Genomic DNA, 57,430 nt, shown 5'->3' on the forward strand with positions numbered 1-57,430 from the left:
AATATTTTGTTCTCGCTGCATGAGTATATAAATGTTTGATATGAATTATGAAATGAGAAGTCGTGTATTATGTAATATAATAGATTCAGAAGACTCGTAAATGTGCAAGTATATGAATATTTATATTATATCATATCCATTGAATTATATTCATGGGACCAGCAAAAGCTCACAGCTTACAGCATTTATTTTTATTTATGATAAGATGATAAGTTCATTATGAGCAATTTTTAATTTAGTTCGTATCAGGCTAGGAGTCTAGTAATCGAGTTTTATTTGTTAATAAAAAAAACTTCTCTACGGTATTAGGAAAACTGCTGTGATAGACCGGAGCGCAGCAAAAAATTTAATAGCTTGTCCTGACCCGAATTCTACCAAATATTTTCACTACAAGTATGAAACTTTTCGGATTTAGAAGGGTGCTGTCCAGACTATGAGTATGTTAACGGTGCGCGGTGATATCATTGAAGCTAAAGTCGGCACTAAAAATTAAAGTAAATATACCTCACGCCACACACTAATTGCATACGTTTGTAATTTTATTGTCTCTTATCAGCTTGCTTATTTCTCCTACCCGAACGCCTAACGGAGAGATTACTTTGTTATATTACGTATCTGACAGGTAAAAATTAATAACAATAAATTTCACCTACTGAACGATTTCATAATAGAAAAGTTGCTAGTTTGGTTCTCCACCGTGCAATAGGATCTGTTTCACGTCCCGGTTCACTCTTTAAGATAAAAGCCTCTAATCGATGATTTTGCCCTTATAGCTTAGTTGTACTTGTAGTGAATTCGTACGGAACGTTCACTAAAAATAGTTTGTGAACGCGTTCGCTAAAAGATTTTAACGTTTGGAACATAAGGAACGTTAAAACAGGGCCTCCCACGGATTAAACAGTTTTGTGCGGAGAAAGAAGTGAAGAGAGAACGAAGCCAAAGAGTTCTCCGACAATTGTTCCAGCTAGCCTCACCGCAGCAACGCCAACAGCAAGCAGGGACTTATCCTAATCCATGCAACCTATACAACGCTGACCAAGAATGGACACAGGACATGCCACGGTACCACTATAATATTTAATTTGATTCTCCGTGATAACACTAGCAGTAGCAGAATTTGCTGCTTGTAATTCCTGGGCGTTGCTGAACCTGTCATTCCGCCCTATCTGCTATGCCTATAGACATATTTTTATATGTTCAATGTTAAATCAATGTGTTTAACTTAATAAATGCAAAAGCCTGAGCGAGGTACCGTACCCAGGTAAATTAATCTTTGCAAGTTGAATTTGCGTTTCTGAAACCACTCTCTGCACTGGTAATTGTATTTAAAAGGGAACACAAAATGATGTACGTGACCAAAATTATTCCCCGCGCGACGCGATAACTGATAAGATTCTCTTTCAACATTCAGTTTCAGTTAATTCTGGGTAATTCGCGCGTAAAATCATATTGGCACGTGTGCGTTCCATGTTCTCAGAATTAGGCAACGGTAAGTTTATAATCTTTAACTTTAACTGTTTGGAAACAGGTGTTGTTATTTTATGCTGGGAACAGGGAATCCCAAAAAGTGCTTGATCGGCCAGTTCATCATTGTGTCTCGCTAAATACTTGGCTAGTTTCATTATGCTTCGACTAATCATCACTGTTGGCTTGGGGATGGTATTCAACTGTTGAGGGCTTACTGTAACAACCATTGATACGCTTATAGTTATCAAACAGCAACTAACCGATATCCAATGGGTCTCAGCCATAGATTTAGAACAATATAGGCTCAACGGTGGCTCGGAAAAGTATAATCTTCATGGTATGGTCTTATATATGATTTTGGTCTATTAGAACGAGTTTTAAGTGAAATATATCCTCCAGAGATGATTATGAATAAAAATAATACTTCAGTTCGTGAAACTGACTTTTTAGATATTAGTCTTACTATCACTATCAATATTTATAAGGGAAAATTTTTTTAAAAACTTTACGACAAGAGGAACGATTATAATTTTGATGTCATTAATTATCCCTATTACTCTAGTAGCAGAGAGGAGTTGAGTGTGCACTTCAATGTACACAATTTTTGACCACGCAGGGTCTTTCATTAGGTCATTCCAAACCAAAATCATCTAGGTACCCATTTTGTATCGGTAGTCCCAGTCCTACAGGGCGAAATTTCTAAATTGCCCTCAGGCGCAAATTTGGGATTTTTGTATCTCGGCTTCTAAAAGACTTAGAGACTTGAATATTGGCTTAAAATAACCGCAATACCCTTATTTATATACAAGTTATGAAGCAATATAAGGTCTCAGGTGCCTAGTTTTAAAGATATTCACGAAAAACTGTTTTTTGGCTCATCGCAGCTGGAATTACCGGATTATTTTTACATCTGGAGCTAGAAAGGTCGTAGAAACTTCTCCGATATTGGAAAGTATTCGCAATGAGCACATTTATATAAGACTTATGAATCATTGTATGCTCTAAAATGCTTATTTGTAGAGATATTAGCAAAAATCGGTAATTTTGGCTTCACCAATACAAATTTGGTAATTCGTTTTGTCTTTTTGTTGCAAATTTTCACGTTGCAATTTTCAAGATGCGGTTTGTGGCTATCGATGGGGCTTTATATATGCTATTGTATGGTTTTGATACAATCCTTCAGCACCTAGGACATAGGCAATAGGGGTCTCAAACCCTGAAATGTCAGGAACTGGGCAGTGGCCGAGATAAATATTTGATAATTACTTGGACTCTTGACTCACATTCATCTTTTCAACGGTTAGTTAGACATCTTAAACCAGTATTGAACGTTGAGTGAAACTTCTGATCCATTTGTAGCTCAGGTGATGTGCCCCAGAACAACACACCTGAGTGACAGTGGGCCTTATCGATCATGAAGCCGCAAATCACAGTGACTTTGGGCCTCAGAGACAAGGGCATTCGTACTCTTGGCTTAAATTGGCTCTTCGTTAGTATCATCAATCAGGTTTCTAACCTCTAAATCATCTGCCTGTTCATTGTCCATCCGTCTCTTTGAGATTCATTATTACTTCAAGTTTAGTCATTTCGTTTCTGTTCAACTGTAGGCGTAATGAGGGACTTCAGTCCAGCAATAAAGTCAATATCTCTAGATTTAGCAATATTTGGTTGGTTTCGCTACTTTTAAGGTAATTATGTTCAGCAAGCAAGGTTGTAAGTTTTCAGCCCTACTGCCCCGAAATATTGCCCCCCCCCCCCCCCCCCCCCCGATCACTAGTAATGCTGGAGCACAGGTAATGCACATGGTAATGCTGATTTTTTGCTTAACATAGCTCATTTTAAAGTTCCTTTATCAGCAGTCTTCCCTATCATACTGGCATATAAACAGATTCACCTCCTTTATCTCTAGATATAATCTTGAACCTGGGCTCTACAGGTTATCGAATGTCCACCAACCTCTTTCCCCAATTATTGTCAGCCCCAGGACCTCTATCACCTGCAACTTTGGGTCTTAGAACTTCGGGCCCAAAGATACCTGTCCCTCAGTGACTCTGTGCCCCACATAATTCTAATTTATGACTCAATGTAAATTGTAAATGCTGAGATGGACATAAGATAACCCGTATCTATCGCTAAATTATTTACTATTATTATTGTATTGCTGTGTAAATTTAATTCTAATTCTAATTATAATTCCCCTCCCCCCCCCCCCCCCCCCCCCCCCCAGAACACTGGTAATGCTTGAGCACTCTGCACTAGTAATGCACATGGTAATGCTGATTTTTTGCTTAGCATATCTCATTTTTAAGTTCCTTTTTCAGCAGTCTTCCATATCATACTGGCATATAAACAGATTCACCTCCTTTATCTCTAAATATAATCTTGAACCTGGGCTCTACAGAATTATAATTAGAATTAGAATTAAATTTACACAGCAATACAATAATAATAGTAAATAATTTAGCGATAGATACGGGTTATCTTATGTCCATCTCAGCATTTACAATTTACATTGAGTCATAAATTAGAATTATGTGGGGCACAGAGTCACTGAGGGACAGGTATCTTTGGGCCCGAAGTTCTAAGACCCAAAGTTGCAGGTGATAGAGGTCCTGGGGCTGACAATAATTGGGGAAAGAGGTTGGTGGACATTCGATAACCTGTAGAGCCCAGGTTCAAGATTATATCTAGAGATAAAGGAGGTGAATCTGTTTATATGCCAGTATGATAGGGAAGACTGCTGATAAAGGAACTTTAAAATGAGCTATGTTAAGCAAAAAATCAGCATTACCATGTGCATTACCTGTGCTCCAGCATTACTAGTGATCTGGGGGGGGGGGGGGGGGGGGGGGGGGCAATATTTCGGGGCAGTAGGGCTGAAAACTTACAACCTTGCTTGCTGAACATAATTACCTTAAAAGTGGCGAAACCAACCAAATATTGCTAAATCTAGAGATATTGACTTTATTGCTGGACTGAAGTCCCTCATTACGCCTACAGTTGAACAGAAACGAAATGACTAAACTTGAAGTAATAATGAATCTCAAAGAGACGGATGGACAATGAACAGGCAGATGATTTAGAGGTTAGAAACCTGATTGATGATACTAACGAAGAGCCAATTTAAGCCAAGAGTACGAATGCCCTTGTCTCTGAGGCCCAAAGTCACTGTGATTTGCGGCTCATGATCGATAAGGCCCACTGTCACTCAGGTGTGTTGTTCTGGGGCACATCACCTGAGCTACAAATGGATCAGAAGTTTCACTCAACGTTCAATACTGGTTTAAGATGTCTAACTAACCGTTGAAAAGATGAATGTGAGTCAAGAGTCCAAGTAATTATCAAATATTTATCTCGGCCACTGCCCAGTTCCTGACATTTCAGGGTTTGAGACCCCTATTGCCTATGTCCTAGGTGCTGAAGGATTGTATCAAAACCATACAATAGCATATATAAAGCCCCATCGATAGCCACAAACCGCATCTTGAAAATTGCAACGTGAAAATTTGCAACAAAAAGACAAAACGAATTACCAAATTTGTATTGGTGAAGCCAAAATTACCGATTTTTGCTAATATCTCTACAAATAAGCATTTTAGAGCATACAATGATTCATAAGTCTTGTATAAATGTGCTCATTGCGAATACTTTCCAATATCGGAGAAGTTTCTACGACCTTTCTAGCTCCAGATGTAAAAATAATCCGGTAATTCCAGCTGCGATGAGCCAAAAAACAGTTTTTCGTGAATATCTTTAAAACTAGGCACCTGAGACCTTATATTGCTTCATAACTTGTATATAAATAAGGGTATTGCGGTTATTTTAAGCCAATATTCAAGTCTCTAAGTCTTTTAGAAGCCGAGATACAAAAATCCCAAATTTGCGCCTGAGGGCAATTTAGAAATTTCGCCCTGTAGGACTGGGACTACCGATACAAAATGGGTACCTAGATGATTTTGGTTTGGAATGACCTAATGAAAGACCCTGCGTGGTCAAAAATTGTGTACATTGAAGTGCACACTCAACTCCTCTCTGCTACTCTAGTATATTAGATGGGAATAATCCCAAAGGCCAGTATTATGGTAAATTTATTAGTCAGTTAGTTCGTTTAGCTCGTATTAATAGTTCTTATAACAGTTTTATTTTGGATTGTAAAAATTTAGTTCGTAAACTTGCACGACAAAGTTTTAATATTGCTGCACCTTGCGGAAACGGTTTGAAATCTTTGTCGACAAGTATTTTAACATTTGGGGAAAATTTGGGATTAATTTTACTTCGGAATATGTATTTTAGCATGACGTGTCATTCTTTTTTTTAGTTCAGTTCGTTTTCAATTTTTAATCTTAATTTTAATTTTCAGTACGTTTTACCTAACAAAATCATTTTTTACTTTTAGCTAGCAGAATGGTTTTCAGATTGCATTAATGAACTGTGCTATGAGCTGGTCCCAAGTCCAGACGCCATTTTATTCTTTGTAATTTTCAATAACCCTGTCTAGTCATTGACTACTGATTTATGAAATCACTAATCCTTTCGATTTCTGTGCCACTAACTGCCTTGATTTCATCAGTCCCTATATTGATAGGTTCATGCGCAAATTTACCTAGTTTAGCCGTCATTAATTAGGTACAGACCACTAAAAATAGTTTGTGAACGCGTTCGCTAAAAGATTTTAACGTTCGGAACATAATGGTAAAGGAACGTTAATCAGATTTAAAATATCAACACGTCGACACGCCATCGTTTCCCGCAATTTTACATGTTCTAGATGAGTTAGGAGAGTTTTAGCGCGCATGCATGCACGTTTCACTTTTCAGGCCCTAAAACTCCGCTATTAGTGTTTCTGGATAGAAGTCGACTATTTATGCTCAATTCTCGAGCCGATAATAGTCTTGCTTAGATTTTCAGACAATAGTCTTAAGATTCCTGTTGGTTTCATCGGTGTAATTTATTACAAATATTATCTGTTCACCTTAAAGTTTTAGTTAGCAAATTTTGCTTTTCGCAATTGAAACTATAAAAGCGATATGATTAGTCTTGCCAACAAAAGGTGGCTCGAGCTCCATTCCCCCCTACACTCAGTAGGGTTTTGTGTTCACCCGGCTTATATATCAGGGATATGATCAACACACGAATCAGGATGTCTGGAAGGAGTTTCTAGATGTCATGGACACGTGGTGTGACGGCGCAACAAAGAAGAAGATACTTTAAATTCGCAGTACACGTTCTACCGAGAGAAAAGAGGCTTATTCTCTACTGACGCTGCCTCAAGTTTTAGCCAAGATTCTGACGGTCCAGTCTCTTGGTGGAGCAACTTCGGTTGAGAGGTACCCGAACTACCGAGTTTTCCAATGAAAGCGCTGTCGCAATCGACATCAGCCTCACCCTGTGAGACGAATTGGAGCTTGTAAAAAAAGAAACCGCCTCACAGTTAACAAGCAGCGAGACCTTATTAATATTTATGTTATTATATTTATGTTATTATATTTATGTTAACACAAGTTTGCGTCTTATGAAAAATTCACGAATTAAGGAGCAATAATTTTATTATTATTTGCTTATTGCTATACTAGTGACTTATTTTTATTCATTGTTGTTTATTTACTGTCTAATTCCGACAACATAGTTTTATCTCATTGTATCCATTTAAAGTTAAAAACGGACATTAAAAATTAAAATGAACGCTCGGAGCCCGGAGGCATTCAAACGTTTACGTACGGGCGTTGACTTGAACGTAAATGGGCAGACTATTTAACTTTAAGGTTAAACGGATATTAATATATGTACGCTATGCCCTAGCTGGGGCCTCTTCTCAGACTCTCGAGCGTTCAATTTGAATTGGTGTCGATTCAAAATTAAAGTTAATTAAAGTTCAATAAGATAAACTTATGGGTCACGAAATCCTCTCCGAACCTCCACGTGGTGTGGCCTGGTTGGCACTAACGGGTGGTGTGCTCTCTTGTTGAGTACAAAGGTTGGGCCTTGCCAACTCAAAGTTCTCATAGGAATCAGGAAGTCAACACTAACAGCTACCAAGCACCAGGAAATTTCTCTTTCAGATATCAGGTTACAAGATAGTACACACACAAATGACGATACATTAGACACAGATACCTAGCTCTAAGAGCTACTAAATCACCAGGAAATTCTCTTTCAGCTTTCAGGTCCCATCGAAGTCACCCACCACAGAGCTAGGGATTCCAATTCGCTCATCCTGACTACAAGGACACACTGATAATGAGTAGTCCTGGCACTTCTCCCTCCAGTAACCACTTTTCAGGTCTTTTCAGTTAAGACAGCTAATGCGTAAGGGCTGACACACGCTAGACACAGGCTCGTGATAAGACAGAATTAGGGATTTAAACTCTGACTACGAGGACACACTGATAGCGAGAATTCCTGGCACTTCTTCCTCCAGTAACCACTTTTCAGGGGACCGGGTTAGCTTTGCCACACTCTTCATTGAAGTGTGACTGGACGCTCTACAATCATCTAGTAGCAGCAGAGTTTGACTGACACCCTTACTGGTTCTATTCAGTTTCTACAGCGGAAGATATCAACACTCGAAAACAGTTCATCTCGGACATCCTGCAGAGCTGCTTTTTCACAGCCTGCCCCATTACACGGGGAACCCTTAGATCTACAGTACCCTGGTGGCGAGCATAGCTCACTAAAGCATAGTGGACCTCTTTAGTTCTGAGACGCAAAGCTAACCGGATCAGGAATAAACATCAATGCAATGCTTAGGGGATGCAACTAGAACATACAATGTTTATCGAATGCATTACTCAATCTTTTGATTCATTTTTTTAGCTCGACGTTACATGGTAACATTTCAGGACTGACATTCCTCCTTCAGGTTAATTGAGGAAATCATACCCGCTATTTGCGTTATACATGGCAAGTATCTGGACTTCTGATAACTTAGGATCTCCATCAATCATAAATTCCTCTCAGATTCCCAGGCTGCATTTATAGCGCTTAACAGCACCAGTTTTAACTCCAGGTTCGTTCTGAACATCTCAGACCAACTCACTAGGTATTCACATCGAGTAGGACTTCGTTCCAGGACATTAAGGAGTATACGGTAAAGAACTAGCGGAAGAATTCGCAAGGGACGATCAATCCAACAACATCCCCATAGGACCAGAACCCTTCCTCCCAAATAGGCCACACTCAGTGACAAAGGAACATTCCACTTATGATGTTCCTCCACAAATTAAATACAGGAACTTTTATTTTTCTGGAACTCACATCAGATGGCTAACATGGTCGCTTTCAGAATAGGTCACAGCCCACTAGTTTATTTTCAGAACGTGGCAAACAACGTCAACTTCAAGACGCAAGATTGCGAACACTTTTCAGGAGAAGCAGCAACATCCCAGCACCTCCTCTACAAGTGCATCCAGATCATGACGTTCAGAATGAGGATAATTGGTAAACTCTACCTTAACAACAGTAAACTAGTAAACTACATCATATCTTCAAATTTGTGGAACAGTCGACAAGACTGGATAGGGAAAACCCTTTTGGGTAACCTCCTTGGATTCTTCACCAGGAACTTTCGCTAAATCCCATACTAGGAACTCAACCTAGGCCCATCTCCGCATAGAGACATATCTCCCAGGCTTTGACCTTGCTCGGAAGTCCCTTGTCTACCCGCAGAAGTACTACAACGGAAGTGGGTTTGCTCTGAGACAGGTAGTGACAGCTTCAAGACTCCAGGGGTCTGTTGCATTGATATTTATTATTTTATGATTTCGTATATACTTTGGGAGTCCTGGCGTGCAGCTAGCAGGAGTTGCATTCTGTGGGCACGGTGAGAAGGCCTCCATCTTAACGTAAGAGGCCAGAAACCGTTGACCAGAACAGAGAGAGAGAGAGAAGATAAACTTATCATTGCTGGTTTGATTTTGGAACCTTCTCTAGACCTAGTAATTTTGGATTCTTAAGTTATGTGCGAGAATAGCTTCCCAGTCCCACGTCAAAGTGATTTATAGATTATCCTTTTTTTTAAGGGAATCGTTAGGTATTCGTATACTTATAGTATAGTTTTATTATTACACGTACGTGACCAATATTATTCCCCGCGCGATGTTATTACAAATTAGATTCTCTTTCACTTTGATCAGTTTCTTTCAAAAACAGATTCGCGCGTCAAATATATTTAGTTTGCGCGCTTTTGGTACTCCCAAAAGTACGTCAAAATGCAATTCTGTGAATTGCATTATTATAAATTTATAGTCATAGGTAATAGGCTCCATGTCATTGTCCACAGGACTGGTCACTGTTAACCTTGTTTAACTTAAACTGGTTGGAAAACGCGGATGTGTTATGAAAAATAATGTTTATCGCTTTGCCATTCGGCCGGTAGAATTAGATCAGAAAACCACGCGGATAACGATAAGACGATAAAACAGTTATCGAATTTTATACCTTTACCTAAGGCTAATGGTGATGCAACGCTAATGGAATACCTTGATCAGAAAGAAGTAAGAACTTTTGCTTTTGGCAAATCTAACAACCACGGAAATTTTCAGCGACATCAACGCTAAAATCGGAAACGATTTTCACTTCAAGATCTACTTAGAGAAAGTAATGACATGTCGGTGGGGATCGCGACGTGATACAAGTAGTATAGTATGGTATCTACCTTAAGTTATGGAACTGCTGAAGGTAATTCGTTAGAAGGCTTACATCTCGATCCCGGGGTGCGGATAGAAGAAAAACATTATTTATAGTCTTGGACACTTATAACTAGCTGATAGCACAGACTACGTTTTTGTTAGGAAGAATTAGGGTCCGCAAAAGATGACAGTCAGGATAAGTTCTATGTCTGTCATGTACAATATATTATTATAGGAGAAACACTACCTATTGTATAGAGAATATGCTATAGAAAGATATCATGTACATAAAGGTAAGTATACTTATTGGTAGAATTGTGGAACACAACAAGAAAATTGAGAATAATCTTGTGCGAGGGTAGGGACCCAGGTGGCGTTTCTAACCCAAATAAACTTTAAGGAGACTTCTCATCTTTTAAGGAGACTTCTCAGACTCCGCACCTCCTTAATCGGTTTCTGAACTGGAATTCTATGGGCTTCCAGACGGCCAGACCGAGTATTACCATCCCATCCTTCTAGAGTTCATCACAAGTAGCACCCACCTTGAAGATCTTTGACACCCAGACACACCCCATTGGCGAACAAACTTTGGATATAATCTTACATGCTCCCGAAGGAATCCCTGGTTTATGGTCTTTCTCCTCGTCACCAGCACTTTCGCTAGAGTCACCAGCCCTTTCACTGGAGTCATCAGCCCAATCATTGAAGTGTACAGAAGTACAGTTGTGTGTTAGATCAATTTCTTGGTCTAACATTTAATACTAATTCGTGCGTAAAATCAAATTCGCACGTGTGCACTCAATGCATTTCTGGTCACGTACCGGTAACTTTAGTCTTTAACTTAAACTGTTTGGAAAATAGATGTGTACATGAAATATATTAATGTTTATCAGCCGGTAAAGTATTTCGAGGGAAAAATCTCACATACACCAGACGAAAAATTTGAATGATTGGAGTTACTTTTACTTATCATGTCTAAATATTAATAAGGTTTACTGGCTCAGTTTTTGAATGTATGGGAATGAAAATAATTTCACTCGAATTTCGACAGATCTTATACTAACTTGACTGTACTTGTAGCAAACCGCATGACGTTTATTGATCATCAACTTTCAATAGTTCAAAGGTATTTTCATCCATAATTAATGATGACACATATATCTGCTCGATACTTCATTCCGTGTACTATACAGTGTACATGCAATTACGTAGAGATGCTGTACTGATAGACATTGCGGATGCTGACCATTATACGATAATGAGACTAACATATTTGTTCATTAAATACCTAAATTATAAGCATTTAAAATATTTTCTGCTGACACGTGCATGCACGCGCGCTAAAACTCTTCTAACTCATCTAGAACAAGTAAAATTGCGGGAAACGATGGCGTGTCGACGTGTTTATATTTCAAATCTGATTAACGTTCCTTTACCTAATATCTTATATATACCTTATGTTCCGAATGTTAAATCTTTTAGCGAACGCGTTCACAAACTATTTTTAGTGAACGTTCCGTACGTTCACTACAACTAAGCCGGGTGTCTATCAGTAAATACTCATACTTTGACAATGACATCATATTTGCGGACCCTAATTCTTCCTAACAAAAACGTAGTCTGTGCTTCTATCCGCACCCCGGGATCGAGATGTAAGCCTTCTAACGAATTACCTTCAGCAGTTCGGTTCACGTACTGTAGTGCGACACGTACTCTAGTGCGACATGTACCCTAGTGCGAAACCTCCAAGATCGACACTGTCGCAGTAGAGTACGCTACCTGGATCGTAGTGCGACACGTACCCTAGTGCGACAGAGAAATTTCAAGGCCGACACTGTCGCACTACAGTGCGCTACCTGGACTGTAATGCGACACGAACTAAAGTGCGACAAAACACTTTACGCAATAAAAATTTGACTTTCCATTTTTAAGTTTTAATGACAAGAGTGTAGTCGTGTATGAGTAAATATGGGGTTAAATATAAAATCAAAGATTACAATCCACGAAGATTAGGTCCACGAAGATTAGGTCCACGAAGGCAATAGCACCGATCATCTTAAAGTACTTCCGTACTGCTGAGTTCTCTGCGTTGTATTCCGGGACTAGGTCATGTTGCTGCATCTTCCTCCAAAGTGCTTGCTTGTGGTGGAAGAAGCATCCTCTCTTGGTAGTAGTGGGCCAGGTTGTCTCCACAGCGTTTATCAGGGCTCTCTCGTAGTCACTCATGACAGATTGAGGGTCGACTCCAAAAGCAAGGAGCTCGTCCAAGAGGGCTTCATAATGTCCAACAGCATCAGCAATTAGGTGTTTCGTAGGGAGGTCAGTATCGGAAGCTTTCCGTTTCATATGCTGCTTTGCTGTGTGGACAGAGTTTGCTGCAGGAGTAGGAGGGTGGGAATAAGTCTTCGTACTGGTCACAGTAGTGTCGTTCATCAGACTGAGACGTCCGGAGCAGATCTTCCCAGTGGATCGCCAGTAGGTCCTGTCGTCGCGCTTCTAATTATCCAGGCAGTAGCGGTATCCGTCGTGGATAACGTTTCTTGAACCAGTAGTGCGTCCAGGAATGGAGGTGATTGAAGAATACATGTTGATGTTGTTCGATGCTTTGGTAGAATCATCGTGACTTTATATATGGCCCAAGAATATGAACTTGTTATCCAAATCTGAGATATACCTTCATACGATACGTGTGATAGGAATGAGGATCATATGCTGCTTAAGAGTTACCCGGTGGATCACACACTGCATACGTGGCTTGAACTGACCCGAAGGAATTGTGATCAGTGGATCACTTCGAAACACGTGATGTGAACCGACGAATCGTATTCGCAAGATCAATTCGAAATAAGTGACGTGAACCGACCCGACGAATTACTTAATGGTCCATAAGAAGGATAGGATGCTGGATGTGACCTGAGCTTGGAAATAAGTCAGGATATTTTGTCGCAGTAGAGTACGCTACCTGGATGGTAGTGCGACACATACCCTAGTGCGACAGAGGGTGTTTTTGTCGGACTTCACACTAGAGTACGTGTCGCATTACAGTACGTGTCACACTACAGTAAGATTACCCTTTCTCTAAGTAGATTTTGAAGTAAAAATCGTTTCCGATTTTACTTTTAGCGTTGATGTCGCTGAAAATTTTCGTGGTTTTTAGATTTACCAAAAGCAAAAGTTCTTACTTCTTTCTGATCAAAGTACTCCATTAGCGTTGCATTACCATTAGCCTTAGGTAAAGGTATAAAATTCGATAACTGTTTTATCGTCTTATCGGTATCCGCGTGGTTTTCTGATCTAATTCTACCGGCCGAATGGCAAAGCGATAAACATTATTTTTCATAACACATCCGCGTTTTCCAACCAGTTTAAGTTAAACAAGGTTAACGGTGACCAGTCCTGTGGACAATGACATGGAGCCTATTACCTATGACTATAAATTTATAATAATGCAATTCACAGAATTGCATTTTGACGTACTTTTGGGAGTACCAAAAGCGCGCAAACTAAATATATTTGACGCGCGAATCTGTTTTTGAAAGAAACTGATCAAACATCAAAGTGAAAGAGAATCTAATTTGTAATAACATCGCGCGGGGAATAATATTGGTCACGTACGTGTAATAATAAAACTATACTATAAGTATACGAATACCTAACGATTCCCTTAAAAATAAGGATAATCTATAAATCACTTTGACGTTGGACTGGGAAGCTATTCTCGCACATAACTTACGAATCCAAAATTACTAGGTCTAGAGAAGGTTCCAAAATCAAACCAGCAATGATAAGTTTATCTTATTGAACTTTAATTAACTTTAATTTTGAATCGACACCAATTCAAATTGAACGCTCGAGAGTCTGAGAAGAGGCCCCAGCTAGGGCATAGCGTACATATATTAATATCCGTTTAACCTTAAAGTTAAATAGTCTGCCCATTTACGTTCAAGTCAACGCCTGTACGTAAACGTTTGAATGCCTCCGGGCTCCGAGCGTTCATTTTAATGTCCGTTTTTAACTTTAAACGGATACAGTGAGATAAAACTATGTTGTCGGAATTAGACAGTAAATAAACAATAATGAATAAAAATAAGTCACTAATATAGCAATAAGCAAATAATAATAAAATTATTGCTCCTTAATTCGTGAATTTTTCATAAGACGCAAACTTGTGTTAACATAAATATAATAACATAAATATAATAACATAAATGATAATAAGGTCTCGCTGCTTGTTAACTGTGAGGCGGTTCCTTTTTTTGTTTATCACCCAGTCGTACAACTACAAGCTCCAATTCGTCTCACAGGGTGAGGCTGATGTCGATTGCGACAGCGCTTTCATTGGAAAACTCTGTAGTTCGGGTACCTCTCAACCGAAGTTGCTCCACCAAGGGCAAGAGACTGGACCGTCAGAATCTTGGCTAAAACTTGAGGCAGCGTCAGTAGAGAATAAGCCTCTTTTCTCTCGGTAGAACGTGTACTGCGAAATTAAAGTATCTTCTTCTTTGTTGCGCCGTCACACCACGTGTCCATGACATCTAGAAACTCCTTCCAGACATCCTGATTCGTGTGTTGATCATATCCCTGATATATAAGCCGGGTGAACACAAAACCCTACTGAATGTAGGGGGGAATGGAGCTCGAGCCACCTTTTGTTGGCAAGACTAATCATATCGCTTTTATAGTTTCAATTGCGAAAAGCAAAATTTGCTAACTTTAAGGTGAACAGATAATATTTGTAATAAATTACACCGATGAAACCAACAGGAATCTTAAGACTATTGTCTGAAAATCTAAGCAAGACTATTATCGGCTCGAGAATTGAGCATAAATAGTCGACTTCTATCCAGAAACCTAGGAGAATCAGGGGACATCCTGTTGTCAATTTATGGGAGGTCGACTTTACTGCTTTGATCACAGACGTCCGATACAGCAGCGGAAGCGCAAGATCTGCTGATGAGCAATTCCGTCGGTCTGTACCTAATCAATGACGGCTAAACTAGGTAAATTTGCGCATGAACCTTTCAATATTATAGATTATACTTTTCCGAGCCACCGTTGAGCCTGTATTGTTCTATGGCTGAGACCCATTGGATATCGGTTAGTTGCTGTCTGAAAACTATAAGCGTATTAATGGCTGTTACAGTAGGCCCTCAACAGTTGAATACCATCCCCAAGCCAACAGTGATGATTAGTCGAAGCATAATGAAACTCCCGAAACCGTAATGGCATCTGTCGACGTTCTTCAAAGGAAGCATCTGAGACAGATAATCAACACCTACTGGCCTACGGTTATCAGTAACGAGAATTTATATAAGAGATGCAATGTCAGACCCCTTACTGAAAGGATCAAGAAAGCAAGATGGAAGATGCTTGGACACGTTCTCAGAAGCGGTGACGACACTCCCGCCTTCTTATCTTTCAGATTTGCATGTTTAGGATGTTTTGACTACAAAGGAAGGAGGGGCAGACCTCGTTCAAATTTATTTGATTTATTATTAAAAGACATTATGACAAAACAAATTATTTTGATTGTAAATAAAAGATTTAGTTTAAGTAATTTCAACGATTTAGTGTATAAATATAATAACATAAATGATAATAAGGTCTCGCTGCTTGTTAACTGTGAGGCGGTTCCTTTTTTTGTTTATCACCCAGTCGTACAACTACAAGCTCCAATTCGTCTCACAGGGTGAGGCTGATGTCGATTGCGACAGCGCTTTCATTGGAAAACTCTGTAGTTCGGGTACCTCTCAACCGAAGTTGCTCCACCAAGAGACTGGACCGTCAGAATCTTGGCTAAAACTTGAGGCAGCGTCAGTAGAGAATAAGCCTCTTTTCTCTCGGTAGAACGTGTACTGCGAAATTAAAGTATCTTCTTCTTTGTTGCGCCGTCACACCACGTGTCCATGACATCTAGAAACTCCTTCCAGACATCCTGATTCGTGTGTTGATCATATCCCTGATATATAAGCCGGGTGAACACAAAACCCTACTGAATGTAGGGGGGAATGGAGCTCGAGCCACCTTTTGTTGGCAAGACTAATCATATCGCTTTTATAGTTTCAATTGCGAAAAGCAAAATTTGCTAACTTTAAGGTGAACAGATAATATTTGTAATAAATTACACCGATGAAACCAACAGGAATCTTAAGACTATTGTCTGAAAATCTAAGCAAGACTATTATCGGCTCGAGAATTGAGCATAAATAGTCGACTTCTATCCAGAAACCTAGGAGAATCAGGGGACATCCTGTTGTCAATTTATGGGAGGTCGACTTTACTGCTTTGATCACAGACGTCCGATACAGCAGCGGAAGCGCAAGATCTGCTGATGAGCAATTCCGTCGGTCTGTACCTAATCAATGACGGCTAAACTAGGTAAATTTGCGCATGAACCTTTCAATATTATAGATTATACTTTTCCGAGCCACCGTTGAGCCTGTATTGTTCTATGGCTGAGACCCATTGGATATCGGTTAGTTGCTGTCTGAAAACTATAAGCGTATTAATGGCTGTTACAGTAGGCCCTCAACAGTTGAATACCATCCCCAAGCCAACAGTGATGATTAGTCGAAGCATAATGAAACTCCCGAAACCGTAATGGCATCTGTCGACGTTCTTCAAAGGAAGCATCTGAGACAGATAATCAACACCTACTGGCCTACGGTTATCAGTAACGAGAATTTATATAAGAGATGCAATGTCAGACCCCTTACTGAAAGGATCAAGAAAGCAAGATGGAAGATGCTTGGACACGTTCTCAGAAGCGGTGACGACACTCCCGCCTTCTTATCTTTCAGATTTGCATGTTTAGGATGTTTTGACTACAAAGGAAGGAGGGGCAGACCTCGTTCAAATTTATTTGATTTATTATTAAAAGACATTATGACAAAACAAATTATTTTGATTGTAAATAAAAGATTTAGTTTAAGTAATTTCAACGATTTAGTGTATAAATATAATAACATAAATGATAATAAGGTCTCGCTGCTTGTTAACTGTGAGGCGGTTCCTTTTTTTGTTTATCACCCAGTCGTACAACTACAAGCTCCAATTCGTCTCACAGGGTGAGGCTGATGTCGATTGCGACAGCGCTTTCATTGGAAAACTCTGTAGTTCGGGTACCTCTCAACCGAAGTTGCTCCACCAAGAGACTGGACCGTCAGAATCTTGGCTAAAACTTGAGGCAGCGTCAGTAGAGAATAAGCCTCTTTTCTCTCGGTAGAACGTGTACTGCGAAATTAAAGTATCTTCTTCTTTGTTGCGCCGTCACACCACGTGTCCATGACATCTAGAAACTCCTTCCAGACATCCTGATTCGTGTGTTGATCATATCCCTGATATATAAGCCGGGTGAACACAAAACCCTACTGAATGTAGGGGGGAATGGAGCTCGAGCCACCTTTTGTTGGCAAGACTAATCATATCGCTTTTATAGTTTCAATTGCGAAAAGCAAAATTTGCTAACTTTAAGGTGAACAGATAATATTTGTAATAAATTACACCGATGAAACCAACAGGAATCTTAAGACTATTGTCTGAAAATCTAAGCAAGACTATTATCGGCTCGAGAATTGAGCATAAATAGTCGACTTCTATCCAGAAACCTAGGAGAATCAGGGGACATCCTGTTGTCAATTTATGGGAGGTCGACTTTACTGCTTTGATCACAGACGTCCGATACAGCAGCGGAAGCGCAAGATCTGCTGATGAGCAATTCCGTCGGTCTGTACCTAATCAATGACGGCTAAACTAGGTAAATTTGCGCATGAACCTTTCAATATTATAGATTATACTTTTCCGAGCCACCGTTGAGCCTGTATTGTTCTATGGCTGAGACCCATTGGATATCGGTTAGTTGCTGTCTGAAAACTATAAGCGTATTAATGGCTGTTACAGTAGGCCCTCAACAGTTGAATACCATCCCCAAGCCAACAGTGATGATTAGTCGAAGCATAATGAAACTCCCGAAACCGTAATGGCATCTGTCGACGTTCTTCAAAGGAAGCATCTGAGACAGATAATCAACACCTACTGGCCTACGGTTATCAGTAACGAGAATTTATATAAGAGATGCAATGTCAGACCCCTTACTGAAAGGATCAAGAAAGCAAGATGGAAGATGCTTGGACACGTTCTCAGAAGCGGTGACGACACTCCCGCCTTCTTATCTTTCAGATTTGCATGTTTAGGATGTTTTGACTACAAAGGAAGGAGGGGCAGACCTCGTTCAAATTTATTTGATTTATTATTAAAAGACATTATGACAAAACAAATTATTGTGATTGTAAATAAAAGATTTAGTTTAAGTAATTTCAACGATTTAGTGTACAAAGCTCATGATAGACGTATTTGGAGAAGTTATGGGTGAGTCGAGACTACTCGGCCACTCGATTTTATGATTTAATTTCTATTATCTTGTGTTTGCTGTATATAGTTGATTAATAATAATGAAACTATAAGCCAAGTATTTAGCGAGACACAATGATGAACTGGCCGATCAAGCACTTTTTGGGATTCCCAGCATAAAATAACAACACCTGTTTCCAAACAGTTAAAGTTAAAGATTATAAACTTACCGTTGCCTAATTCTGAGAACATGGAACGCACACGTGCCAATATGATTTTACGCGCGAATTACCCAGAATTAACTGAAACTGAATGTTGAAAGAGAATCTTATCAGTTATCGCGTCGCGCGGGGAATAATTTTGGTCACGTACATCATTTTGTGTTCCCTTTTAAATACAATTACCAGTGCAGAGAGTGGTTTCAGAAACGCAAATTCAACTTGCAAAGATTAATTTACCTGGGTACGGTACCTCGCTCAGGCTTTTGCATTTATTAAGTTAAACACATTGATTTAACATTGAACATATTATGGCGATTAAAAATATGTCTATAGGCAATAGGCATAGCAGATAGGGCGGAATGACAGGTTCAGCAACGCCCAGGAATTACAAGCAGCAAATTCTGCTACTGCTAGTGCTATCACGGAGAATCAAATTAAATATTATAGTGGTACCGTGGCATGTCCTGTGTCCATTCTTGGTCAGCGTTGTATAGGTTGCATGGATTAGGATAAGTCCCTGCTTGCTGTTGGCGTTGCTGCGGTGAGGCTGGCTGGAACAATTGTCGGAGAACTCTTTGGCTTCGTACTCTCTTCACTTCTTTCTCCGCACAAAACTGTTTAATCCGAGGGAGGCCCTGTTATTCAAGGAAAGTTCTGAACCCTCAATCAAGCGTTTAGTTCTAAAACTTTGGTTATGGAAATTGTAGTTTTGTAGCTTTTCTCATAACTATCGTCCTATCGAACTGATGATCAATAAACATCACGCAGTTTGCTACAATCAAGTTAGTAAAAGGGGTCGTTTACATATCAGCAGAGGGGTCTACCAAATTGCAAATGATTACGATTGACCATATAATATTGTAATTTTGGCACAATAGCACAATAGCACAATAAGCGATACCCAGATTTAAAATTTAAACAATTTGTAATCGTATTGCCATGCAGTGTTTGTGTAACTGTAGTTAGTAATTTCGCTTTTCTTGTCAAAAAGTTAATATTTATTTCCTTCGATAGTAAATTATTTTGTCCCAAATTCATATATGTTCTAATAATATAAAATTGTTTTGAGACCAATACAATGTCAATAAGTTATGTGACATGTAAGGCGCCAAAGACAAATTGCTAAAAGGCGCGGCGCAACTGCCACTAACTGCCACAAACTGCCACTAACTGCTACAAACTGCTACTAACTGCTACAAACTGCCACTAACTGCCACTAACTGCCACTAACTGCTGCAAACGGCGCGCGCAGTGCGTGGGCGCTATTGTAGCAGTTAGTGGCAGTTAGTGGCAGTTAGTGGCAGTTTGTAGCAGTTAGTGGCAGTTTGTAGCAGTTAGTGGCAGTTTGTGGCAGTTAGTGGCAGTTAGTGGCAGTTTGTAGCAGTTAGTAGCAGTTAGTGACAGTTTCTTTGCACTTTGCTCCTCCTGTGTATAGTCTATGTAATAAGCGCCATGAGTTGGCACAGAATTTTTTGTCTCTGATTTTGATAAATTTGGTACCAAAAGTTGCCTCTAAGTGTGAATAATGCAAATTCACCGTGTAGCAAAATAACGTCGAGCTATATGTGGCCCTCCTGTGCATTACAAGAATGTACAAAGGACGAAAAATGGGTAATTTATTGCTTAAAATGCCTATAACTCCTAAAATTTTGAATATTTTGAAATAATTATTACAGTATCGTAATGAGCTTAGTCAGACGCAACTTTTGGTTTCATTTTCGTCTCATAAACGCACTAGATTCATAGCCTCATTCATGTATGTCACGATTCTTTGTTGTACGAAGGTGATTTTATTCGTTGTTAAAGTTTTAAGCAAAATTTGGGCAGAAGATAACATGGTATGATGAATAACCCCGGATAACATGTTATGATAACATGGTATGATGAATAACAAAACCCTGGATGGCTAAATATAAGTTTTAAAAGTTCATTACATTGAAATGGGCTGACCACTGAACCAAGGCATAATGCAATAGTGAGACCTACTATGTACCGGCTACCAGACATATAATGAATGTAAGGTGTAGCTGCTGATTCCACTCTTAAAGTTCGCCACTTAAGACCTATCAAGTCCTGTTAGATTTTAACACAGGCTAGGTTCATGCAATCGATGTGGTAGAACACATGTTTCCATTATATCAGAGAAGAATTTCAAACAATATACACATAATATAACAATTACCCTATATAAAAATTCAATATAAATGCAATAGAAAACTACATAAAATTTATAAACACCCTTTAAGTAAGCCAGTTTAAAGAACTGGCTCCAAATTTATATCTAATTCTTCTATTTTTACTCAATGAAACTAATAAATCAATGAAACTAATAAATCAATGTTTTAGCTCATTTTACAAAGTCAAATATTTAAAACAATTAAAATTGTATAGTGCTCAATTTGTAAATGACTAGTTGATCTTTGCTATTGGAAGTTTGTCAAGGACTGGCAGCTAGCGGGGCAAGGAATGCACGGGCTTAGGGGCTTTTGTGCACACCAGAACACTAGCTCGGTAGATTTTTGGAAACTAGAAGGACTGAAAACTAAAATTGTTTTTGGTGGAGGCTGAGGCATGTTTTTGAGAGGGACGGTATAATAGCTTGTGGTAACAACTGGCCTTTACTTTAATAGGATGAAGTTTTAGTTTTAGGACAGGAAGAAGGCATTAAGAAGATTTGCTCTTTGTTTACAAGGCAGAATATAAGCAATGTTGGTTTTTTTTCTAGACACTTATTTTACTTCGGTGTATTCCAACAGCCACAATGTTACACAAGTGCAACCAGCCAATTACAGGAAGCCGAAGGATCTTTTTGGCCAGTGACGGTTAAGGTAGTGTGTACCATACTTTCTTCGTCCGAGACTTTGCTGCAATGTGCAGCTCCTCATTTAACCCTCACACCCGATTTCTCGAGTATTCGGCTGAGTAGACCGGGGGGCTGCATAGACCACTCATGATCCTTAGCTGAACGTCGACGACGCTCACCCCACGACCAGGCAGTCAGTGGGTTTCGAACTCGCAACCTAACGATTGTAAGACAGGCGTTCTAACCAACTGCGCTACCTGGCCGTTATAATAGCAATGTTGGTTATAATACTGCACTACTACTTTTTAACCCTCTCTCTCCTCTAAGAGCTATGACTGTTGTTCTCAAAAGGTCAAATCTTACTCTCTTCCTAATAAATATCATGATTTATTCGTTTATCCAAACTTATAAATCAGGAGGACGGCTGATAATTAGTCACATTATTAGCTCTTTTAGATTTGACAATAAAGTTTTGTTTGCAGCATTTCCATTGCTTACTCATTTTCTGCTTCTGGTCTGTATTATTTTAGTTTTATCAATATTATATTTAATTAGATCATTCAATGATTAGTTCATCTGATACCGTTTTATCTTACATTCTATACTTTAATACAATGTAATGTGCTACTTAAAGATAAGTACTTACATATTGTTGTTGACTCTAACATTTACCGATGTAAATTTAGTCCAAAGAATCCTTCTAAAAGTTTATATCATGACAAAAGTATAATTCGGGCGATTGATATGGTCATTCAAAGAGGAGTTTGAACTAAGTTGAGTTAAATGTGTGTTAAAGATAAAGTTGTTTTCTTATGAGAATGGTGTAATCAGGGCACGTGTTAATGAAAAATGTACGTGTCCTTCCACAATCCCTTCTGTTGGGTCACACGTTATTGGGAACTGAGATCGCTATCGTGTAACTAGAAGCAGTATATGCAAAGTAACTTTGGTGATAGGTGATAGGCAATATGAAATTACACATCTTACTTTAACTTTATCCCGTCACCCATGGACTTATTAATTAACGGCTGGTGGTGGTGTCATCGTTTGTCGTACTCAAAACGTTTCGCGGTTGCGAATGCCGGCCCATCGAGGAAAATCTTTTTACTTTGTATTTTAACCATTATAAAGTATGATTAGTCGGATATAGTACTGAGTTCAAATAGTCTCTGAAACGAAAAAGCAAACATTTGATTTTTGTTTCGGCGACTGAATCGTTGATGGGCCGGCAAATATTTGTTGTCGAGTAGTGTTGAATACTCATATTAACATGATTATTGATTTAATTTAGGAATTGTATATAACTATCTTTGACCAAGTTTAATTGTTAATGAGAATGCACCCCAGCACTGGGCGCGCGCTGCGGCTTTGATGTTAGCGGCTACAAGCTTGAAGCTAGGCAGCCGCAGAAAAAACGCTGTACGCGTTCACAGTTCAGCGTACGGCTTTTCGTTTTTAATTTTACAAATGACAAAGCAACTTTTAATGATTATTAATGGAATTATAGGATATTTATAATTCAATATGTATTGATTCTTCTGTGGAAAATAAAAATTGTATTTTACTTTTTCGTGGCACACCTGTGCATTTTAAGTTGTTGTGCCACTATATTCTTAAAGTTTAAATTATTATGATATATTTATTATTTATTTATAATTTAGATTTATATAATTAATTATATAAATATAATCTTAATTATTGAATATTCATTCGAGTGAATCAATTGAATCTTTATGAATTATATATGAATTTATATAGGGTCATTGTAATATTATGTGTATATTTTTTGAATTTATCTTTATGAATTATGTCATCATTGATCAATTTAACAACTTTTCTTATTTGAAGGATATGGGACCATAAATATGTCACTAGAGAAATGTCCTACAGGAATAATGAGCCACAGGTAATTCAGAACGGTCTATATTACATTTTTATTGATTATTGGATTTCCTGCTTTTAAACAGTTTTGATGCAAAAGGTATTTTGTGCATATAAATTGGTCAGATAATTGATCAACATTGTCCTAGATTTCCAATAATGATGATACTTTTTCTCAGGATAATCACATAGTTCAAACCAATAATGGCAGACCATCAAATCATTCAAGATCTGATAACAAAAATGTAAGTTTATTTGTACTACTTTAATGTAGCACAAATTTATTGCTTCAGGCTCAAACCTGTTTTTATTCTTGGTTGAATATGGCGTTGAGTTTTTTAAACATTGATATGCATACATTTTCAGAGGCATCAGTCTCATATAGGGAGACACAGGGAACAAAATGGAAGGCCTCATTATGACAGGGAACGATCTAGTGATGTCTATCGACCAAGATACCCAAGTAACTCATCTGACATGAGAGATGGCAGAGATAATCGATATAATCCTAGAGGAAATGGACAACACTATCCTGAACCAGTGAACAACAGACCCGACAATCAGCATCCTGTTCAAGAAAACAAACACGATCAGAGCACCCTTAAAGTCGAGGTGGCAGAAATAAATCTGCAGAGCCTGAAGACTACACTAATACCCCTGAATATCAGCTATGGGAGAAGCTTAGTAAAAAGATTAAGGATTGGAACAGTGAGCGAAAGGAAATCTTTCATATGACTTTTCCTGACAAGGTATGCTTATCAAAAATCGTTGATATCGCTTTTTCAAAATTATAACAATCATTTTTATCAAGTAAGTAATTGGACATTAATTATGTTTAAATTGTACACTAAATTATCATATCATTAAAAAAAGTCTTATAATTTCCATTTTCAGTATATGGAATATTTTGGGGTTATCCAAGTATTTCTTCAAGAACCAGACAACAAATATAGCAGTAAATGTGTGAGGATTTCCAGTCTAACTGATGTTTACGAACTAAAAAGTATCCTGAAGGAAAAGTTTTCGCTTCATCGTGATTTAAACCCACATCGATTGAATGTCTATGAAGTTCACTTGGGTTCACGTAAGTATAGGTTCTAAAATTATTTGACGAGGTGAGTTAGATTAAAGTGAGCTATTAAAATTTTTGTAACTACATTAAACATTAAGTTTTAACTCAGTTTTAAAATTTCAGCGGAACTAGAATTAGAACCAGATATGTTCCCCATACAAATTCAATTGGAGTGGGGTAGCAACAGGAGTGATGGTCGATTTGTTCTAAAACTTCACAGCGACGTTCCTATCTCACAAGACGTGTTTGGGGATGTGGCCACCTTTAAAAAGGCCAACAGTAATGGTAGGATATTTTATATAATGTGATACTAGTCATCTTTTTGACGAAATAGAAATGGCCTGTCAAGAATGAAGCTAAAGATTATGTCCAGCTTTTCTCACAATAAAAACTCAATCTAGGGTACTCGCTTCTAATCCTATACATCGATTTTCAGTGCTACAGCTACAAAGGCACCGGAAAGCAATATTAGATCAGAAACTGAAGGTTTCTTCAAGGACTCGGCCGAGCCCACTGGAGGACCACTCCGTGTGCACGCAGACACCATCAACAGTAACCAACCCTACAAGACACTGCTGGTCTCCAACACGGATAATGCCTGGTTTGTGCTGAAGGAGATGTTGGAGAAGTATGATATCAGGGGTTGTGGTCCGGAGGAGTTTGCTCTCTTCCAGATCACTGTTAGAGGCGACACTGGCAAGGTACCTAGCTCGGGGGGGGGGGGGGGGGGGGGGCTAGCTTATATTTACTAGTTTCATATCTCTAACCTTTAACTTGTGATAAATTGTGCTGTGATTCAATCACAAAATGTTTACGTTACCTTTATTGGCTTTCGCTTTTCGCGTTTCAGTCGCTATAAATAGCGATTATAAAATTATTATCAGTCATGATACGAGACAGACTTAATTGCAATGGAATTCAAAGTTATGTGCCAGCACAAAAGCTTTTCCATTGCAGCACTATCGTTAGATAAAAACTGATAATACTCCACTATAATAAATGAAAGTTTTAAGAAAGTTCAAACTAATTACTAAGCTACTTTACAACTAAATTTCTTTGTTTCAGGCTGACGAACATTTATTAAGCAACAATGACTGTCCTATGGCGATCTTGAAGAAGAGAGACACCGACACAAGTATAACATTTGAAATGAGGAGAAGGCCGCTCAATGCATTCCCTGATATCCCTGATGAGTTTGATGAGGACCTCATGCAGTCTCGGAACGATGGCACGCTCTCAAGAAGGGTTAGTTATTAATTTACATATTAGTTATTAATTTACATATTAGTTATTAATTTACATATTATGTTTTATCTAATCTTATCTAGAGTAAAATTAAATTCTCACCACTTTTTTTTCTTAACATGCATCATTTTTGATCCCAGCTAGCTTCAGAATCTCTTATGTATTTTATCTTGGGTGATTATAGTTCTTATAATATTATGTAATACTTGAACAACTTTACTAGTGTCCAAATCTAAATCTATCTGATCAAATCTAACATTTTGAGATACTTGACCACTGCAATGAATACGATTTATCTGCTGTTTGCAGTAATTGAGTGTTAAGGACTCTAATTTCAAACTCATTATCATCTAACAATTACCTTCAGAGACCCCCAAATTATGCAAAGAATGTGCCGTATCTGTTGGAGATAAACGCAAGACCGGGAGAGCCACCCATTATATTCTATCTTGACAACCACATCACCGAGATTGGATCTCTGAGACAGAACAAGTTTAACTATTTGTTCCTTCCTGGCCCGGATGTTGATCAGGTAGGTTAAATGGGCGTTTCCGGATACGATTTATTTTCATCTTTAATCCTGTTATCTTGGAATGATAAGAATGAATAGATCACCAGATTGATTACAGAAATATTTATCAATATGTTTATAACAGGATTTTACCACAATACAAATTGAATTATCTAAATATTCGTAGGTGCACTGTATAATAAAACAGGATCCCTACTGTATGATAATCTACCCCTGCTCCTCCGAACCAACCTTTGTCAATGGTACCCGGATCCCGGACTCCGTCCCGCTCCACCCTGATGACGTCATCACTATCGGACGGAGCTACAAGTTTCAATTTGTAGTGCCGTATTTCGAGCGTCCTGACGACGGTAGGGGGTTGAGAAACAACCGGGCACAACCTGATCAGTACTACAAGGGACAATAGACAGCTTCGTGCCAGTGGTGGATCAGAGGGACAGGGACTCTAACACTTCCGAGAATGTGGAGACCTGTGTTTGGTGTGAAAGGAGGTGACGTTGAGAGGATTTCTACCCTCAGAAAGGTACGTTTTTGGATGTACAGTTATCATTTAAAGATTTACATCTTGTTACCTTTGTCATATCACTAATTACTTCGATTATGGTATTCACTTTTCTAAGTAGGTCAATTATAACAGGCTATTTTCCACAGGAAACAGAGATCGGAGGAGACCCACCTCCACGAGACTCACCATCACGTGACAGCAACCCAAACAGCATTGCAGATCAGACCTTCAGGGAGCTCAACAAACCCAGGATCAGTGTTTCATCAGACCGTCCACCCGTAGTAGCTAACCACGAGTCAGAGTTTCCTGTTAAAGCTCGACCACCTCAAGTGGAGGATCAGGAGAACCTGCCCCTGGTCAATGGTTCAGAACCACCAGCTGAATTCCAGTTCACTACAGTACATCCCCGTGATAGGAACAGACAACCAACTCCTCCACAGGATGTTCCCAGAGAACGGCCACTTTGGGACAGGCCTCCTCGGGAAATACTCGACTCTAGAACTACGGTTAATCCTCGAAGTGTGGATCCCAGGAATAGGGAACCTAGAAGAGATGACCCCCGTAATGGTCCTAGGTCGCCCAGTCGGCGAGACTCACGAGACACACGTGGTCCTAGAGATCGTGGTAGACATCCCAGGTACAGTGGTGAGCTGAACGGTCCAGATGGTCGAGATCCTCATCCTCGAGATGTTCCCAGAAGTAGAGAAAGTTCCGGCGATCCACGGGGTAGACCTGATCCTAGAGATCACAGACACCGGGGAGAGAGAAGAGAAGATCCGAGAGATCGGAGACCAGACCCACGAGACAGAGATCACCCCAGAATGAAAGGGGATCCCAACATCCGACCATCTTCCAGGGATGGGCCCAGAGGCGACGATCACAAGGACCGTAGAGATGATCCCAGAGATCGACGTGATAGAAGACCTGATACCAGAGACCGGCGCTCTGATCCACGATACGATCCTAGAGATAGGAGATACGATCCCAGGGATGATCTTAGAGATAGGAGAGATCCACGTCGGGATCAAAGATCCGATCGTCCTCCACATCGCGACAGAAGAGATGACCCTAGAGACGGACCTCCAACCTGTCCACTTCCAACTCCTCCCTTGCCAGAGCAACCTGATGTTGGATTTGACGAAACCCCGGAGCCTTTCCAACCAATTGATTTAGCTCCACCAGAGAAAGAAGACCCAGTCTACACTCAAATCAACTGGCTGACCAAGAAAAGGCCTTCTTCTCCTCCACCCAAAGAGTACTCTCCGAAGGACGCTGAGATCTCTACTCCAGTTGACCCCCGATGGTCTAGAAGTAGCCCTGAACTAGATGAAGCTGCTATGATTGTCGAGGACCTGGACGAGCTTAACATTCTCCCAGTGTCCCTGGAACTTCAGGTACCAACTTGTACTTGGTCTTGAATAAGTGTCTACTTGTCTAGAAATAATCCCTGACAAACTCGGGCAACTCCCTGTTGTTGGGAATGTTAGTTTCAATTTTAAATTGTAAAAATATTGAGCATCTCTTTTAACCACACAATATTGGCAGGTAACAAATGATACACTGGACCTCATGCAGACTGCTCCTCCCTTGGAACCCTCAGAACCAGATCTAGAGCTTATACTTCCTGTCTTCTTCGTGTTCGATCCGGCTAATATAGAAACTATCCTGGATACTATCGTATACAAGGTGGGTGATGATTATATTATGGCGGTGTCTATTTGAACGAATTATCGACGGATTCTGTTGAAGATCGCATCTATGTTACATGCCAGATTGATTCACTAATGATAACCGAATTCCATTCAAGTTACTTTTAAACGGTTAAATTATAACAACATGCTAGTCAATAATCTAATTTCCTTGCCATATTTGCCCTTTTTTGACTGAACAAAATCTCTTCATGAGGTCTTCGTCCCAATTTACCTAGATACTATTCTAAGGCACCTTTCATTAGAAATATTTGTTATTATTAGAAATATTTGTTACAGAAATATTTGTTATTATTAGAAATATTTGTTACAGAAATATTTGTTATTATTAGAAATATTTGTTATTATTATTACAGTCCCTGTCTCCGTGGTATTTAACAAGTAGCACAGTTTTTGCGGGGGCCGTGGTTACCCTTCATTAATGTATCCCTGTGTAATTTGATAGCATTTTGAGTGCATATTTCGGGCCTGAAATGCGAGAAGGGGGCCGTTCAGTGGCTGTTCCTAGATAACATACTTGACATTCTTTTAGCGTGTACACTTAATAACCATAATAACATTCCATTACATTAGGACTGGGGAGATCAGGCATTAGGGAGCGCTGTAATGGTATCTCCATTATTTGAACACTCATCATCCCACATTCTTTAGACCTTTAAAATCAATTTTAGAGTTCAATGCTCTTTGTATGTCTACAAGGTCACGTTACTTTAAACATACCTTCGTAATGATAAGGAAGTTAACACCCAGACAGTAGCTTCCAAGTATAGTTTGTTAGTTTACACTCAATCTAATACAGTACCCCTCCCCTATTGGAGTATTGCCAAACATTTCACCACACTCAATAATCAGCTGATTCTATCCAGCTACACACAGTTCCACACCTATTTATATCTAGATATTCTGCATTCCCCAGTTCCCTCCCTATTTTCATCCAGCAATGGGATTCACGTAGTCTAGTTCAACACGCACTATAGTTCGACAACATAAGTTCGCCAGATGTCTTACATACCTGTCGAACTTGGGTACGTGTCGAACTAGAGTCCAAAATAAATTGATATCCGACTGTATCCCATTTTCCGGCTCAGCAGCTAAATCTCTAGACCGGTACCTGGTGACTAATCGTATGTGATAATATCTCAATAGAAAGTGTGGTATGTTGTAGATATTTATAGCTAGCATACTCTACAATCTAGATCTATAAAACGGCGTACGAGTTTCCACGATAGTCTTTTATCTCTCCGCTAAGTCTACAATTTTCTATTATTTAATAAAATGTTCAAAGATATGGATTATAGAGTTCGGTACATTTTAGACCTCATTGGATACAGCAGAATAAATGTGAGAATGTACTCTAGTTCGACAGTCGAAGTTTTCTTGTAGAACTTTAGTACGTGTCGACCTTGAGTCCAAGTAGCGCACTTAAGTTCGACAGAGTCGAACCTTAGGGTTTGTCGAACTAGAGTGCGTGTCGAACTACAGTACGTATACCCAGCTGCAATGGTCACCGTAATAGCCTCCCCTTTAATAGCCACCATCGCTCAGACACTAAATAATCTAATTACACCAGAGAGGTGGAACTTGACCACATTCCAAAAGAGTCTTCCTTCTTTATAATCAGACTGCTAGCAGGCTGCTAGCTTAACTGAGAAAATTAAATCTGCAGGAAGCCCCGTCTAGTTCAGTAATGTACGACTCTCTTCAGAGGGTTTCAGTAAATCTCGTGTATATCCTACACGATTCTAGTTATTATTGACTTGGCAGTGGGCTGGGTCTTGATCTGAAAAGGTGTAATTCTTATTTCACATTTCTAAGATTTCATGACTTTTTCCTTGCACAAGGTTACATGACACTAGGTGTGAAGTGACACTTTATATAATTGTAACTTCATTCTCAGTCCAGATCCGATAATGATATGCTGTAACTTGTATGAAAAGCATTAATAGAACCCTTTACGTCACACATTTGAAACGTTTCTGGAATGTAGAATGACTTAAAAAATTAAAAGTAGGTTAAGGAAGCTATAACCGGGGGAACGAGCCTAATAGTTCTGGTTAGGAAACTTAATAGTTCAACCTTTAAACACACGACTGTAACGAAATATTGGTAAAATAACTTTTAATGTAATTCTAGCGGCGTTGACTAATGAGGATGATTTGATGTTACTTGAGTCCCCCCCCTTAATTAACTCTCATATGACAGATTTAGAAACTTTAATCGTGTCTTATGTTCGCCAAAAAATGCGACATTTACTTAAACATAGTTTTCGCGGGAACGTTAATCAACCGTAATTGAAGATTACCAAGTTTGCAGTTGATGAGAGCTGTAGAATGTAGTGTAGTTGGTATGGAATGTTTTACACGTGCTATCACGTGCTATCACGTGTTTGTTTTGTGTGGATAATGTACACAACATTGTTATCTGCTCAGCTAAACACCTGTTCCCATAACTCATAATTAGTTTGTAGCCTTTAGGATATTCACGCAAATTATGGGTTTTAAATACAGGTTCAATTAAAAGATATGTAGAACACGCGGAATTTGGCATTTAATTCTATATTAAGATATTCGCCTGATACGATGTGATATTCTGATGCGGTTAAGTCTCGGTTTTTATAAATAGAAGAGTTAACCGGGACTGTAAATTTCACCACATAATACTAATAACGGAACCTTAACACCCGATCTGGATCTGGGGAATAAATTGAGCCTTTAACACTAGATATTGTGTTTCAGGAGTGCTCTTTAACACTCGATATTGTGTTTCAGGAGTGCCCTCAGACAATGTTTAGCCCCACCTACGCTATGTACGCTATCCTTCACGGCGCTGCACAGGACGAGAGTTATATCTGTAAAGAAGCGTTAGATCTCGTTATTGATTACTATCTCGGCGCAATACAGGTAAACAGTTATTTTTAGATTTAGTTATACATAAAATACTGATTGCTTTTACCGAATATTGGTTACATATTTGGAACGGGCTGCACTCCTTTTTAACAAAACAAGATCACACAAAACGTTCTATTGGCTGTTGCAATTTGTTTCTAGAACAATCTAATCGGTTTTATTGTTTCAGTTGAGCAAGGAGTTTGTTGGAGGTTCATTGTTTTGGCTGACCAATACTTTAGAGCTTTACCATCTCCTGCAGACGCACCCTAAACTATCTGCCTTCAAAGACCAGGTATTTTATCATAACTACTACTCGTCAGGTGGTTTAAATTACCAAACTTCTTGATCTAGTAGGTTTCTAGTTTTTACTAGAAATCTGCTGGAATGTTGGTTCAGCAATTTAAGTCCGTCAGACCTGTGATTTGCAGCGGTCAGATTGTGAACTTAAATTTGAAGGAGATGATTCTGGAAGGCCCGAGAGTTCTCGATATTGATTCTAAAAGCCCCGAGATTCCTCAATATTGATGCCAAAACATTAAGTCATTACAACATGACACTCACCTCACATTTAATAAAGCTAACAACACTATGATGATGTATCACATTTAAATGACACGCCCTCTTACATCAACAACTCTGACCCCCCTTATTACCCCCCTCTCTCTCTGTCTCTCTCTCTCTCTCTCTCTTGTAACCACATTAAACACGTGCCCAGGCTGATATGGGTCCAGTTGTTAAAGTTGCTATAAAGTCCAGCATTGACTCCTGTACTGAGCAGCTCATTCCTTATCTCAACATGTTCCTGCTGGACTCTGATATAGATACCAAGCTTCCGGAGGAGACAGTTATGAAGGTATGAGAGAAATCACGTGATCATGAGGAATCACGTGATCTTGAGGAATCACGTGATCGTGATAAATCACGTGATAATGAGGAATCATGTGATCATCATTCAGTCTCATGAGATTTTTAGAGCTATCCCATGATAACTTAAATTCTAGTGATCTCGGTTCCTGTGCAAGAATGTACTAGCCACTAGGCCAAATCCAATGATGATCGTGTACGTTATTGTACATAACCATGTACAAATTGTACATTATATAATCTGTACATGTACAATATGCGCACTGCACAATATAAAGTATGTAACATTCCTGTTGCAGGCCGATACACAGGGTAGCGTGTGTGGTGACCTGTTGGTTGAAGAGGCTGAGATGGCGTCCTTACTAACCGAGTCACTGGAGGAACTGATAAACCAGTACGGGAACTTCTCCGATGACGGCAGGGTAAGTGTAGTGTTTTAACTATTTGGATTTCAGATGATGTGAATGTTTAACGTTAGATTGATCTCCTTGACAACGTTGTTGACTCTGCAGATCTGCTCTGTATTACTTAAGTTATGTAAATGCTAATATGTCTGATGTAATGGGACTTCCGTAAAGTTCTACACGCTAGTCTTATTGGACTCTCCCCAAAGATCCACAAAAATGGAAGTTCCCAAGTTCTGTTGGAATGTAAGATTATGATAGTTGAACTTAGTGTAAGCCAGTACCTGTCCCCTGAGTACATATATGTAACATAATTCAGTTACATCTTTACATAACTGCTATACTGCATTCCAGGCCCTTTTATTCGCACCAGATCTTCTGATTTGTTCCATATTTAATTAGTACACTGCAGTATCTCAAATTTGGGATTATTGTTCGCCATCTGAGGGTAATCTCTCTCGCTAAATAAGAGGTACTAAATGTCACGTACCAGTATAAACATTGAAACTAATGACACTAATTTCCAAACATCTAGTCTAACCTTCTATCCCTATCCGAATCATGAGCGTGTACATCATCTGATTTTGTTAAGTCTAAATTCAGTTAACTTCATCTCGGAACTTTCTGCGGACCCCCCAGGTCACATATATGTAATGTACCAAATCTAATATCTTCTATGTTCCATACCTGGGCTCCATTCATTCACTGCTACACCGGTCAATGAAAAGGGCTCGAAACACATATTATGAGATTACCCCCAATATTCCCAATAATCTCAACTTTCTCCTGCGCGATCATTACAAGTTTCAAATCGTACGGGGTTTATCATATATCTGGTAAGTTGTGAGTAAGTGAGTTGAGTAGTTGTCTCCCTGGTTAAGAACTGATGACAGGTTAATAATCCCAAGGGATGGTGTAGTATGTTCTACGGACTGTATATCTGTAAACATTGCGGTATGTTGGCTTGTGTTTAATCAGATAGAGCTGGCACAAATACCGCTAAGCAATTCGTTTAATTCTGAAGTTGGCAACGTTGTAGACTAATTTCGGATTGAATCTTAAAATATAATATTATGTTCCATATTTGTCCAGTTTAATGAAGTTGTTGGTGAATTGCCTCCGTCTTCTTAGCCCCTATCTGAAAACCTACATCCTCTGAAACATACTTCCTTGAACATTACTACTATATTGTATTCCTTGAACAGTTTGAAATTAACAGAATCACACGAGCGTCAAGGAAAGTAATTTAATATTGAGATTCAGGCAACTAAACACGTTGAGTTGATCTACCTTACTCGGGATTATTATGACCGGGATAAAGTGGTGGGTTTAGGGTAATTTTGCCATATTTTTCCCGAACCACATTTTCACCGGTCGTTAATAAACCCGCCTACTCAGCTTTTAGGGTTCCCAAGGGGTATGGGTGCTCATATTTTAATCGTTGTCTTATATTCACTAAAGAAGACTATTGGGACACTTGTTGTAGGTTTTTCGACTTCATTTGGCTAAAATTGCAAAAAATTCACCTTTTTGCCCAATTCTTGTCATATACCCTTATTGTCAAATTTGATTTAAATAGGCCAATTTTTAATTTCTTAGGTATTGACTATCTCTACATAATGAAATAGGACTCAAAGTAAAAGTAACAGTTAAATTAAAACTTGAATTAATTAAAACTGATGAAAGGGATGATCCAGATGAAGATAACGAAGATGATTACAACTTATTGGAAGACTAAACAGCTCTCCCTTTATCTTAATATCGATCTGGTTGTTACGCTTCAAATGTTAAAAATTATTTTCCATCTAGTTTGATTAACCACGAGTCATTATTTCTGTCTACTTTCGACAATTATTGATAATTCTACTTGTTTCACAAGTTTTAGCAATGCGAAAATTTCTAAACTTGCTTATCTCTAATAAGGAAATTTACATCTGAGACAAAATTTTTGAATCTAAAATTGAAAGGTTGGACACCGGTAAAATGGCGACCGGGAAAATGTGGTGGGTTTTGAGCAATTTCGCCATATTTTTCCCGAACCATATTTTAACCGGTCGTTAATAAACCCGTCGTAATAATCCCGAGTAAGGTAGATTCAAATTTTACTTATATTAAACTCAATGTGTATCACGAACTCCTTAAAACTCAGGTTTGTAAGTTAGAAATCTAGATTTCACTTACTACAGAGCTCTCCAAAACATTACACACAGACCCATTACGACACCACGTGACTCCAGTCCTCCACTTCCTGGTGTTACTATAAATACACCACGTGCGTGTGTGCCAGACTACAGTAGTGAGTCTGCACGTGTAGATGCGCGCGATAGAGAGCACGTGCGTTGGTGTAACTGTCACTTAATGGGATAATGTAATAACGAGAGGTAAGGACTGAGACTGTTTTCCTCGAAAAGAACCCACCTGGTTCAAAAAGTAAGAAATAGAGGGAGGGAGGGTGGTTGTTGTCTTGTACTGGAGATCTGTTACTTTTATATGTGTTAGGAGTTGTTAGCTGTGTGCAATGATCCCCGCTGCTGACTACAATTACAGAGAGTATAATATTGAAATATTGGGAATATTTCATTAATACGATGAGGGGCAGGTGGGCAGGTGTTTCGTGGAGAATGTTTGGAATATTTGGATATTTCCTCTGTTTTGGTAATAAAAGGAAGACTTCGTATGTGTTTCTGTGTAGTGGACATTTATGTACAAGAAAAAAGAAAACAATGGATGGTAAACAGAATAGAGTGATGAGCTTGGTACAAAGGAACAAGGGTCAAATTAGCCGTTCTCTTATTATGAAAAGCTAGGCACATAGAACTTGAACCAATAATTACATAAACATACAGTCTTGTTTTTCTACCTTGTTCCTGAAAGCTTAAGTGTTTATGTACTTGGTTTGAGTGTGTGCCTACAAACAATGATCTAACAACTGGTGGTATGTAACCCTGGTATGTAACCCTGGTATGTAACCCTGGTATGTAACCCTGGTATGTAACCCTGGTATGTAACCCTGGTATGTAACCCTGGTATGTTACCCTGGTATGTAACCCTGGTATGTAACCCTGGTATGTAACCCTGGTATGTAACCCTGGTATGTAACCCTGGTATGTAACCCTGGTATGTAACCCTGGTATGTAACCCTGGTATGTAACCCTGGTATGTTACCCTGGTATGTAACCCTGGTATGTAACCCTGGTATGTAACCCTGGTATGTAACCCTGGTATGTTACCCTGGTATGTAACCCTGGTATGTAACCCTGGTATGTAACCCTGGTATGTAACCCTGGTATGTAACCCTGGTATGTAACCCTGGTATGTAACCCTGGTATGTAACCCTGGTATGTAACCCTGGTATGTAACCCTGGTATGTAACCCTGGTATGTAACCCTGGTATGTAACCCTGGTATGTAACCCTGGTATGTTACCCTGGTATGTAACCCTGGTATGTAACCCTGGTATGTAACCCTGGTATGTTACCCTGGTATGTAACCCTGGTATGTAACCCTGGTATGTAACCCTGGTATGTAACCCTGGTACATGTAACCCTGGTATGTAACCCTGGTATGTAACCCTGGTATGTAACCCTGGTATGTAACCCTGGTATGTAACCCTGGTATGTAACCCTGGTATGTAACCCTGGTATGTAGCCCTGGTATGTAACCCTGGTATGTTACCCTGGTATGTAACCCTGGTATGTAACCCTGGTATGTAACCCTGGTATGTTACCCTGGTATGTAACCCTGGTATGTAACCCTGGTATGTTACCCTGGTATGTAACCCTGGTATGTAACCCTGGTATGTAACCCTGGTATGTTACCCTGGTATGTAACCCTGGTATGTTACCCTGGTATGTAACCCTGGTATGTTACCCTGGTATGTAACCCTGGTATGTAACCCTGGTATGTAACCCTGGTATGTAACCCTGGTATGTAACCCTGGTATGTAACCCTGGTATGTTACCCTGGTATGTAACCCTGGTATGTAACCCTGGTATGTAACCCTGGTATGTAACCCTGGTATGTTACCCTGGTATGTAACCCTGGTATGTAACCCTGGTATGTAACCTTGTGTCATGTGCCTTTACACACCCCAGGCTGGAGCTGGCCGTGTGACTACATCTCTCTCTGGGAGTGTGTGTAAACAGTATGTGAACTTTGTGTCTAAAGAAATAAACATTGTCTTTGTGAGAGATAATGAGCTGTTCAGTTGGCGTTCTCTTTTTCTGTTACTGTTAGGGAGGCACTGCACTGTAAGGGGGGTAGCGGCACATTTACATCAGTTATATATTATAGATATAATATTGGTAGTGAGCTTAGATTAAATGTGAAAGATATGGTTGAAATTTGAGCCCAGAGGTTCTGATGTAGGATGACATATATGTCACTTTATGACACATAATTAATTCTATGTTGCCACCAACATCCTTCTGAAATGCACTTAGTGAAGTAATAACCCTTATATATCTGCTGAACTGACAAAAATACCCTCAAATATTTCTAATATTAGAGATCTTCTTACTATTTTTACCTTCAAAGTTTTAAAAGTATCTACAAGTATGCAGTTACAAGAAGAAAGTACTAATGATTATTTAATAACCAAAGTAACTTGATGACTAAAGTTACTAACCAAAATAACTTGATGACTAAAGTTACACACTCACCCCCAGGTGTATCACGTGATATCAGTACTCTCCATCATGTCAACTCTGCTGTACAGAATGTTGGTTCCTGAGGAGGCTCGTCGTGTTATCATACAATATCTACTCTCCTTTATCAACACTTGGATATCAAACGCGGTATGTACTATTATCTAGAGAATATTCATGTTCTACTACCGCTACCAGTATCCATATTGGTACAAATTGCATTTTCGAAAATCAATTATTTGATCTCATGAATTCTGAACGTGGTCGGTGGTATGTACCATTATTTAAAGTATCTTCATAGTCTACTACTATATAGTATATACCCATATTGGTACAAATTGAATTTTCTTTGATTTTACTACCGTCTCCTAATTCCTATGCCCATATTGGTACAAATTGAATTTTCGAAAAGACAATTATTTGATCTCATAAATTCTGCTGTCAGACTTTCCCCTTTTTTCTAAATTGCTTTATTATATCATAACTCGAAAATAGACCGGTTATAATCTCCCAAATTTCGACTTTCTAGATAATGAAATTTGATGTTTTGCAACGATCATTAGTGTTTGATATGTAAGTCGTAAGATGATTTCATTTGTATGACATACCGCAAATACTCCTGACAATATGACCCGTGATCAGTCCCTCTCTGCGCACATTACATCATATTCCTGCAGCACCTTTATCATTAGTTACATCATCAAGTTGCACTTAAAAATATTTCTCTACACCAATAATGACGTTATCGTCTCTAGCTGCATGGTATGACGTCTCGGCCCTAACTTTATGACGTCACAGCCTAACTTAATGACGTCATACTGTTTAACAGGTGTTGAAAGAGGAGAAGTTGTGTAGAAGTTTGTGGGGACTGAGGTTACAGAGACGTCTGGACAAGCTGGATCAGTGGTGTAAACGTAATGGGATCGGCAAACCCATCTCCCACTTCATGACCGAACTAATTCAGGTAATTTAATAATTTATAATTATAGCCCAGGAATTTACAGCTCAGGTATTTGCAATTTGTTCGAGAATCGGATTTGATCCGTCCCGCTATAAAATTAAATAGTGAATTAGTCGCAAGCACTTATAATTGAGACTATGAAAATGTCTCAGCATAAACGCGCATGTACTGTGAAAGAATAAAAGACGTTAAGTCCAGTCTCCCACCACTTCTTCATACATAAAACACTCAGTCACGAGACTTATTATTCTCCAATTTGTGAACAGTTCCCAGTTTTAGGACTACTCTTGAATGACCAAGATTTAATTTTGAACATGACGTGTTCCTTATTATTTACCTGCTGGGCGCTGGCCCCTTCAAAGCGTTACAGACACTCCACACTTCACTTCACTTCACTTTACTGATAACATTGTAAGTCCTGGTATACTGACAATCGCATTAAGTCTCATTGTATTAGAGTTCTGAGAGGAATGTGTTTTAACTTTCACCAGCCAGATGTTTTAAATCCAGGTTTCAGAGCCAGGTTTCAGTAGCCAGGTTTCAGTAACCAGGTTTCAGTAACCAGGTGTTGGAATGGTTGGTAGTTTAGAGTTTCAACACAGTGAAGCTTTTATTTAATAGGTGGTGCCTTGTAAAACACACAGAACAATGACCTATTGTGCGTGTGTGGAGTGTACAACTTACAATTACATGGGTATCACATAACTATATCACATAACTTGTCTCACAAATAAATTCCATAAAACTATAAAATGCCCTATTTCTATCAGCATTGTTCTCAATACCAGTTCACTAATTCCAGTTATCTAATAACTCCACAACATGTTGAAATTGGTAAAACTTAATTCCCGGCACAATTTAAAGTTAGCTAGTGATCTACGCAACCATGTAATTACACATAAAATAGAAGGCACGTTGTAATTAAAGTGTAACCCTATCAAGTTTTAGCTGGTTTGTAGTTTACCCACCCACTCACCTGTAACTGTTTAATAAATATACTTGTTCTGGAAACTACTGTATTGGTTACTGAGTGTTAATACGATGTGTCTGTGTAGCATAAACTAATAGTAGAGTGTTCTTTCACCTTTAATTAACATTAACCTTTAATTAATATTATGATATCCAGTCCTGTCAGTAGTTTAAATATCATAGAATCAAAGAAATGTTAATGTTAACTGTTGTTTATCCAACAAATCAGACTGTTTGTGGTCGGTTAAACACGATTTGGAAAGCACCGATTTGGATTCTTTAATAATAGTAACACACACACACACACAGATGTAAAAATATACCATTTGTTTACTTACTGTGCACACAGTTAAAGTTTAAACGTGACCTCATTCAGCTAATTGTTTTCTACTTTAATAGTACATGTTAGGAAATGGTCGGGCATTCCATGATACACTACCAGACAGCGACTGTTTTGAATATAATATGTATAATATGCCCTTTATAATATGTTATATCCGTCTTGTGGTATTTATTGGCAGGAGTATAGTTAGAAGTGTGCAGTGAATTAGTGAATTCCAAAGATGACGTTCTCTAGTGTCCCGGAAAAACAGTTTTAAAGCCGAAAAAAGAGCGATTATTGCCCAAAAATCCCAAAAATGTGATAAAATAGCACACCTTCATAATATTAGCGATAAATAAAGTTCAGACAATTTGAAACATAATACTTATCTGACTTATAGACAGTGAAATTTGTACACTGTATGTTCTCTTTTACTGTGTTTCCGTTTTTCAAACTCAATCTCTTTTTATCAGTTATTTAGAATATATATTCGCATTTATCCACACTCTATTTACATTACACGTACAACGTGATATCGTTATCAGTGCAGTGTGTACAACACCAACTACACCGATCAATTGCCAATCTGCGAAACATTTTTAATTATTATTATCACTTCGAGATGGCCAGGCCTACTCTCATGCTGTCTATATGTGATGATTAACTCTGAAAAACTAGGGACAACTGGGGAATGATCCCAGAACCTCGAGATTTCGCGTCTCTTGCTCTACCAATTGAGCTACTGACCCTGATTCTCAGAGCGAAATCACCACTCATATACAGCACAATTTCATGCTTTGTGTGGAATATCATTTATCAGTTATTTAGAATATATATTCGCATTTATCCACACTCTATTTACATTACACGTACAACGTGATATCGTTATCAGTGCAGTGTGTACAACACCGCACTGGTAGAGCAAGAGACGCGAAATCTCGAGGTTCTGGGATCATTCCCCAGTTGTCCCTAGTTTTTCAGAGTGAATCATCACATATAGACAGCATGAGAGTAGGCCTGGCCATCTCGAAGTGATAATAATAATTAAAAATGTTTCGCAGATTGGCAATTGATCGGTGTAGTTGGTGTTGTACACACTGCACTGATAACGATATCACGTTGTACGTGTAATGTAAATAGAGTGTGGATAAATGCGAATATATATTCTAAATAACTGATAAATGATATTCCACACAAAGCATGAAATTGTGCTGTATATGAGTGGTGATTTCGCTCTGAGAATCAGGGTCAGTAGCTCAATTGGTAGAGCAAGAGACGCGAAATCTCGAGGTTCTGGGATCATTCCCCAGTTGTCCCTAGTTTTTCAGAGTTAATCATCACATATAGACAGCATGAGAGTAGGCCTGGCCATCTCGAAGTGATAATAATAATTAAAAATGTTTCGCAGATTGGCAATTGATCGGTGTAGTTGGTGTTGTACACACTGCACTGATAACGATATCACGTTGTACGTGTAATGTAAATAGAGTGTGGATAAATGCGAATATATATTCTAAATAACTGATAAATGATATTCCACACAAAGCATGAAATTGTGCTGTATATGAGTGGTGATTTCGCTCTGAGAATCAGGGTCAGTAGCTCAATTGGTAGAGCAAGAGACGCGAAATCTCGAGGTTCTGGGATCATTCCCCAGTTGTCCCTAGTTTTTCAGAGTTAATCATCACATATTAGACAGCATGAGAGTAGGCCTGGCCATCTCGAAGTGATAATAATAATTAAAAATGTTTCGCAGATTGGCAATTGATCGGTGTAGTTGGTGTTGTACACACTGCACTGATAACGATATCACGTTGTACGTGTAATGTAAATAGAGTGTGGATAAATGCGAATATATATTCTAAATAACTGATAAATGATATTCCACACAAAGCATGAAATTGTGCTGTATATGAGTGGTGATTTCGCTCTGAGAATCAGGGTCAGTAGCTCAATTGGTAGAGCAAGAGACGCGAAATCTCGAGGTTCTGGGATCATTCCCCAGTTGTCCCTAGTTTTTCAGAGTTAATCATCACATATAGACAGCATGAGAGTAGGCCTGGCCATCTCGAAGTGATAATAATAATTAAAAATGTTTCGCAGATTGGCAATTGATCGGTGTAGTTGGTGTTGTACACACTGCACTGATAACGATATCACGTTGTACGTGTAATGTAAATAGAGTGTGGATAAATGCGAATATATATTCTAAATAACTGATAAATGATATTCCACACAAAGCATGAAATTGTGCTGTATATGAGTGGTGATTTCGCTCTGAGAATCAGGGTCAGTAGCTCAATTGGTAGAGCAAGAGACGCGAAATCTCGAGGTTCTGGGATCATTCCCCAGTTGTCCCTAGTTTTTCAGAGTGAATCATCACATATAGACAGCATGAGAGTAGGCCTGGCCATCTCGAAGTGATAATAATAATTAAAAATGTTTCGCAGATTGGCAATTGATCGGTGTAGTTGGTGTTGTACACACTGCACTGATAACGATATCACGTTGTACGTGTAATGTAAATAGAGTGTGGATAAATGCGAATATATATTCTAAATAACTGATAAATGATATTCCACACAAAGCATGAAATTGTGCTGTATATGAGTGGTGATTTCGCTCTGAGAATCAGGGTCAGTAGCTCAATTGGTAGAGCAAGAGACGCGAAATCTCGAGGTTCTGGGATCATTCCCCAGTTGTCCCTAGTTTTTCAGAGTTAATCATCACATATAGACAGCATGAGAGTAGGCCTGGCCATCTCGAAGTGATAATAATAATTAAAAATGTTTCGCAGATTGGCAATTGATCGGTGTAGTTGGTGTTGTACACACTGCACTGATAACGATATCACGTTGTACGTGTAATGTAAATAGAGTGTGGATAAATGCGAATATATATTCTAAATAACTGATAAATGATATTCCACACAAAGCATGAAATTGTGCTGTATATGAGTGGTGATTTCGCTCTGAGAATCAGGGTCAGTAGCTCAATTGGTAGAGCAAGAGACGCGAAATCTCGAGGTTCTGGGATCATTCCCCAGTTGTCCCTAGTTTTTCAGAGTTAATCATCACATATTATAGACAGCATGAGAGTAGGCCTGGCCATCTCGAAGTGATAATAATAATTAAAAATGTTTCGCAGATTGGCAATTGATCGGTGTAGTTGGTGTTGTACACACTGCACTGATAACGATATCACGTTGTACGTGTAATGTAAATAGAGTGTGGATAAATGCGAATATATATTCTAAATAACTGATAAATGATATTCCACACAAAGCATGAAATTGTGCTGTATATGAGTGGTGATTTCGCTCTGAGAATCAGGGTCAGTAGCTCAATTGGTAGAGCAAGAGACGCGAAATCTCGAGGTTCTGGGATCATTCCCCAGTTGTCCCTAGTTTTTCAGAGTTAATCATCACATATAGACAGCATGAGAGTAGGCCTGGCCATCTCGAAGTGATAATAATAATTAAAAATGTTTCGCAGATTGGCAATTGATCGGTGTAGTTGGTGTTGTACACACTGCACTGATAACGATATCACGTTGTACGTGTAATGTAAATAGAGTGTGGATAAATGCGAATATATATTCTAAATAACTGATAAATGATATTCCACACAAAGCATGAAATTGTGCTGTATATGAGTGGTGATTTCGCTCTGAGAATCAGGGTCAGTAGCTCAATTGGTAGAGCAAGAGACGCGAAATCTCGAGGTTCTGGGATCATTCCCCAGTTGTCCCTAGTTTTTCAGAGTTAATCATCACATATAGACAGCATGAGAGTAGGCCTGGCCATCTCGAAGTGATAATAATAATTAAAAATGTTTCGCAGATTGGCAATTGATCGGTGTAGTTGGTGTTGTACACACTGCACTGATAACGATATCACGTTGTACGTGTAATGTAAATAGAGTGTGGATAAATGCGAATATATATTCTAAATAACTGATAAATGATATTCCACACAAAGCATGAAATTGTGCTGTATATGAGTGGTGATTTCGCTCTGAGAATCAGGGTCAGTAGCTCAATTGGTAGAGCAAGAGACGCGAAATCTCGAGGTTCTGGGATCATTCCCCAGTTGTCCCTAGTTTTTCAGAGTTAATCATCACATATAGACAGCATGAGAGTAGGCCTGGCCATCTCGAAGTGATAATAATAATTAAAAATGTTTCGCAGATTGGCAATTGATCGGTGTAGTTGGTGTTGTACACACTGCACTGATAACGATATCACGTTGTACGTGTAATGTAAATAGAGTGTGGATAAATGCGAATATATATTCTAAATAACTGATAAATGATATTCCACACAAAGCATGAAATTGTGCTGTATATGAGTGGTGATTTCGCTCTGAGAATCAGGGTCAGTAGCTCAATTGGTAGAGCAAGAGACGCGAAATCTCGAGGTTCTGGGATCATTCCCCAGTTGTCCCTAGTTTTTCAGAGTTAATCATCACATATAGACAGCATGAGAGTAGGCCTGGCCATCTCGAAGTGATAATAATAATTAAAAATGTTTCGCAGATTGGCAATTGATCGGTGTAGTTGGTGTTGTACACACTGCACTGATAACGATATCACGTTGTACGTGTAATGTAAATAGAGTGTGGATAAATGCGAATATATATTCTAAATAACTGATAAATGATATTCCACACAAAGCATGAAATTGTGCTGTATATGAGTGGTGATTTCGCTCTGAGAATCAGGGTCAGTAGCTCAATTGGTAGAGCAAGAGACGCGAAATCTCGAGGTTCTGGAGTTCTGGGATCATTCCCCAGTTGTCCCTAGTTTTTCAGAGTTAATCATCACATATAGACAGCATGAGAGTAGGCCTGGCCATCTCGAAGTGATAATAATAATTAAAAATGTTTCGCAGATTGGCAATTGATCGGTGTAGTTGGTGTTGTACACACTGCACTGATAACGATATCACGTTGTACGTGTAATGTAAATAGAGTGTGGATAAATGCGAATATATATTCTAAATAACTGATAAATGATATTCCACACAAAGCATGAAATTGTGCTGTATATGAGTGGTGATTTCGCTCTGAGAATCAGGGTCAGTAGCTCAATTGGTAGAGCAAGAGACGCGAAATCTCGAGGTTCTGGGATCATTCCCCAGTTGTCCCTAGTTTTTCAGAGTTAATCATCACATATAGACAGCATGAGAGTAGGCCTGGCCATCTCGAAGTGATCAATCTCTTTTTGAATCAATATTTAATTCATTATGAACATCTGAAATACTAATTAATTTCAGATAACTGACCTACTGAGAGCACCAAAACATGATCTGGACCAACTAGCAGATCTGTTACAAGGATGTAACGAGCTGAACTCTCTGCAAGTTGGTACAATTCTCAGGAAATACAAACCTGGCCCAGACGAGGAACCCGTTTCAAGAGGTAAGTAAATAGTTTAAAGTCTTCCGAAGAATTCAGGTAATATTCCGAAGAATTCCTAATATCGACATTTTCTGTGGAGCATTGCCATTTTGTAATGGAAGTGACAGCGAGTCTGAGCTTTACATCGTTTAGCAATTAGCATTTGTTGGGATTGCAGCATGTTATTTAACATTATCCGACTTCCGAGGCCCAAAACATCCACGATTTAAACCATGTTTTAATTTCAGAGTTTATAGAGGCCGCAGTGTCGATCACAGACTCAATAGTAGATGTAAGGCTGCGAGGCGAGGGGGAGCCAATAGATATGAAAGTACAAGAACCCCTCCTCAGATATCCGCTTCACAAGCTCACGGCTTGTAACCACGAGCCAGGCTTGACTACTTATACCCAGACTTTCTTCGAGAGAGTATGCGAGGGTTGCGGTTAGTTGCTCTTTTATTATGAAATCAGTTGAATTTTACTGTTTGTTGTTATCCGATACTATCAACGGGTACAGTTTTTTATATTTAAAAAAAATTATTGATAAATTTAACACGGAGTTGACAAAAATAAGCCAATTTTAGGACTACATTAGCTTAAGCTAATGATAATTTCCTCAGACGAAGAGTTGGAACTAAGAGAAAACGTTGGAGGTGACCGTTGGTGTTTCCGGAAGCCAACAGATGATCACCCTAAAACTGGTAATGAACCATGATAAGCATGCAAGACTGAGGCCTCCCCAGATACCACAGTTCAAACGTTCTATTTGTAGTCTGGAACAGCTGTTATTTTGATCCAGGCGCGGGAGACCAAATGGAAAACGCGAAATTATATTTTGTCTACTACTAGCACTAGCTTCATTGCGAGCACGTGAATATACAAAGCCGCGCGGTATGGATTTGATGTGATCGACGTAATTCAAACATACTGACGAATTCTTGGCTTTTGGCATTTTGTCAGTCTGGAATGCACATAGCACTCTCCTGTGAAATACATCCCACAATCTGCACGCGAATAGTTTCTCAAACTGCTAAATATTTTCAGATGACAAGCCCAAATCAGAGAGTCAGAACATACTGGATCAGTGCGAGATAGCTTCTTACACCATCGCAAGAAATGATCTTAGTCTCGGAGTCAGCATCGTTGGAGGGAAAGATTCAAATAATTCTCATTCCGGAATCTTTGTTAAGAATGTGTTTAAAGATGGAGCAGCTTATGAGGTATTTTTATCTGTTTATGTTGATCACCACAGTAAAAAATGATTCCATTCTTCATTCGAACGGGACTTTAAACGCATAATGATAATTATAATGAAAGAGCTGAATTCATAATTACATATTACAATTTTAGGACGGACGACTGAAGCCAGGGGATCAGATACTAGAGGTGAACGGAGTGCCAACAAATGAAATCACCCAAGAAATGGCGGCTGCCCTTCTTGACAGAGAAAGTGAAGCTGTTAGCATTACCGTCGCCAAGATGGCTGCTGCTTATTATGGCATCCTCAGTGAAGAAGGTACGTGAATATTTCTACCGCCAACGCTCTTTTTAAAAAAGGAATAATTATCTCTCAACAAACTTGCCGTCGACGAATTTTGACATTTTATGAAAAGTTATTGTGACAAACTGACTGTATTGATACACTTACAGATCTGACAGAATCATCTAGCTACTCTGACATACCTGTATAAATACTGACATATCTAAAACTACCGGTGAGAAGAAGCACTTAGCTTACTGCCAGGCAATTGCTAGAACGGGGACTCTATTATCAATTATACTAGACAGTTGGCTATTTAGACTAAACTGTAGGATATCAACCCAGAAAATCCTGCTCTGAATTTGTAAAGCTTGCCAAATAACTGCTACAAGAAGCACATTTTACAAAGATATCGACTGTATACGTTTACAAAATGACAATGGCAATAGCTTACTTTTGCTACATATCATGAATATACCACACCTTCCAGTTTCTCGCTAAAACCTTTTCTTTCTCCAGGAGCCTCGAGGACCTCCTCCCAGCAGTCCAGCCCCAACACTCCCTCCCCTGCCACCCACAACCACGACTCAGACTTCCAGTTCCAAGACCCAGCTGATCCTGATGACATGTTGCTCAGAATGTTGGAGAAAGATACCGGCAGTTTAATAATCCACGATTCTGACGAAGACCTGGCAACAATTGACTCGCTTAGGAAAGACACAACTTTAACCTCCAACATAAGCGTCAACGAGGTGGTTGTGTTTGGGGTTGAGTCCGCGGAAGTGAGCTTTGAAGAGGACGAAGTGTTGGAAGATGAGGACAGCTACAGGGTTGGTTACGGAGAGGATGGTTCGGACTGTGAGGATAGTTACAGGGTATCAGCAGACCCTCATATCGTAGACACACACGTCCCGCTCAACTTTAGGATTTCAGATGAGGTGTAGGAACGGGATTCTGTTAGGGTTTTGTTTGGCCCTGTGAGATTTATCATAAGTTGCGTCAGTTCGTCCGTGCTGGTTAGGTTTTATTTCATCAGAACTTTTTTTGAAGCTAATCGGATGAGACTATCCAACTAACAAGGACCTCTAAATTTAAGTGAAGCGGTGAAACAACTATCCACCCCTGTTTCACTACAATGTAGTTTAATCCCAGAACCATAAATACCTTTGGGAATCATAACTTTTACCAGAATGCTTCAGTCTTTTTAACCTTTCTGAATTTACATGCATGTTTATATACCTTGAATTAATTTTGAAGCTTTATACTTCAATTTATACATACTGAACGAGCGGGGGCCGTTATACGTGTAGAAGCATATTTCTTTTATTTTCCCTTCATTGCAACATTTCAGATTTAAAGATTCTGTTATAAAATCCCGAATAATAAACATTTTACGGTAAATCATTTTCAAACAGATTTGTAAAGTGATCAAGTAAGAATGCTCCGACATACAATCCTATGTTACTGTTGGTATTTCGAGTGATTTTCAGTTATTTTATAAATTTTCATTTATTTTTATACGCCAAATATCGAGTGGTTCAGTGCAGATGCAGATTAATCAGTAATTACCGTTGTGTCTTCAGTTAAGAGATGATTTAATATGTTATTGAGATTTTCTCCGACTTATAACAATAATAAACCCCGAGCATGGTAACTGACTATGAAGCAGTTCAAAACTAAACTTATTGTTGTATTTTGTTAATTATATACATTAAATGACAAGGTCTACATTTTTAAAAGAATGGCTATCATGTAAAACTGTAACAGTACCTGTGCTTCATTCTTTCTGTTGAATGAATTTAAATTTATTCAGAGTTTTGTTGAAAGGCTTTTTGTCAACAATTTACAATAAGTGAACATTTTTACATTCATTAATCACCAATATAATACCAGGCGCTATTGCAGTAGGCCGCGTAGGAATGATATATGACAACACCTCCATATCTTTTTTAACGGAATATTATGATTTCTTTTCAATATAAATAAGCAAAACTTGGTTTGGTGCTGAGTGTCAACCCTAGGTGAAGCATAATGGTGGGACTCCAGAGTATTAAAATATATATTATAGTGCGGTTAGGATTAGTACAGAAATTGTGTAGCTTTTTAATGTAATTACCATTTTTATCGAATGAGAGATTCTTGTTTAATTTGTTCTACAATTTAAAATGTACATTTGGCATATTATATCAAAACGAACACTAAAGAGCTCACATCATTTCAATTTAATATTCATCATTTTATTGGTTGATCAGCCAGAAACCCAGTTTAAATATAATGTTGAAAAATGGCGACGCCTCACGCAGTGTCTGGCCAGTTCTTTTTCATTATGAGCTTTAGATCACAAAGAATAGGTATGAGGAAGTTTAAGCATACTATTCATACATAATTGGTTTCATTCAAAAATGTTAATATTTTACTAATCCATGGACAGAATGTAAATGCTATCAGACTAGGAAACAAAGGCGCGGGCACGTGGAAAATATTATCGTGCTTGGTTCGAGCTTTTACATTTTACTTTGAGTTCGATTTGCACAGATGAATGTAAGTAAAAGTTGGTAGAAGCAATAAGCAAACAATTTTACTTTAGTCATATTTTTTTATAATGATGATATACAGCATACATAAAAGAAAAACAGCATACATAACACCCTAGGGGTCGTTCACAATTCACATATTACGTAATCTTTTAATTTGGACAATTTTTACCCCCCTGGCCCTCCGTAATCAGCTTTACACTACACAGCTATTGTGTCAAGATAACACTAGCGTAATCATTTGTAAACCCCCGTTAAATAATGATACAGTTACGCGTCTAATAATTTCTTCGAAATGTTAGACCGCTGGCAAAGTTGAAAGTGCTGTAAAGTAGTGCGTGCCGGGTTAGTCCATTATGAATGGTATAGAATTCTCATAATGACAGTTATTACAGTTACACTAAAAGTAAAATTGCATATTCAATATTGCTAAAATATAAACACAGAAAAATCTAAGCGATATACTATTACTTATTAATTAAAATAAGTAATTTCTTTTGTTTTACCTTACTCTTAGTCTTAGGAACGAAATACTTATAAGTCGTTTACAGTTTACAAATTTATATACATAATAGTAAAATTTGGTTATTTAGAATATATATTCGCATTTATCCACACTATATTTACATTACACGTACAACGTGATATCGTTATCAGTGCAGTGTGTACAACACCAACTACACCGATCAATTGCCAATCTGCGAAACATTTAATTATTATTATCACTTCGAGATGGCCAGGCCTACTCTCATGCTGTCTATATGTGATGATTAATTCTGAAAAACTAGGGACAACTGGGGAATGATCCCAGAACCTCGAGATTTCGCGTCTCTTGCTCTACCAATTGAGCTACTGACCCTGATTCTCAGAGCGAAATCACCACTCATATACTAACTGATAAATGATAACTGATAAATGATATTCCACACAAAGCTTGAAATTGTGCTGTATATGAGTGGTGATTTCGCTCTGAGAATCAGGGTCAGTAGCTCAATTGGTAGAGCAAGAGACGCGAAATCTCGAGGTTCTGGGATCATTCCCCAGTTGTCCCTAGTTTTTCAGAATTAATCATCACATATAGACAGCATGAGAGTAGGCCTGGCCATCTCGAAGTGATAATAGTAAAATCTTTGACTAAAATGTTTGTAACCTAAAAAGTTATTTTTCATTTTTTAAATTTATTTGAACATAGAAAATAAGTTATTTTAAAATTAAAAGGTTATTTAACAAAATAAAAGATTATTTTTTAACTGAAATAACCTGTCCGTACGTCGGAGTCAAGTACTAATTATAGTGCGTAATATGATTATGGGGTGGTTCACATATTGTAGGGGGTGCACTATAAAAATAAACTTGCTCGGATTTTAAAAATTTTTGTACCACTAGCGCTGTTTTCTAGAGACTGTGAGAATTTTCACAATACCAAATTTGTCATACCTTTTTGGAAAGATCAGTGAGTTTCGCGCCTAGCTGCCATATTTGATGCTGCGTTACCTGGGGACCCCAGGCTATTATGTTCATAAAGATTCGGCGGAATGACAGGCTGAGCGCCGCCCAGTAAATGCTGCGCGGCTTTTGGAGCAAAAATAGCTGTAAAAGTTGCGTAATTTGACCAAATTCGTTGATTTTTGTCGTATTATTCGGATATATCTTCGGTTCCTTGAATGAGATCATTCTGAAAATTGGCGACGACCTTCCAATAGGGCTTTCACAACTGTCCGAAAAATTTGGTGGATATCAGAGTTAATATGGTAATCAAAATGGAGCAAAATACGCTGCTTTTAGCTGTAACATAATGTTTATGGTTGGATATGCTTTAAATTTTTCGGACACTTTCCTTGTAAGTTTATGAGTAAGCTTATCAATTTTTGTTGCAATCGGAGGTCGGGAAAGATACTTAATATCGTATCTATTTGTTTGAAGAAAATTGTGCTGGCCGAAATAAGCGCTAAAAAACCATCCTACAGTCGGCACGCGCGGCTCACTGTCGATGGCGCACTACCTACATATTGTTATTACGTAATCATTTTTTGAAAATTTTTACCCCCTCCAGCTCCGTAATTGCAGTTTTACACATAGCTATTATGTCAAAATTACACTAGCGTAATCATTCGGAACCCCCCTCAGCTGATTACGTAATATGTGAACGACCCGTCGACCCCTAGCTATATTGTATATTGTACGTGCATGTAGTGACACGAGCGTACTAAATCACTCTACAGTCGATCTTCGAGATTGTTCTAAAAGGGCCCCCGACAGTTGAAACCAACTTCAATCGATGTATTTTCGGACGCTGATTCCGAATCACCCCCCATGACATAGGGTTAAAATGCTCCCCTGACGAGATATGGGCGAAAAACTGTCTCGATCACGTGATATGACAGTATAAGGAAGTTAGTCTAATTTCTCGTTAGGGTTAGGGTTTCAGCATATGCTTTTGTTAAGGATTGGGTTAGGGTTAGGGTTGGGATCAGATAAGAGGGTTAGGGTTTCGAATAGTCGTTCAGGACCAGCTAGAGAACGGGTTGAAAAAGTCACGTGACAGTCGAGTGTAGAGTGATTAATTATCATCCGTAGTGACAGTAACAAGTAAGCATGCATGGCGCGCATATTGATTAAAAATTGACATGACAGTGTCGTTAATAATTAGTACCTCACGCTTATTGCTTTTAGAAACTAACTTTTTGAAGAGCAGAGTCATTTGTTACAAAAAGGGTTATAGCGCGATGCACTACTGGGTCGCGCGCGCATCAAATAATGCTTTTCGCAACCACGTATGCAGATCGGCGAGATGCGAAGGATTGATGCATCGTGAATAAAAAAAGGGCTAATCGGTGACTGTCATATTGTAATAAAATTGTATGTTACCGTTTGGATGTGCATTATTTGTACGATATGCTATGCAGATATCATCATTTGATTTAAAACATTTATCAACGTATATAAATATATACCATCCATCGGCCATTTAAAAGTAAGATTGACGATGATATTTCTAATTTTATGTACTTACTATAATAGTACTAGTAGTAGTAGTAGTACTACTGCAACTGAAAGTTGAAATACTTATTTTCAATTAAACGTAACATGTAGATGACGCCTGACTCGACTATATTTGCAACTAGCGGCGATTTTTAACCAGTCAGCTAAGGTGAACATTCGGTTCAGTCACTGCATGGATAGTGTTCACTGTTCACTATACTTATAGCATTCCTAATAATAATAAAACTAAAAGTTATGAAGCCATTTTCTTAGGAGACGAAATCAAAAATTCCTTTTGATTAAGACAAACATTTTAAATTGAAGTAGATTCAAAACCCAAGACCTTTTAAACAATGAAAATATCCAATATAATTTGACTTTTTGTTCTCCGGAAGAACAAAAAGAACATTTACAATTGAAGCAGATTTGAGATTGAAAACCCAAGACTTTTAAAACAATGAAAATATCCAATTTAAATTGACTTTTTGTTCGGCAGCATTATCAGTGATCCAAGCTATAAGTCACAATGTGGGCGCAAGGAGAGATACATTTCAATTGTTTATGTTATTTGATGGCAAACAGGTAACTGACAACATTATCAAATGGTTAAATATATAATATGGAAATCATGAAAAGAATAGTACAGGCAGAATTTCCATGTAAAAGGATACCAATTATAATTTATATTTCCGATTAAGTCGTGTTATCGTCTATTGAGTCTCGTTAAAATTTGATGATTCTTTCAAGAAAATTCCTGATCTTTTTTCTGAATAAACTCAGTGATAACAATGTTCTAATGACTTTTTGTTTAAGTATAAAATACAAAATTTGATTTTTACGGTAAGCGGACTAAATCCGTAAAACTATCACTAAAAGTAAAACAATATAGATTCATTCCGCATGGATTAGTCACCTGATAGCATTACTACATTCACTAAAGTCTGGATGCTCCTCTCTGATTTCTGCCTAAAGCAGCTCTTCTGGCCATCCTCATGGATGAATTATGTCTCTGAACTGCGACAGTCTCTGCGAAAGTTCCCATTTTCTGATCGTTAAAACCGCTGAAAGTGCTGCACCTCTCTGTATCAGAGGCGGCCAGTGATCTCCTATAACGGTCACACAGCTTGGACAGCAGCTTGTCCCGTTCTGTTAACCGCCACAGATTTTCTCTGGTCGTTTGTCGTTTCAATTGGTGTCGTCTGTTGACCATCTTTGAACGGTACGGGATCGTTATGGGTATCAGGAAGAGATGGAAAGGGAATATGAATGGTTGTCCGTTTCTGTATTCCTGTAAAAGTACATTTATAGTTTCAATCAGTTTGTAATCTTATCGGAAAAGTATCAAAATTGGAAATAAGGCATGACAACCTTTCAATTCCAAACCTTGAGAAGCAGACTTCTGGCGTATTTCCACTCGATGTCACAGTTTCCCTGAATTCTCTCGAAGGTGCTGTTAAGAAGAGCTATCAAAATGTTCAGCATTAGAACAACTGCTAAGATGATATACAGGAGGAGAATAATGTACACCACGTAGGTTGAGGTGCTGTCGTTTTCTATCTCAACGTCCTGAAATATAAAGGGATCCTCAAATAGAGGATTAATGTGACAGTAAAGTATGGGCAAGGCTATTATCAAAAACTGTTCGCAATTTGTTAAAGAGACTTACTCTGTAAAGACCAAATGTTGACCAAATGACATTTATGAAGCATGTCCCAAAATCGGTGAAGAACTTGGGAGTGTTTTTCAATTTGACGTCTGAATCTGATTTCCACTCCTGTGAATATATGTCTTCATAAAGTGTTATAAAAATCAGATTCCAAACTTTTGAATTTTGCCAGTATTATAATCGTGGTTTATGTTTTCAAAATCATGAATTAGGCGAGGAGTGATCGATCTTTAGTGAAGAAACAAGCATATTTAGTTTTTGGCCACGAATTACGAACAACTTTTTACGAAAAAATTTTTACAGAAATGATTGTATTTACCATTTCGTCTTACCTCATGGGACGATTTTATTTCGTTCTGTGATTTGACAGTGCTGACAACAGAGTAAACAGCTATAGTTGTCCCCACCACACACGTAAACAACACAATCAGCACAAACTTAAACACATCTGCCAGCAAGGTCCTCAGTGCAATGAGGAGTGGACCCAGACCAGGGAAGAACTCAAGGAAGTTTAACCACCGGAGGATCATGAGAAACTCAGTGATTGCGTATATGTAGGTGATGTTTAAGATATCTTTGTGCAGAGGTTCAAGTTTAGTCAAGCTACCTTCAGGGTTATCGAATTTAAGGAACACAACGATCCTGTAAACTGCAGCCATGGTAATCAAACAACATGAACAGAGTTCTAGAATGTTCCACATGTTCTTTAAGTAGCACCTGATCCCTTGTTGGCACATCTGGTCACATTCTATGAAGAGCCTAGATACGGTGCAACACCACAGCGCTATTTCAATATTGTTAGGGACCTCCGATTTTTTGGTGCTAATGCAGGTTAGTATGAGCAGTCCCAGGAGGATGAGGTAGTTAAATATATCAGTTACGAAGCAAATGTAGGGAATGAAGAGGAAACTCATGTGGTCTGCGGCACTGGAGTTCCTTAATGGCACATGTGCTGGTTGTTCGAAAAACACAAGTTTCAGAAAATACAGTGGCAAGAGAATTGGGCTCATTGCATACTTGACTACTATTCCTATGTGACTAAATACAGTTTTGCTGGAAATTGTTTTGTCGTACCATTCTTCTAAAATAATCTGTTGACTGAAAGGATGACCGACAAACCGTTTCTTTCCCTCATTTATTGCCTTACTGAGTAGTCCATGTGCCTGAGATAACACAGTTTTGGCCTCACTCATTTTCTCACAATAGTCCAACATTTTGTAGGCGAACACATCAGCGTCCCGAATCAACAACTCAAACTCCATTCTGAACTCATCCCTGATGTTTACTATGGCCTCTATACTCTTGCTCACATCAAATGCCGTCCTGAAGGGGTCCCTGCACTTCAAGTAAACATCGTTGGAGAGAAGGAATGTCAAAGGTTTCACGCTGAACCCAGACTCAAAGCCAGGCAGGTCTGTATCAGTGTGATCCCGGAGATAAGAGGTTAGTTTGATAACAGCGGCATTAAGACTGGCTCCAGCGTGGATGAGAGTGTCTATGGAGAGTCTGTCCCTTCTCACCGCTGCGATGCTGAGAGGAGTGTCCCCTTCTCTGTTTTTAGCATTTGGATTGCCTCCATATTCTAAAACTTTATCCACCATAGTGACACCAACTTTAGCTGCTGCGTGAAGGGGCGAGTCTCCCTCCTCGTTTTCAGTGTTGGCTATGTTCTGTGAAATGAAATCGTGCTGCTGAGGGCAACCTATTTTAGGAACGATGGTTACTTTGGTTCCTCTTTCAGACAGAATCTTATCCAACTCATTATACTCATTCGCCTCTATCCTCTTGAAAATCTCCTGGGTGGTAGGTGACACTCCCCTGAGACCGAAAGAGAATATCATCTCAGGGTTTGCGTGTAGTGATGTCCGTTCGCGCTCGTTGCTATCGATAAGTCGACTTCCTGAGTCTATTGAATTTGAAACATCCCCTCCAAATACTGAACCAGTAGACGAAGTTAAATCGTGTCCCATTGAATATTGATTGATAAGTCTGCTCCACTTGCTGCCGTTGTGATGCTCCTGTACATTGAGATAAATATCATCAGCACTGTCATGGCGGTCAGGCGGTATATTCTCCATGTTCAGAGACACTGCCACTACTGGCAGGATTTTGTTCTTTACCACTACACTGTCATTTTGCATTCTGAACATTAACAGTCAGATTCTGAAGATAGAGGGGATCATTGATTTGATCAGGAATAGCGATCCCTGCCAAACCAACCTAAAGTAAGTAAGTAATAGAAAATTTAAGAATTCTATCTTTTCATTTGTTATTTATGAAACTCTGGTAACAGCATACGTGAAACTGAATCAAGCATTACCAAAAATATTCATTGAATTCATTGAACATAGCAGCTGCTTTTATAAAGTTAATCTAGTCCTCTGAAATATTAAAAGGCCGAAGTTTAGGGTAATATATAAAACTATACACAAAATATATATAAAACTATAATATGTAAAACTATATACAAAACTATATATAAAACTATGGGCACAACGATCGTTTGCGATCACGCTCAGGTTAACTTACCCGACGTTATACTTATAATTTAGCTATAATTTAGCTCAGTATAGCTTGATATAATTTAGCCGACTGCATACAAGATATTTCCTTTTGTGATCGACAATATTCAGTCATATATTTGAGCAAAACGATCGCTATATGATGGAATGCTTAATTTGATTTTAATATGAGAAAAATGGCCAATATATGGCTACTGAAAATTGTCTAATGATAGTTTAATTTGTTCGTTTTGTCTAGTAAATTTTAAAAATGTTGCCTTTTGTCTAGAGAATAAAAACTTGGCATATGATTATAAATCTTCGCGTGGAAATGATATCAACGTTCCTGATCGAAAATACCTCAACCGAAAGAAATTATTTTGCGATCACAAATTCATGTATGAAAATTTTGCTGGTTCGAAACACTTGCTTATCATGCTTCGCCATGGGCCCCTTTTGATTCATTACCGGCCGAACAAATATGGCTAAACTATACACCACTATAAAAATCAAAAGTCGTATGTTAGATTCACGGAAAGCGACGGTTTTCCCTTCCCTTTCAGACCGGTACCACTATCTGTAGTAACGTAGAAATGGTAAATTAAAATTAAAATCTTGACAAATGTAAAGCAGACTAGGTGTAACAAAAGCAGTGTCATCAAAGCCAAGGCGTTTAAAAAGCTTTGCAGTCATCATGGGCGGAACCTGCGACCAAAACAAATGATCCAAACTAGTAATTATACCGTCTCGTGACATAGCTTCTGAGATCCTTTTGTCCGGTGGTATTGACTATGCATATTTAATAGACTCTAGCTGGACGGTACGTAAATAGGTTAGTGCTTTTAACACTACTATATAACAAATAATTTGAGAATATGAGTATGACGTAGCTATGACGTAGCTATGACGTAGCTAAAAATGTCGATACGTGATTTATATCAGTACATCACTGAGTCTATTCAGAAAAAAAATCAGAGATTTTCTTGAAAGAATCATCAAATAACACTACACGACTTAATCAGAGTAATATTTAGGTTAGTATAAAGATGTAGTAATAACACTCGTCAGATTCAGAGTGCTGAGTGACCGAGTGGGTGGGATATAGCACTTTGATTATTAGAGTTTACTAGATTACTCTAATAATTATCAAGTTATTCTCACCTCATAATCTAGTCGGATAAAATATTAAAAGGCCGAAATTTAGAGTGGTTATTTATAAAACTGTTTATAAAACTATATTATAAAGATTTGATATTATTAAAAACACTCGTCAGTCTCTAACTCTCGTCAGAGAGGGTGTATATAGTGGGATATAAGGTCACTGTTACTCCTCCTTCTGCACTTCTAAATGGTCCATACACGAGCCTAATCGACACCAATAAACCTCCGCATTCAATATACTTAT

The 57,430-nt window shown here is 38.6% G+C and overlaps 3 protein-coding genes across 4 annotated transcripts; 2 read left to right on the top strand and 1 right to left on the bottom strand.

Annotated features, from left to right (window-relative positions):
- Positions 1-23,306: 23,306 nt before the first annotated feature.
- On the top strand, positions 23,307-26,603 carry LOC134813545 (kinesin-like protein KIF14). Its single transcript, XM_063821376.1, has 9 exons — positions 23,307-23,373; positions 23,528-23,593; positions 23,715-24,097; positions 24,243-24,432; positions 24,544-24,705; positions 24,857-25,121; positions 25,486-25,665; positions 26,033-26,197; positions 26,364-26,603. The coding sequence occupies exons 6-9, from the start codon at positions 25,038-25,040 to the stop codon at positions 26,601-26,603; spliced, it is 669 nt and encodes a 222-aa protein (XP_063677446.1). The 5' UTR covers positions 23,307-23,373; positions 23,528-23,593; positions 23,715-24,097; positions 24,243-24,432; positions 24,544-24,705; positions 24,857-25,037.
- Positions 26,364-48,988, top strand: LOC134813543 (uncharacterized). Its single transcript, XM_063821375.1, has 15 exons — positions 26,364-26,720; positions 26,849-28,096; positions 28,248-28,388; positions 31,180-31,311; positions 31,487-31,591; positions 32,015-32,152; positions 32,463-32,585; positions 37,234-37,362; positions 38,042-38,176; positions 44,739-44,883; positions 45,111-45,305; positions 45,483-45,563; positions 45,907-46,082; positions 46,213-46,378; positions 46,862-48,988. Exons 1-15 carry the CDS (start codon positions 26,658-26,660, stop codon positions 47,284-47,286), a joined length of 3,402 nt encoding a protein of 1,133 aa, XP_063677445.1. The 5' UTR covers positions 26,364-26,657; the 3' UTR covers positions 47,287-48,988.
- Positions 48,989-51,906: 2,918 nt separating this feature from the next.
- Positions 51,907-55,743, bottom strand: LOC134813044 (short transient receptor potential channel 4-like). 2 transcript variants are annotated; one of them, XM_063820719.1, is made up of 4 exons: positions 53,857-55,743; positions 53,525-53,632; positions 53,242-53,424; positions 51,907-53,146 (listed from the first exon to the last, which is right to left on the bottom strand). In XM_063820719.1, exons 1-4 carry the CDS (start codon positions 55,672-55,674, stop codon positions 52,793-52,795), a joined length of 2,463 nt encoding a protein of 820 aa, XP_063676789.1. In that variant the 5' UTR covers positions 55,675-55,743; the 3' UTR covers positions 51,907-52,792. The 2 variants fall into 2 exon arrangements, with proteins under 2 accessions (XP_063676789.1, XP_063676790.1); XM_063820720.1 differs by lacking the exon at positions 53,525-53,632.
- Between the last annotated feature and the right edge of the window lie 1,687 nt (positions 55,744-57,430).

Source organism: Bolinopsis microptera, chromosome 3 (genome assembly GCF_026151205.1).
Source record: "Bolinopsis microptera isolate Bmic1 chromosome 3, MBARI_Bmic_1.0, whole genome shotgun sequence".
Classification (NCBI taxonomy): Eukaryota; Metazoa; Ctenophora; class Tentaculata; order Lobata; family Bolinopsidae; genus Bolinopsis; species Bolinopsis microptera.

What these genes read in the sequence shown, in the direction of transcription:
- LOC134813545 (XM_063821376.1), top strand. Translation starts at nt 25,038, where the DNA reads ATGTTGGAGAAGTATGATATCAGGGGTTGTGGTCCGGAGGAGTTTGCT. An exon ending in TTAGAGGCGACACTGGCAAG is followed by an intron (nt 25,122 to 25,485) that starts GTACCTAGCTCG and finishes TCTTTGTTTCAG; the next exon opens with GCTGACGAACATTTATTAAG. An exon ending in ATGGCACGCTCTCAAGAAGG is followed by an intron (nt 25,666 to 26,032) that starts GTTAGTTATTAA and finishes AATTACCTTCAG; the next exon opens with AGACCCCCAAATTATGCAAA.
- LOC134813543 (XM_063821375.1), top strand. Translation starts at nt 26,658, where the DNA reads ATGTGGAGACCTGTGTTTGGTGTGAAAGGAGGTGACGTTGAGAGGATT. An exon ending in CGAGGAACCCGTTTCAAGAG is followed by an intron (nt 44,884 to 45,110) that starts GTAAGTAAATAG and finishes TTTTAATTTCAG; the next exon opens with AGTTTATAGAGGCCGCAGTG. An exon ending in TGGCATCCTCAGTGAAGAAG is followed by an intron (nt 46,379 to 46,861) that starts GTACGTGAATAT and finishes TTCTTTCTCCAG; the next exon opens with GAGCCTCGAGGACCTCCTCC.
- LOC134813044 (XM_063820719.1), bottom strand. Translation starts at nt 55,674, where the DNA reads ATGTTCAGAATGCAAAATGACAGTGTAGTGGTAAAGAACAAAATCCTG. An exon ending in AAATAAAATCGTCCCATGAG is followed by an intron (nt 53,633 to 53,856) that starts GTAAGACGAAAT and finishes ATATATTCACAG; the next exon opens with GAGTGGAAATCAGATTCAGA. An exon ending in CAACATTTGGTCTTTACAGA is followed by an intron (nt 53,425 to 53,524) that starts GTAAGTCTCTTT and finishes TTTATATTTCAG; the next exon opens with GACGTTGAGATAGAAAACGA.